We start from the raw sequence: 72,089 nt of genomic DNA on the forward strand, positions 1-72,089 counted from the left end.
CATCCTCTCCACATGCACCCTATCTAGGCTTTTCAACATTCAAAAGGTTTCAATGAGATTTCCCCCTCATTCTTCTAAATTCCAATGAGTACAGGCCCAGAGCCATCAAACGCACCTCATACGATAAGCCTTTCATTCCTAGAATCATTCTCATGAACCTCCTCTGAACCCTCTCCAATATCAGCACATTGTCTCTACTTCCTGTGAAGGCTGAGAAAAGTCCATCTCCCACCCCACCTCATCACATTCTACAGAGGATGTATTGAGAGCATCCTGAGCAGCTGCATCACTGCCTGGATCAGGAATTGCACCGTCTCGGATCGCAAGACCCTGCAGCGGATAGTGAGGTCAGCTGAGAAGATCATCGGGGTCTTTCTTCCCGCCATCACAGACATTTACACTACACGCTGCATCCGCAAAGCTAACAGCAATGTGAAGGACCCCACGCACCCCTCATACAAACTCTTCTCCCATCTGCCATTTGGCAAAAGGTACCAAAGCATTCGGGCTCTCACGACCAGACCGTGCAACAGTTTCTTCCCCCAAGTCATCAGACTTCTCAATACACAGAGTCTAGACTGACATCTACATCATTTACTATTATATTGAAATTGGTCCTCTAATGTGCCTATTGTCTTGTTTATTATTTATTTATTTATTAATTAGTGTACTGCCCTGCACTGTTTTGTGCACTTTATGTAGTCCTGTGTAGGTCTGTAGTAGAGTGTAATTTTTGTGTTTTATGTAGTCTACTGTAGCCTTGAATTGTCTCACATGGTCTAGTGTAGTTTTGTGTTGTTTCATGTAGCACCATGGTCCCGGAGGAATGTTGTTTCATTTTTACTGTGTACAGTACCAGCAGTTTATGGTCGAAATGACAATAAAAAGCGACTTGACTTGAATCCTTTCTTTGATAAGGGGCCCAAAACTGCTCATAATTCTCCAAGTGCAGTCCAACCAATGTCTTATAAAGCCTCAGCATTACATCCTTGCTGTTATATTCCAGTCTTCTCAAAATGAATGCTAACATTACGTTTTTCCTTCTTCACCACAGACTCAACCTGCAAGTTAACCTTTAGAAAATCCTGCAAGAGCACTCCCAAGTCCCTTTGCACCTTGGATTTTTGAATTTTCTCCCCATTTAAGAAATAGTCTACACTTTTATTTCTTCTACCAAAATGCATGACCATACATTTCCTGACACTGCATTCCATCTGCCACTTCTTTGCCCATTCTCCTAGTCTATCTAAGTCCTTCTGTAGCCTCTCTGCTTCCTCAGCACCACAGTACCTTGCAAAAGTATTCAGTCCCCAACCCTTTGTTTTCATAGATGAGTATTACAACCAGGGATTTTGATCAGTTTAACTGAGAGTTTTTATTTGTGAATCATAAGATCCTTTTTTCACGGTAGAAGCCAAAATAAAAACGGGGAGAATTGCAAAGCATGAAAAACCAAAACTTCAAAAACGGAAATGTCAGCAGTTCAAAAGCATTCACCCCCCCTTGTTCAGTACTTAGTTGAACCACTTCTCGCAGCTATAGCAGCCAGTAGTCTTTCTGGATAAGTCTCTATTAGCTTTGCACAACATGATGCAACAAGATTTACCCAGTCCTCCTTGTAAAATTGCTCAAACTGTGCCAGGTTATTTGGGGAACAGCGGTGGACAGCTATCTTGAGATCTTGCCGGAGATGTTACTTGGAAGGCAACCCACAGATGCTAATATTCATATGCTCATGGGTTTGGGAGGCAACACAGAAGTACTGTAAGTAATAAATGCAATATTCCATAATGATGGTATATATTGCGGCATAGTATACCAGTGGAGGAGGTGAATGTTTAGGGTTATAAATAGAGTGCCAATTAGACAATCTGCTTTCTACTGGCTGGTAGCGAACTTCTTGACTGTGTCTGGAAATACACCAGAGAGGGGTATTTTATCATGCATATATAGCAGGTAACATTCACTCCACTCAAGTGGCAGGCAGAGATCATTACCAATGACAGAAAATCTAGCAATATCCTCTTGATATTCAAAAGGAGTTACTATTGTTCAGTCCTTTCATAAAGATCCCTGAGGACATTTTAATCAGAAATGTAACTGGTCCAGCCACATAAATATTGTGATTAGAGGGGGAAATCAAAGGCTGCAAAAGGTCCTTCAGGAAGTGACTCAACTCCGGGTCCCTAAGGGCTTTCCATCATCAGAAGTGCATTGGAATATTTTTCACATCCCTAAACAAGTACAGCTTCTACAACCATCAAGATGTTAGACACAAGGAAAAGGCAGTCCACTTAACTGGAATCTCATTCATCACCCTAACATTCTCACTCTACATCAACAGTATAATACATTATTGATACAAACTTTTAGTACCACATTAATTAATTAGTTGTATGTACACCAGCTCCTATGGTGGAACCTGAAGACTTATTTCTAGAATATTAGTCCAGGACTTTGTATGTTCACCCAGTGACTTAAGAACAAGGCTCTCTTTTATCTTTGTTGTTCCTTTTTGTGCCTTATGGCACATTGGGTGGCAACCTTGCTGTTTCCTTAGCATTTGTCTTTTTTTTTTACGAGGCCGAGTTGCTAGCTTAACACTCAACCCAGCATGGATGGAAAGTGTGCAGCCAGACGGATTTAAACTTGGGACACTCACCTCGAAGTCCGGTACTGATGCTAATACACCAACGTTATTTTTGGATAGGAGTCAACAATCGACGTTTCAGGCCAAGACCCTTCATCAGGACCTGAAGAAGGGTCTTAGCCTGAAACGTCAATTGTTTACTCTTTTCCATAGATGCTGCCTGACCTCCTGAATTCCTCCAGCACTTGGTGTGTGTTGCTTGAATTTCCAGCATCTGCAGATTTTCTTGTGTCTCTTTTATCTTTATCGACTCTGCTAGTCCCTTCTTTAAAAACCTCTTTTCAATTTGTCAAAAGCATCTTTTCTTTCATGAAGTCACATTGAGACTGCTGCAAAGATGGACTGAATGGAAGGAAGTGACAAGCCTGTGATAGACTGAGCAGTGGACTGACCGTGCCCTGCAGGTTGAGTTGGTCAAGAGCAAAGCTGTTGTCATACTATGCTGATATGCAACCCATCAGAATACTTACAGAATCAGAATCTGGTACTATTATCATATGTCATGAAATTTGTTATTTTTATGCAGCAGTACAGTGCAATACATTAAAAAATTACTATTAGCTGTAGTCTGTAGAAGTTTGAGAGAATCCTTATGATCATGTTAAATCTTCTCATGTACCTAAGAAAGTGAAAACACAAATCTACTTTCTTGATCACTGCAACAGCGTGAGGTTGGTGTTGGAGGTAATTTGGATGCCAAGGAATTTAAAGCTGTTGACCATCTCTCCAGCGGTTCTGTTGATGAAAACAGACAAACAGACAGACATACTTTATTGATCCCAAAGGAAATTGGGTTTCATTACAGTCGCTTATGTCAGCCACCAACCACCCTCCCCACCCAACTTCCTTCGATCAACAACCACCTCTTTCATCTTGCTGACGTTAAGTACAATGATTATTTCTGACACCATTACACAAGGTTCTCCTTCTGGTGTTCCATCTCACTATTGTTGTCAATCTGTTAATAATAGTTATCATTAGCGAACCTAAAGATCAAGTTGTCACTGCACCTAGCCACAGTGTTATGGGTATATAGGGAGCAGAGCACTGTGCAAACAACCCTGATGAGCACCAAAGTCAAAGTTGAGTTTTTATTTTCATGTGCACAAATGCATTAATGCACAGTTGCAACAAAGAATGTCAATGATCTGGATGACAGAATTGATGATTTGTGTCCAAGTTTACAGGTGATACAGGTGGAAGGGCAGGCAGTGTTGGGGAAGCAAGAAATCTGCGAAGGACTTGGACAGATTAGAAGAATGCACAAGGCAGCGGTCAGTGGAATACTGTGCAGGGAAGCGCATAGTCATGCACTTTGGTAGAAGGAATAAAGACACAGACTATTTTCTAAACAGGGAGTAAATTCAGAAAGCAGAGGCTTTAGTGCAGGATTTCCTAACAGTTAACTTACAGGTTGAGTCAGTGGTAAGGAAGGCAAATGCAATGTTGGTATTCATTTCGAGAGAACTAGAATGTAAGAGCAAAGGTGTAATGCTAAGGCTTTATAAGGCATTGGCTATACCACATTTGGAGTATTGTGAGCAGTTATGAAAGGATGCACTGGTAATGGAGAGGGACTAAGAGAAGGTTTACAAGAAAGATCCCAGTAATGAACAAGTTAATGTGTGGGCAGTGTTTGATGGCTCTAGGCCTGTACTGACTGGAAGTTAGAAGAATGACAGGGAATCTCATTGAAACCTATGAATACTGAAAAGCCTACATAGAGTGGACATGGAGAAGTTGCTTCCATTAGTGGGAGAATCTAGGACCAGAGGACATCCCTTTCCAACAGAGATGAGGAGAATTTTTTAGCCAGAGTGGTGAATCTGTGGAATTCACTGCACAGATGGTTGGGGATGCCAAGTCATTGGTACATTGATAGGTTCTGATTAGTAAGGGCGTCAAAGGTTATGGGGAGAAGAAACAAGAATGGTATTGGGAGGGATAATAAATCAGCCATGATTGAACAGTGGTGCAAGCTCAGTGCAGCGAGAATTTAACCCTAATTGCTGTCACTGTGAAGCAATGTGATAACCGCTATACTACCATGCTGTACCAGTAGTCAATGAATAGCATTCTGACATACAGTAGATATTCTTATTCTCAAGGTGATCCAGCAGTGAATGTAGTGCAAGAGAGATGGGGGTCCTCTGTAGACATATTTTAATCTGTATGCAAATTTCTACTGTTTCACCCTTTTGGCCCCACATTTGGCTTTGCTACAATTCTTTTTATATATTTGTAGAAACAATTACAATCCTCTAGTATATTCCACCTAATCATAATTCTGTTAAACTGTGAAAAAATGCATAAAGGTAGCGTCAGACTTATTCACAGACTGCTCATGCTCATCATCCATCGTTCCTCTCCACGCCTTGGGCGCATCGGGCAGCAACCTTGCCATTTCTTTAACTCAGCACTCGACCTGGCATGGATGGAAAGTGTGCAGGGAGCTCAGGACCACTCACCACAAAGTCTGGTGTAAATACCACTGGCCAGCTGCAAGCTCATCAGCCATACATCAATTACAAGCACTTTAGAAATACAGGAAGAAATATCTAAAACTATGTGCCCATGTTTTCAACAAAATTTAGAGGAAAAAGTGTTAACTTGACTCCTATGAGCTCTCTATCAGGCAATTGGACTGTATACAAATTCATTTAGATGGAGTACTCCTCCCCACAATCATTTGAGTGAAAACAATTTGATTGATTTTCCTTCTCAGCATCCCATTGTACAAATTGTTCGCAGCAGTAAATAAATTACATACCTGCATCACCTTTTTCAATTCTAATATTAAAATTCTAATTAGGCCACTTCTTTTCCAATAGGATCAAGCTCAATTATCTTGACCTTTATTCATAAGTTTGGTTCAAAAGTTTTGCTGAGACTACCTGGTGAGTATGCAAATTCATAATGGAATCATCTTGATTTTCTTCAAAGCTAATTTAACTGGGATCGTTGCATAAGTCTGCATTAACGGTTCATTAATTGTGAACAGTGTTGCTCAGATTTTCTATTGTGCCTTGTCTACAGTGAAAATTTCCTGCAGGCAGCATGTTTTAATAAAATGTCATCAATGCACAATCACATTGTGGCATTTCTGGCGGATCGCTGGATATACACAAGTGCATTTCCTACATTTGACTGTGGGTGGATTGACTTCCGAGGGAAATTCAGGTATTCCAAAGTACACAATTAAAAAGAAGTCACCAAGTCCTGATTGAATATAACTAACAGGATGTGCATGCTTAGACCTTATGTGTGCCAACACGGATATGACTGTTAATTTGCTATTTGGGACACTGCTACATTGTTTCAGTCATTGCTCAGATACAGTAACAATGCATGTTACTCAGTATTGGCTCATTAAAACAAAATAACTTGGCTCCTAAAGCTGTTAAACCTAAAGTGTTAGTATTTTACAACGGACAGTCTTTCCAACAAATGGCCTTCAACTTGAGACCTTGGTAACACACACAAAAGGCTGGAGGATCTCAGCAGGCCGGGCAACATACACGAAGAAGAAAACACAGTTGATGTTTCGGGCTGAGACTCTTCATTGGGACCCAAAACCTTAGCTTGTTTCTCTTCCATCAGATGTGGCCGGACCTGCTGAATATTTCTACCATTTTATTCTAGATTTCCAGCATTTGCAGTTTTGTTTGGATTTTCAGATTCTCTGACTTGTCTTTACATGAAAAGGGTGAAAATGTTTATACTTAATCCTGTAGATGTCTGATGGTAATTTACAAATTTAAGCAGCAACTGGTTTTGAACTGTCAAAAATTAAAATGGAAAGATTTCTGGACTGTTAACAGAACACAAACACTTCACTTATGGTTGAAGGAAAAACATCATAACTTTTATGATGATAAATACTCCTAGTTCTATGGATCATATCAAGAATCAAGTATAGAGGAAGGTAGAGGGGGCCCACGTTCAAATTGTCCAACATTAGTCAGGCCACACTTACGATCTCTTAAGGTAAAAAGTGACAGTTATGATTCAGAAGATCCACAGACATGACCTACCAATTAAGTTGCTGGGTTCAGAAGAAACTTGGGCACAATCTCCAAAATATCAGTGTGGAACAGTGTGACACAGAAAGTGCAGGTGCCCCACGGTTTGATCCTGACTTGTTGTTTCTGTTGTTTCTGGAGTTTGTATGTGCTCACTGTGACCTCTGGGATTCCTGCAATTTCCTCCCACATTTCAAAGATATGCTGGTTAGAGGATAATCAGTTACTCGAAATTACCCCTGGGGTAACTGTGTGGGGGGAATCAAGATGGACTTAATGGGCACGAGAGAGAAGGAGTTTTGCATGCCACTGTATGTGTCATAGTACCTATTTTTACCTCACATTGTCATAGAATTATGCAACACAGAAACAGGATCTTTGATCCATTGACCCCTTCGGCATTTACCCACATTAAGTCCATAGCCTTTTATGGCTTGGCAAATCAAGTACAATGTGAGACTATCTCAGAATCAGAATCAGGTTTAATATTACTGGCATCTGCCTCCACCACTTCCACAGGGTCGTCATGGGAAAAGAATTCCCCTCTAATCCTCCTGCCTTGGTGTTCTAGCAGTAGAAGCCCTCAAGATGGGAAAATGACTTTAACTACCTACCCTTTCTATCCACCTCATCATCTTACATAGCTCCATCAGCCTCTTCTGCTCTAAGGAGAACAAACACTGCCTATTCAATCCCTCGCCGTAACTAAAGTCCTTTTATCTGAGCAACACCTTGCTGAGTCTCTTCTACACTCTCTCCAGTGTAATCTCATCCTTTCCATAGTCTGCTGACCAGAAATGCACACCTACTTCAAGTGTGGTCTAATTCATAAAATTGCACTATAGCGTCTCGATCCTTATACTTTAAGCCACAGCCAATGAAGGCTAGCATGAGTCAAGGACCAGAGGGCACAGCCTCAGAACAGAAGGATGTCCATTTAGACCAGAGAAGAGGAGGAATTTCTTTAGCCAGAGGGTAGTGAAACTGTGGAATTCTTTGCCATAGACGGCTGTGGAGGCCAAGACCTTGGGTATATTTATTGGAAGTTGATAGGTTCGTCAAAGGTTATGGAGAAAAGGCAGGAGAATGGGGTTGAGAGGGATAATAAATCAGCCATTGTAGAGCAAACTTGATGGGCTGAATGGCCTAATTCTGTTCCTACGCCTTATGGTCTTATGGACACATGATTTCTTCAACACTTTATGTCGTGTCACTTCCATGGTTAAACCACTACACCTGCCTTTCATGTTGCAAGCAACACCACACCCAGACAACTCCCAAAAAGTGGCAAGCCAGCAGTTGTGGTACTATTGCTGGCTGGTGTTGACTTAATTGGTGGCCTAGTTTCAGCAAGAACAATTAGATCTGCAGCTGTGACTCCTTTGGAAGAAAGTCAGCTAGTGTAAATCATGGCAAAATCAGCAGCAGAAGATTTGTTATCACATTGACCCAAGTTCCACTTCAGTCCTCTTCATATACAGAAGCGTATTGTGCTGCTCTCATGATTGGAAAGAACAAAAATAACAGATGAGGAAACAAATGATTATTTCAAAAGAATGAGGTAAAAAAAAACATGCTCATCATAAGATTTTTTTACCCTTTGAAGACCCACAAGGGCACAGCAAAATCATTCAGTCACTGAACAAGAAATGCAACAGATTTAAAGAGCAGCAATATCAGCAAGTGATTCAATAAAGATTTTGAATAAATGGAAATTCAAAGATTGATGAACTAAAAGTAATTTATAAAATTACAAGGAGTAAAAGTATTAATCAAAGAAATCCTTCAACTTGGCACTGAACTTGGCAGGAAGAATGATGCTAGAATTTAACTCAACCAACACATCCCCAAATTTAGCAGATTAAATGGTAGGGGAAGACTTGAGTCAGTGTACATGATTGATCCTTTTCTTTCCAGTTTTTTAAATAAATACTATTATAACTGGTAATATAAAATTTACAGGCAAGCTTGCAAATTAATGGCAATGTGTCAGAAGGGAGAAGGAAGTCTGTTTATCACACCTTCCTACACTGGCAACCTTAAACATTGCCCCCCGCCACCATTTCTTTTAAAGTGGCAGATGAACCACTTTGTTATTTGGAAAACATTGCCTCCTTGTTTCTTTCATTCCTTTACTCCTGTTCCATTCTGGAACCCAATTAACGACCACAATTTTGGTAATTCTCTGAGCTACACTCTGTAATATTCAAACCCTGGAGGTGCAGAAGCTCTATATTACTTCTAAGTTTAAGCAGATTGGGCCAAACTCTCTGGAGTTTAGAAGGATGAGGGGTGATCTTCTTGAAACCTGCAAATTTTTTGAGAGGCTTGGGAGGGCAGATATATTTCCTCTGGCTGAGGTATCTGGAACTAGGAGTCACTGTCTTCAGATAAGGAGCAGTGATTCAGGACTGAAGTGAGATTTTTCGCTCAGAGTGTATTGAATCTCTGGAATCCTCTATCCGGGGGTGGGGGTGGGGGACCGTGGAGTTCCAACTGTTTGATATATTGTTTGTTAAAAAAAAATTAAGCAACATGGAGTTAGTATATGAAAGTGGTCGTGCAGTAAAAGATCACCCATGGACTTGCGCAATGACCTTTTCCTGCTTTGATTTCTGATCTTCTCAAAGCAATAAACTTAGAAACACGATGAAAGCAGTGGCTCTGTATTTACGGGGAAATGAGAGCGTATGGGCAAAGTTATGAATAGACTGAAGACCACACCAAAGCAGAGCTGCAGGAGTCCAATCAAATATGAACTTAGTAGGAAGCTGCGAAACAGCAGTCTGATTCCTTTTGAAACATGGGATATCAATTTAAGTAAGCTGTATAGTTCAGCTGCTCCATGTCATGAAGTGGTAAAAGGTAGAATAATCATATGCTCTGTACTTAACTCTGGAATGACTGCAAATGTCCCCCGCACATAACCACACTCACAACTCCATCCCACTCCCACATCCAATTGGCTCTAGCCTATCACGTGGAATGTAATGAAATTTAATATTCATCATGTCAATCAGATGTAATGCCCTGGTTCACGTGGTTCATATTTTTCTCTGTTATGCTTTTCTGCTCTCTGTGTAAGCTGCTTGAAGATAAGAGATAGGAGAAATGTGTGCCATGCAATGGGGATGAACGGATTTAGGGGTTATTTCTCTGGTGAGGGACACTAAGGCTGAGCTTGGGGTTTTTGAGAGGGAAGAAGAGAGAAGACGCCGGAGAGGAGAGGTCAGAGGAGTTGACCTGGAGCGGGGCCATGATTCAATGAAACCTGGGGAGGTCGAAGGAGGATCGGCGAAGGGGACCGTGAGCTCCAACTTGTGCACATTAAACTGTTTCATTTAAAATGGGCCCTTTTCTTTATTTGCTTTTTCTTTACTAACCCTTTAGTCAAATTAAGAGTTATAAAGCTAGATCATTTAATCGTATGCGGTGTACTGTCCGTTATTTCGTGGTACTTATTTATAACAGGGTAACACAGCCACACAAACAGGCGGATTTGGGGTCTTGCACTTCAATCTCCCATGTTTGGCGGGGCCGGAGGGTGTCTCCACTAGACTTACACAGCCGATGGAACTAGAGTGTTACACATATATAACTTTTGACAAGGAATGTTACTTGTCTTAAAAAAGATTTTAAAGATGAGCTTTATTTGTCACATGTACATCGGAACATTGAAATGTACAGTGAAATGCATCATGTGTGTCAGATCAAATTAGCAATGATTGTGCTGGGGGCAGCCATGTGTTGACATGCTTCCGGTGCCAATATAGTATGCCCACAACTCACTGATACTAACCCATACGTCTTTGGGATGTGGGAGGAAACCAGAGCATCTGGAGGAAACCCACGCGGTTACAGGGAGAACGTACAAACTCCTTACAGAATGAATCAAACCCCAATCTTACAGCTGACATGCTGTAAAGCCTTACGCCAACTGCAATGCTACCATGCCATTTTTAAGTGTAGAGGAAATTTGACCTTTGTCAAAGCTAATGTCTTGAGGCAATTTTCTTCTAATTCCTGGCAAGCTATTGGCTGAGAGAAAATAGCAACATAAAATTATTTAATCCCTTTTAGTGATGTAACATCCTTAATAGGAACCTTATTCCATTTCACATGAGGCAAGTAAGAGCAGATTAGTCAGTGTTATCTGGTAAAGTTTAAAGTAGGAAAGGGAATTAGTGAGAGAATTTAAGGAGACTATTTGAGAGGTGGGGGAAATTGAGGGAAGGAAACATGACTGTCAATGATTAAAGTCAGGAATGTCGATGAGGCCAGAGTTAGAGAAGTTTTGATATGTATTGTAGGGCTATCAGACAAGATGAAAGTGCAGAGAGAAGGAAAGGCGAGTGGAGATTTGAAGATAAGGATGATAATTTAACTAACAGCCACTTTAGGTCAATAGTAACCACTTCATCTGGCTTCACCTATCACCTTCCAGCTTGTGCTCCTCCCCTCCCCCCACCTTCTTATTCTAGGTTCTTCCCCCTTCCTTTCCAGTCCTGATGAAGGGTCTCCGCCTGATATGTTGACTCTTTATTCCTTTCCATAGATGCTACCTGACTTGCTGAGTACCGCCAACATTTTCAATGTGTTACTTAAGTCAACGGTAACAGATGGATGAACAGAACTTTGTACATTAACCTATGGGCCGCTGAGATTCAGGTGACCTCAAGTTTACAGTGGGTAGAAGAGCAAGGCTGACTAGAAGTGCATCAGCTCCAGAGATAATAAAGTCTTTGCAAGAGTTTTATCAGGAAATAGTTAAACTCAAGTCAGTTAGGCCCCTGGGTTGAATGAATTCTAAAATAATCGATCCGATGCACTGTTACATATATTAATAATTGATCAGAAACAGATACAGAATTGGAATGGGAGCAGATACCTGGCATTCTATTAAAAAAAAGGAGACAGGGAAATAAGTAGAACGATAGATTTGTAAAGACTTCTTAATTACTGCCAAACAAAGTAAATTGCCAACCAAACAAAAATGTGCAATGTGAATACTGTACTCAAGAAGGAAAATCTTGCTAGACCAACTTCATTGAACTCTTTGATGAGGTATGAATGATTGGAGAAAGATAATGTAGTGGATGTAAAGCATTATAACCGGAAGAATGGCCACAGGGGAACCCAGCAGTGACTGCTTACTCCCCTCACTTCTCCTGGTGGTCACCCATTCACCATCTGAAGCCTGCACTCTGGGTGCGACCACCTCAGCAAGGATCTCATCTATGAGATTTTCAGCCTCCCAGATGTTCCTGAGTACATCAGCTCCAGCTCCAGTTGCAGATTTTTTAGAAATCCTTATTCAAAATAGCAGACCTTCTAGAGAAAATCTCTTTCTGCTTGCTTCACACAGCATTTTACATTTATTTTTAAATGCCAAGACAATATTAAATGGTTAACTACAATGTTTATAACTTTAACATATTGAATGTAGGCAGGTAACCTTGCAGAATAACATACAGTATTTATAATGGTAGTACTCCTTTTACCATTCAGTACTGGTAGCTAGTTCAAAAACTTCTTAGGTACAAACCCCAGACACCCAAAATATTCCTCTGTTATTAGTGTTGAGGGATATTCCCATTACATACAATTAGCCAGAGTTTTCTTTGACAAAACAGACCTGTTCTGAATTGCATATGACCTGACAAAGATATGCCTTTAACAATGTGTTCATACAGGAGATGGCCACTTAATACTTTCCTGCTCTCATCCTGAAGTTTTCAATGACTTCCAATTAACAGAAGCAGTCATCAAATACCTTCCCCTGCATGGTTTCAATGGTACAAAATCAGATCATCCCACACCCAATGATTGGTTTCAATCGTCTTAAAGTATCAGTTGAAGTTAAATTGTGAACAGGATATATTTCTTGAACCTGGCTCTCATTTTAATAACTCCAGAATAATCCCTAGGATAATGTATCCAGACTTTCAACAGACTTTCAACAGACTTTCATCCATTCTGCAGTGTTCAAAGTAAATATATCATCAAAGGATGCTTATGTTACCAAATACTACATTGAGATTCATTTTCTTGCATCAATTTATAGAAAAAAACTGTAGAATTTTGTTTAAAACTATACAGAGATAAAGACCAATGTGCAAAAGACACACTGTGTGAATAAAAAATATTACTAAAAGCACAAGTTGTAAAGAACCCTTGAAAATGAGTTTGTAGATGATAGAATCAGTTCAAAATAGTGGTTAATGAAATGGCCAAAGCTGGTTCAGGAGCCTGATGGTTGTAGGGTAATAACAGTGGGGGAATCTAAGACTTTGGTATCACATGCTCAAAGGTAGTGAGAAAAGGGCATGACCTGGAAGGTGGGGGTCTTATCAAAGATGTTGCTTTCTTGTGACAGTGCTCCATGTAAATGTGGGGAGGGCTTTGTCTGTGGTGGACTGGGCTGTATCCACCATTTTCTGTAGCCATTAACTAGTAGGGCAGAACATGCTAATTAATGGAAACATGGCAGAATGGATGTCTGACTGCTGAAAAGGGTCATAAAACGAATAACTGTTCAGTGTAGCAAGCTGCACATCCAAGACAGGGAAGGAGGAAAGCAAGAGAATGGAAGAGAGAGGGGTGAAAAGACAGGGGAGGGATAGAGGAAGGTGAGAAAGATGTGCGGTGGGAACCAGGTAAAGGCGGAGAAGCAGTACAGTGGACAAGGGGTTAAAATGGAGAGGAAAAGCTGAAACTCCCTCCAAAGTTCCCAAAGTGTACTGTAACTTGCCACCAACAGCCCTGCAATGGATATCTCTTTATTAGAGTCATGAAGAGATGTGGCAGGGAGAATAAAAGACCTCAGGCATGAGTCAAAGACATGTCCAAGTAGTATGTAGAGCTGAGGTGTGCCAAGTTGGGTTTATTGCTATATGCCACAAGTACAGTGAGGTACAGTACAACAAAAAGCTTATTTGTAATAGAATCACAGGAATGTAGATACAGACAGATTACATTTAAAATTACACATGGTTATCATGGGGTGTGGTGGGGGCAGAAGGGGTAAGTAGAGAAAAGAGGCAGTTATTGGGTCACTCAAGAGGTTACAGATGGAATCAGATGCACATCAACTCTGGCAGAGTTTGCAGGCCATTACTTCCTACAAAGCGAAGCCTAATATTATGAATGGCAGTGATGCTTCACTTCCAGATGAGCTCAATGCCTCTTATGCTCACTTTGAAAGGGATTATAAACCTACAGCTATGAGGATCCGTGCAGCATTTGGTGACCCTGTGACCTCTGTCTCAGAGGCCAGCATCAAAAACATCTTTCAAGAGTGTGAACCCATGCAAGGTGATAGGCCCTGATTGTGTACCTGGTAGGACTCTGAAAACCTGTGCCAACCAGCTGGTGGGTGTGTTCAAAGACATGTTCGGTTTCTCATTGCAACAATTGGAAACTCCCACCTGCTTCAAGAGGGCAAATTCATGCCAGTGCCCAAGAAGAGCAGGGTGAGCTGCCTTCATGACTATCATCTAGTAGCACTTACATCTATGGTGATGAAGTGCATTGAGAGGTTGGTTATGACTAGAGATATATCAGCTAGTGGAGTGGTGCCACAGCAACAACCTGGCACTCAACGTCAGTAAGACCAAAGAGCTGATTGTGGACTTCAGGAAGGGTAAGATGAGTGAACTCACACCAGTCCTCATAGAGGGATCAGAAGTGTAAAGGGTGAGCAGTTTCAAATTCCTGGGTGTCAGCATCTCTGAGGACCTAACCTGGCCCCAACATATTGATGCAGTGACAAAGAAGGCTCTGCAGCAGCTATATTTCATTAGGAGTTTGAGGAAATTTGGTATGTCACCTAAAACAGTCATAAATTTCTACAGATGTACCATGGAAAGCATTCTGAGAGGCTGCATCACCGTCTGGTCTGGGGGGCTGGGGTGGGGGCTACTGCACAGGACCGAAAGAAGCTGCAGAGGGTTGTAAATCTAGTCAGCTCCATCTTGGGCACCAGCCTACAAAGTACGCAGGAATCTTCAAGGAGCGATGCCTCAAAAAGGCAGCATCAATCATTAAAGACCCCCATCACCCAGGTCACGTCTTGTTCTCATTGTTCCCATCACGAAGGCGGCACAGGAGCCTGACAGCACACACTCAACAATTCAGTAACAGCTTCTTCCCCTCTGCCATCTGATTTCTGAATGGACAGTGAATCCATGAACAGTACCTCACTACTTTTGCACTACTTATTTAACTATTTAGTAATATATTTACTATAATTCACAGTTTTGTTTCTAATATTATCTATTGCATTGTACTGCTGCCGCAAAGACAACAAATTTCACGACACAGGCGGGTGATATTAAACCAGATTCTGATTCTCTAGCTTATTGTCAAATGCACACGTTCGGTGAGGTAGGGGTGGAATTAAAAACTTGCTCTATCCTACTCCAGCTGCTATACTTCACACAACGGGCCTTATGGTATGTACCTGTGATGGTACTGCAAGTAAGTTTTGCATTGCCCCCGTGGATAGTTGCACTTCTGCGCACATGACAATAAATTCGACTTCGACTTTGCAACACACAAACTACCGGAGAAACTCCGCAGGTCAGGCAGCAACTCTCGAGGTAAATAAACAATACTTGTCCCGCGGGGTTAAGTAATATTGATGATGAAGATAGTGAAATCAATACCATGCACTGCTGCCAGTTTCACTGAATATTTAGCTTGCTGCATTGCGAAAGGCTTTAAATGGGCTGCTGTCTGAACTGCTCTCGGCGCTCGTCTGTACTCGCTAGCTGCTCTGCTCTTCGATCGGCTGCTTTGGGCTGCGTGTTTATGTTTGAATCGTGTTTGACGGTTGTGGCGGGGGCGGGTCGTTGTGGTCCCGCCGTTGGCGGCTACAGCGGTGGCTTTCTGGTTCACACCATGGCCAGTTTTATCATCGGCCTCATCGGTGGCTTGGTCCGAGCCCTCGACTTGTTCTACTTCCTGCTGGACCTCAACTTCTGGCTAGTGTCCACGGTGGTGGCGGTGGTCTCGGCCCTGGTGCACCTGATCCTCTGCATCCCCGCGGCTGCTGCCTATGTGCTCAGCCTCTGTTCCAACCTGCTGGGCCTGCTGGCACTGGAGGTAGCCGAGCTGTGCCGCGGTGGCCTGCAGCTCGCCTTCAGCCTGGCGTGCAGTCTGCTGAGGGTGGTATGTGGCCTGGCCGAGAGCCTGAAGATGGTGGGGCACCTGATGTCCTACCTGAGCGTGCGGGGACGTGAGGAGCTGCAGCGGGGCCTCACCACCGCCTTCTGCTCGGGACACCTCTTCCTCAAGCAACTATGGGATGCCGTGGGGATCCTGGCCAGCCTGGCAGCCTACTTGGTCAACACCATCATCAACATGTTCCTCATTGGGACACAGAACCTTTTGTCGGTAGTTGCAGTGCTGGGCGACCCTCTGGTGAAGGCTACAGAGGCTCTTGCTTCCATTCTGACCTACCTATCCAGCAGTGTGGTTGGCAACGTGATCCTGCTCTGGACCCCTTGCCAGTTTGTGATTGAAGTGCTCATCTCTGTCTCCAGCATCCTGGCGGACGTGTTTCTCTTAAATCTCTATGGCCTGGCAATCACTTTTATTGTCATTTCCAGCACGATGATCTACGCAAACCCAGAGATCATGTTGAGGTTTGTTAATCAAGTGAGTCTTCATTTAAATACTGCTCCAAATCTTAACCGGGTAAGGAGGGATATCCTGCACTTCTGCACACTAGTAGTGACTAACGCACAGTTAATGGTAAATTCGGAGACTTGGCGGCGAGTGTACAGTCAACAGCTGCAGAGACTTAACCCAGGCTATGTGAATTTCTGGCCACTTGATCAAATAAGACGGATTCAGGTTTTTCATGATAGGAACTCAGAGGACCAAACAGCTGTAGTACAGCAACCAGTCAATATGCTGGAACAAACAGAATTAAACCCTGTCCAAGGAGAGAATAGTACTGAAGAGCAACAAGTGGTTGTGCCTGAGACTTCTGCTTGTGGTCCAGAAACTGGAGATCACCCTTTGCGACCAAAAGGCACCTGGGACAATAATGGCAATGTCCCTGCGGAGCATGAACTCTGGATGCTCTTGAGGGAGCAAGAAGAACGAAAGAAATGTGTCATCTGTCAGGACCAAGCAAAATCTGTGTTGCTACTTCCATGCAGACACCTGTGTCTCTGTCAAGGCTGCACGGGTATCCTCTTGCAGCAGCCTGCCTACCAACACAATTGTCCTCTTTGCCGACAAATGATTTTACAAACCGTAGATGTATATTTCTGATCAACTGTTTGAAATAGCTTGGACAGGAAAAAGCCAGTGTAGCAGATTATTTTTTAAAAATACAATAGATAAAAATATTTTGTTTGGGGGGGGGGGTCCAATGATAGTTTGGCAATCTGAGATTCAAGATTCTATGCAGATCCTTAGCCATTAGTGTCAAAATGTAGATTTTTTTTTCATCCATGGCTAATCCCAAGTACTGCTGTTCAAGAATGTTACATTAGTAATTTACTTCTATGAGGCATTGGGAAGCCAAACTCACTGCTTCCTTTATTTTTTAAAAAAGAAATAGCCAACTTTTCAATAGGTTGGTTTTTATGTCAGATTGTTAAGTTATAGTGAACTGCACAGGGCAGAGCCCAATAATCCTACATTTCTGAGTTTCCTGTAGGGTCCATCTATGTATAATTTTCTTATGTTTTTTCAAAAACTGTGAATTGAGAAAATGGACACTTATTTGTTTGCTGTTGTAATTAAAACTCCTCATCAAAGACGGAATGGGGTTGCTGCAGATATATATTTGAGGCACTGGGTATGGATCTGCTCCATTTCAGATCCTTTTTTTTTCTTCAAACAAGTTTTGTCTTGGAATGAGAACTTGAGATGGAATTGGAGATCTTGATGGTGAAATGTATCATGCATTAAATGATAAAAACATTGGTTAAACGAATAACAATCTTCAAGTACCAAATGTTTATCACTGCAGAAAATGGCTGAATAATGCATGCTTTCTGTTGCACAGTATGACCTTTCAAAGTAACATTCTTCATCTGCAGTAATATAAGTGGCAACAGTCATGGTTTCTAACAGCACAAGTGTCTATTCCAGGAAGAATAGCTAAAGTAATTGTTTTCTCGTCTGGCGAATGGGAAGCCAGACAAGACATGATTAATGCTCCAGCAACTACGTTTTGAGATCTTTGATGGCAAATGATGTTTGGGATGTTCTTGGTTGTGCTAGGGACCCAAATTTTGCACTAGTTGAGATTGGAAACACTTGGTATGGATTTACTCGATCAAATACCACGCGTTGGGTTTGCTTTCTGCAGATTATGGAATTTAAAGAGATGAATGAAACTTTTTGGGGATAACAGGTATTAGTAGGAAGGGAAGATTAGTCTTTTTAATGTGAATTGTTTGGTGATAACAAGTACTTGGATTGTCTTAAACACATTGCAGAAGTATTGGGCATTTCATCTTTGATATGCTGTTTCATTCTCCAACTATATATATATATATAATGTAGATGGAGCTTTTGAACTTTGAGTTCAAACCCCACCCCAAATTTGGGCACAAAAAGACCCAGCTTTGGGGTTATCGGGCAAAATCTGAGGAAAAAAAATAATGCTTGAGTTAATCATCTTTCATTGGAGCTGGGGGGGGGGAATGAATAAGGTGAATTAAAGGGAAGAAAGAACACATTTAAAATCTGATAGTGGAAGGTGAGACAAATTAAATTATATAAAGATGGTGGTGTGTTGCTTTGTGTCAATCTTTAAAACTAGCAGAAAGGGTTGATGGCCACCAAAAAGCCCAGTAAGTTTTAACTCCCCTATTTCCTTACAATGAAAGACATTTTCGTCCATTGAGTCTTTGCCAGCCTTCTGAGCAATTGTACTTCCCTTCCATAATTTTCTCTGTAACCTATTTTCTGCACCTTCCCATCAGGTCCTATGTTTCTACCACTCACCTGTGTACTTGGGGTAACATATTCTGCAATTAACCTACCAGCTGTACATCATAGCCATGCACTGACAGGGAGAACATGCAGACCCACATGAATGGCATCAGAGGTCTGGGTTGTAGGAACTATGAAGCAGCAGCAGTACCAGCTTTATTATTGTGCTGCCCTTTATTTCCCTTGGCCACAAGAGTAGACTTCAGCCCAGATGTCCTATTGATATTTTTTTTTGTACAAATGTGAAGAAATATATTTCCCACTACCCCTGCCCCCCACTTTCACTAAAGTGTAAGGATTTCACTTACAGCCATAGAGCTTTGAGAATTTTCTTCTAGTCCTTTCTTGTTGAATTATTTCTGCCCCCATTCACAAGCCAAGATGTGAATCTTGTCAGGAGTCCAACAATGTTAATTAATTGAGTATAACCTGGAGATGCTCAAAGCAGCACACCCAGCTACTCTCTTACTGAGCTGTTCCTACCCCCGCACCCCCCTATTAAAACAGGCACCATGGAATTAAGCCCCTACTCTGTAATCTGTTCATGTTTACAATGAATTTAGACCATTTTGACAAGCAGAATCTTAATTATTGCAGGTTTTTGGTTTCTATGTTATTTTCCTGGGACCTTGGAATGTAGTTGCTAATAGCAGTAAAGATTAGCTAAAATTCTTTAAGGTTCGTGTAACCAACTCATATTTTTTGACTTGTGTCTAGGACTTAGGCTTTTTTATTTTTCCCGTGGTTTTCCCAATAAAGATGTTGAGGCAGGAAATAAGTCATGCTAATTGGGGGCTTTTGATAATGAGGTACAGCATTGCAATTAGCTTCAATGGTGATTATGGGAACATATGGTAACCCTCCCCCTCCCATATTTGATAGCATCCAGTAGTTCTTTCTGATATTTCTTCCAAATATTTGTTGGATATTTGTGAACATTGGGTGAAGAAGTATTGAATGGGTCTGGACTTGAAGGTTTCCTTTCCCCCTTTGTGGGTTGAGTGACTTTATAAATTTATATTTGTCAAGCGAGCCATTGGGTATAGAGTACACTATATACTGCAGTTAGTGATAGCTTGCTGTTTACTTCAAAAATACAAAATGAGTTAACAGTAATGTTCATTTGGTCAAAGATCTTCAAAGCAGCAACAGGGGTGCAAGAACCATTCTGATATTCCTTTAATTTAGTTGCTGAATAGGTTGGTTAAAACTTGACATGATGGTTACCAAGACACATAATGCAATCAGTAGAAAATCAATTGGTGCATGGAAGCTGAATTTTTTTTATATATAAATAGTGTTGCTCATTTTTAAAAAAATTTGTGTTGTCTTTAATGAGTATTGTTTGTATGATCTGTAAAACGGACAGCTGCTGTTAAGATCAGCTTCACTGGCTGCACTATGTTTAATTCAGTGAGCTGAATATGTAATTGTTTAAAATAAATCTATTTTTTATTATTAGAGTCTTAAAACACGACAGCACAGAAACAGTGCTTTCAGCCCATCTAATCTGTGCCAAACCATTAATCTGCCTACTCCCATTGACATGTACCTGGGCCATAGCTCTCCATACATCTCTCATCCATGGACTTGACCAAATTTCTCTTGAACGTTGAACTCGACCCTGCATCCGCCACTTGCGCTGGCAGCTCATTCCACACTCTCACCACCCTCTAAGTGAAGAAGTCCCCTCAGTTTCCCTTAAGCATTTCACCTTTCACACTTAACCCACGTCCTCTAGTTCTAATTTCACCCAACCTCAGTCAGAAAAGTCAGCTTGCATTTGCCCTATCTATACTGCTCAGAATTTTGTATACTTCGATCAACTTTCCCTTCATTCTCCTACACTCCAGGGAGTAAAGTTATTATCTATTCATCCTTTCCCTATTCGTCAAGTCCTGGCAACATACTCATAAATTTTTTTTCTGCACTCTCAAACTTATTTACATCTTTCCTGTAGGTAGGTGATCAAAACTTTACACAATACTCCAAATTGGGCCTCACCAACATCTTGTACAATTTCAACATAACGCCACAACACTTGTGCTCAATACATTGATTTGTGAAGGCAAGGGGTTTCTATTTGTCCCTATCTACTTGTGACACCACTTTCAACGAATTATGGACCTGTATTCCCAGATTTCTCTGTTCTACTGCCCTACCACTCACTGTGTAAGACCTGGTTGGTCCACACCAAAGTACAACACCTCACACTTGTCCGCATTAAATTTCATCTGCATTTTTCAGCCCATTTCACCAGCTGGCCCAGGTCTCACTGCAAGCTTTAAGAGCCTTCCTTGCTATCCACTACAACCCCAAGCTTGGAGTCATTTGCAAATTTGCTGATCAGGTTTACCACATTATCAACCAGATTGTTGATATGAATGACAAACAACAATGGGCCCAGCATGAATCTCTACCGCACACCACTAGTCACAGGCTCCCAGTCAGAGAGGCAACCATCTACTACCACACTGGCTTCTTCTGCGAAGCCAATATCTAATCCAGTTTATGCCCCATCTTGAATGCCAAGCGACTGAACCTTCTTGACTAACCTCCCATGCGGGACCTTGTCAAAGGCCTTGCTGATGTCCATGTAGACAACATCCACTGCCTTGCCTTTCCTGGTAACTTACTCAAAAAATTCTGATTAGCTAGATATGACTTGACATGCGCAAAGTCATACTGACTATCCTAATCAGTCCTTGTCAATCCGAAACTTGTATATCTGATCCCTTGGGATACCTTCCAATAACTTGCCCACTACTAATGTCAGGCTCACGATCTTGTAATGTCCTGGATTATTTTTAAAGCCTTTCTTAAACAATGGAACAACTTTGGCTATCCTCCAATCCTCCGCACCTCACCCATGGCTAAGGATGTTTTAAGTATCTCTGCCAGGGCCCCTGCAATTTCAGCAATCGCCTTCCAAAGCAACCTTGCTAGGCCCTGAGGATCTAGATACACAATTTGCCTCTACGCAGCAAGCACTTCATACTCTGAAATCTGTATGGGGTCCATCCCCTCAATCCTCGCATCAATAGACTATGTGTCTTTTATTTTTATTGAACACAAACAAAAACAGAAACACTAAACAAATGCTAACAAAGCCAGGGAATCACACATAAGCAGCAACAAATGTATAACTATTAACTTTAAATATACAAATAAATAAGAAAATCTGTTGGACAGAACTATATCTAAAAGGAGTCACAAAACAGAAGCGTTTATAGAGATAACCGAAAACGTTGACAGATTTTTACTATGTGTCTGTTTCCCAAGTAAATACAGATGCAAAAAAAAACATTAAAACTACTTTCCCACCCCCCCCCCCCATCTCTTTTAGCTCCATGCAGATGTTACCACTCTGATCTTCCAGAGGACCAATTTTTCCCTTGCTATTCTATTGCTCTTATAATATCTGTAGAAGGCTTTAGGATTCTTCACCTTGTCTGCTAAAGCAACCTCATGCCTTCTTTTAGCCCACCTGATTTTCTTAAGTATTCTCTTGCATTTCTTATACTCCATAACTACCGTACTTCATTTGTTCCTGCCTGTGCAACTCCTGTTTCTTAACCAGGGCCTCAATATCTCCTGAAAACTAAGGTTCCCTAAACATGTTATTCTTGCCTTTTATTCTGACAGAAGCGTGTAAACTCTGTACTCTCAAAATTTTGCTGTTGAAGGCCTTCCACGTACCAAGTACACTTTGCTAGAAAACAACCTGTCCCAATCCATACTTGACAGGCCCTTTCTGATACCATCAAAACTGGCTTTTCTCCAATTTAGAATCTCAATCCGAGAACCAGACCTATTCTTTTCCATAATTACCTTGAAACTAATTGCATTGTGATCACTAGATGCAAAGAGTTACTCTATGCAAACTTCTGTCACCTGCCCGAAGTCATTCTGTAATAGGAGGTGTAGTATCGCACTCTCTCTAGTTGGGACCTCAGTACTGATGGAGGAAACTTTCCTGAACACACTTGACACTCTTTCCCATCCAGCCCTTTTATGGTATAAGAGTCCCAGTCAATATGTGGAAAGTTAAAAATCACCTACTATAATAAGCTTATGTTTCTTGCAACAGTGCAATCTCTCTACAAATTTGTTCCTCTAAATCCTGTGGACTGTTGGGTGGTCTGTAATGTAGCCCCATTAACATGGTCGTACCTTTTCATGTTCCTTAGTTTTAACCCTAAAGCCTCACTGGATGAGTACTCCAGTCTGTCCTGGCTGAGCACTGCTGTGACATTTTCCCTGACAAGTAATGCCACCCCTCTTCCTTTAATCCCTCCCGCTTTATCACATCTAAAGCAATGGAACCCTGGAACATTCAGCTGCCAATCATAGTCATAGAAAAGGACAGCTCAGAAATGAGCCCTTTGGCCTATGCAGTCTGTGCTGAATCATTTAAGCTGCCTACTCCTATCATCATGTACCTGAACCATAGCCATCTGTACTCCTACTATCCATGTGCCTATCCAAGTTCTCTTAAATGTTGAAATCGAGCTTGCATCCACCACTTGTGCTGACAGATCATTCCAAATTCTCACCACCCTCTGAGTGAAGACATTTTCCCTTGTGTTCCTCTAAAATATTTTATCTTTCACCCTTAACCTATGACCTGTGTTTGTAGTCCCACCCTACCTCGGTGGAAAAAGCCTGCTTGCATTTACCCACCTATACTCATAATTTTGTATACCTCTATCAAATCTCCTCTTAGTCTACTTTCCAAGGAATAAAATCCAAACCTATTCAATCTTATAACTCAGATCCTCCAGTCCTGGCAACATCCATGTAAATTTTCTCTGAGTCTTTCAACCTTATTTACAGCTTTCCTGTAGGTAGGTGACCAAAACTCCACACAATACAGGTACTCTAAATTAGGCCTCACCAACGTCTTATGCAACTTCAACGTAACATCCCATTTTCTGTGCTCAATATTTTGATTTATGGCCAATGTGCCACAAGCTTTCTTTATGACCCTATCTACCTGTGCTGCCACTTTCAATGAATGATGTACCTGTATTCCCAGATCCATTTGTTCTAGTGCACTCCTCGTTGTCCTACCATTTACTGTGTAAGATCCACCCTGACTGGTCCTACAACACCTTGCACTTGTCTGCATTAACTTCCATCTGCTGTTCTTCAGCACATTTTTCCAGCTGGTCCAGATCCCATTGCAAGCTCTTCCTTGCTACGCACATAAAATGCAGGAGGAACTCAGCAGGCCAGGCAGGATCTATGGGGAAAAAATGTACAGTTGACATTTTGGGCCAAAACCTTTCGGCAGGCTGCCTGAGTTGCTCCAGCATTTTGTGTGTGTTGCTCAGATTTCCAGCATCTACAGATTTTCTCGTTTGTAGTTTTCCTCGCTGTCCACTACACCCCCAATCTTGGTGTCATCCACAAATTTGCTGATCCAGTTAACCAAATTATCATTTAGTCATTGATATAGATGACAAACAGCAATGGACCCAGCACTGATCCCTGCAGCATTCCACTAGTAAGAGGCCTCCAGTCAGAAAGGCAATTATCTATTACCACTCTCTGGCTTCTCCCACGAAGCCAATGTCTAATCCAATTTACTACCTCATCTTGAATGCCAGTTGAATGAACATTCCTCCCCAACCTTCCATGTGGGACCTAATCCAAAGCCTTGCAAAAGTCCATGTGTCCATGTAGGTAGCACTAACTGCTTTGCCTTCATCAACTTTCCTGGTAACTTCCCCGAAAAACTATAAGATTGGTTAGACATAACCTACAGAACATAAAACCATGCTGACTATCCCTAATCAGTCCCTGTCTATTCAAACACGTGTCTAAACAGTCCCTTAGAATACTTTCCGATAACTTCCCCACTACTGATGTCAGGCTCACAGGCCTATAATTCCCTAGTTTATTTTTTAGAACCTTTCTTAAACAGCGAAATAACATTATTTCCAATTCTCCAGCACCTCACCTGCTGATATCTCTGCTAGGCCCCCTGTAATTTTTGCACTAGCCTCCCACAGGGTCCAAGGGAACATCTTGTCAGGCCCTGGAGATTTATCCACCCTAATTTGCATCAGGACAGCAAACACCTCCTCCTCTGTGATCTGCATAGGGTCTATGATTTCACTGCTACATCACACCACGTCTATAGACTCTATGTCCATCTCCCGAGTAAATACAGAAGCAAAAAATCTAAGTTCTCTCCCATCTCTTTTAGCTCCACACATAGATTACCATTCTGATCTTCCAGGGAACCAGTTTTGTCCCTGGCAATCCCTTTGCTCTTAACATATCTGCAGAATCCCTTAGGATTCTTCTTCACGTCTGCTAAGGCAACCTCAAGCCTTTTAGCTCTCCTGAAGTGATCTCTTGCATTTATTATACTCCAGAAGTACCTCATTTGTTCCTACCTGCCTATATCTGCTATGCACCTTTTTCTTTCTTAACTGGGACATCTATATATTGAAAACCAAGATTCCCTAAAGCTGTTATCTTCACCTTTTATTCTAACAGGCACATACAAAATCTGTATTCTCAAAATTTCACTTTTGAAGGCCTCCCACTTACCAAGTACACTTTCCTAATCCACACTTGCTAGATCATTTCTGATACCATCAAAATTGGTGTTTCTTCATTTAGAATCTCAACCAGCAGATCAGACCAATCCTTTTCAATATTTACTTTGAAACTAATGGTACTATATCACTAGATGCAAAGTGTTCCCCAACACAAACTTTGATCACTTGCCCTGTCTCATTCCTTACTAGATCAAGTATCACACACTCTCTCGTTGGGACCTCTATGTACTGATTAAGGAAGCTTTCCTGAACACATTTGACAAACTCTATCCTATCTAAACAGGATCCAGTGCTTTCCCAGTGTATATGATGAATAAACTCTTCTCGGGCTTCCAGCTGGGTACGGGTGTTGATTATAACTGACATGTCGAAAATAAACTCTGCCATCTTCATCAGGGATCCTATCATATCTAGGATAGGACTATCACTTTTGGGTGTTCTGTAATATAGCTCCATTAAAGTGGTCATACCATTCTTATTCCTCAGTTCCAACCTTAAAGCCTCACTCACTGAGTTCTCTCATCTGTCCTGACAGAGCATTGCCATGACATCTTTCTTGACTAGTAAAAGGACTCCTCCCTCTTTAATCCCTTTTTCTCTGTCACATCTAAACAATGGAACCATAATGCTGAGAAAGTCGTGAATAGCACATTCAGTGAGTTGGCCACACCGCAGGTAAAGGCTTCACAGGCAGAAAAGGAAGCCACTAGACAGCGTAGCGGTAGGCAGGTAGTGCAGGAGTCCCCTGAGGTCATCTCCCTCCTAAACAGATATACTGTTTTGGATACTGTTGGGGGAGATGTCTCATCAGGGGAAGGCAGCAGCAGCCGAGTTTATTGCACCATGGGTGGCTCTGTGGCACAGGAGGGAAGGAAAAGGAGTGGGAGAGCTATAGTGATAGGGGATTTGATTATAAGGGGAATAGATTGGCGTTTCTGCGGCCGCAAACGAGACTGCAGGATGGTAAGTTACCTCCCTGGTGCAAGGGTCAAGGATGTCTCTGAGCGGCTGCAGGACATTCTGGAATGGGAGGGTGAACAGCCAGTGCTCGTGTTGCACATAAGTACCAATGATATAGGTAAAAAATGGAATGAGGTTCTACAAGGTGAATTTAGAGAGTTAGGAGATAAACTAAAAAGTAGGACCACAAAGGTAATAATCTCTGGATTACTACCAGTGCCACGTGCTAGTCAGAGTAGAAATAGGAGGATATTTCAGATGAATACGTAGCTTGAAAAATGGTGCAAGAGGGAGGGATTCAAATTTCTGGGGCATTGAAACCAGTTCTGGGGGAGGTGGGACCAGTGTAAACAGGATGGTCTGCACTTGGGCTGGACTGGAACCAATGTCCTAGGGGGAGCGTTTGCTACTGCTGTTCAGGAGGCTTTAAACTAATGTGGCAGGGGGATGGAAACAAGTGCAGACAGACAGAGGGGTGTAAAATGAGGGTAGAAGCAAAAAGTAGTAAGGTGAAAAGTAAAAGTGGCAGGCAGGCAAATCCAGGGCAAAAAGCAAAAAGAGCCACTTTTCAACATAATTGTATAAGGGCTAAGAGTGTTGTAAAAACAAGCCTGAAGGCTTTGTGTGTCAATGCGAGGAGCATTCGTAACAAGGTGGATGAATTGAATGTGCAGATAGTTATTAATGAATATGATATAGTTGGGATCACAGAGACATGGCTCCAGGGTGACCAAGGATGGGAGCTCAACATCCAGGGATATTCAATATTCAGGAGGGATAGACAGGAAAGAAGAGGAGGTGGGGTAGCATTGCTGGTTAGAGAGGAGATTAACGCAATAGAAAGAAAGGACATTAGTCTGGAGGATGTAGAATCGATATGGGTAGAGCTGCATAACACTAAGGGACAGAAAACGCTGGTGGGAGTTGTGTACAGACCACCTAACAGTAGTAGTGAGGTTGGGGATGGCATTAAACAGGAAATTAGAAATGTGTGCAATAAAGGAACAGTAGTTATAATGGGTGACTTCAATCTACATATAGATTGGGTGAACCAAATTGGTAAGGGTGCTGAGGAAGAGGATTTCTTGGAATGTATGCGGGATGGTTTTCTGAACCAACATGCCGAGGAACCAATTAGGGAGCAGGCCATTCTAGGTTGGGTATTGAGCAATGAGGAAGGGTTAGTTAGCAATCTTGCCGTGTGAGGCCCCTTGGGTAAGAGTGACCTTAATATGGTGGAATTCTTTATTAAGATGGAGAGTGACATAGTTAATTCTGAAACAAAGGTTCTGAACTTAAAGAAGGGTAACTTTGAAGGTATGAGATGTGAATTAGCTAAGATAGACTGGCAAATGATACTTAAAGGGTTGACGGTGGATATGCAATGGCAAGCATTTAAAGATCGCATGGATGAACTACAACACTTGTTCATCCCAGTTTGGCAAAAGAATAAACCAGGGAAGGTAGTTCACCCGTGGCTGACAAGGGAAATCAGGGATAGTATCAAGTCCAAAGAAGAAACATATAAATTAGCAAAAAAAAAACCGGCACACCTGAGGACTGGGAGAAATTCAGAGACCAGCAGAGGAGGACAAAGGGCTTAATTAGGAAAGGGAAAAAAGATTATCAGAGAAAGCTGGCAGGGAACATAAAAACTGACTGTAAAAGCTTTTATAGATACGTGAAAAGAAAAAGATTGGTCAAGACAAATGTAGGTCCTTTACAGACAGAAACAGGTGAATTGATCATAGGGAACAAAGACATGGCAGACCAATTGAATAACTACTTTGGTTCTGTCTCCACTAAGGAGAACATAAATAATCTTCCGGAAATAGTAAGGGGCTGAGGGTCCAGTGAGATGGAGGAACTGAGGGAAATGCATGTTAGTAGGGAAGTGGTGTTAGGTAAATTGAAGGGATTAAAGGCAGATAAATCCCCAAGGCCAGATGGTCTGCATCCCAGAGTGCTTAAGGAAGTAGCCCAAGAAATAGTGGATGCATTAGTGATAATTTTTCAAATCTCCTTAGATTCTGGATTAGTTCCTGAGGATTGGAGGGTGGCTAATGTAGCCCCACTTTTTAAAAAAGGAGGGAGAGAGAAACCAGGGAATTGTAGACCGGTTAGTCTGACATTGGTGGTGGGGAAAATGCTAGAGTCGGTTATCAAAGATGTGATAACAGCACATTTGGAAAAAGGTGAAATCATCGGACAAAGTCAGCATGGATTTGTGAAAAGAAAACCATGTCTGACGAATCTTATAGAATTTTTTGAAGATGTAACTAGTAGAGTGGATGGGGAGAGCCAGTGGATGTGGTATATTTAGATTTTCAAAAGGCTTTTGACAAGGTCCCACACAGGAGATTAGTGTGCAAACTTAAAGCACATGGTATTGGGGGTATGGTATTAATGTGGATAGAGAATTGGTTGGCAGACAGGAAGCAAAGAGTGGGAGTAAACGGGACCTTTTCAGAATGGCAGGCAGTGACAAGTGGGGTACCGCAAGGCTGGGGTACCCAGTTGTTTACAATATATATTAATGATTTAGACGAGGGAATTAAATGCAGCATCTCCAAGTTTGCGGATGACATGAAGCTGGGCGGCAGTGTTAGCTGTAAGGAGGATGCTAAAAGGATGCAGGGTGACTTGGATAGGTTAGGTGAGTGGGCAAATTCATGGCAGATGCAATTTAATGTGGATAAATTTGAGGTTATCCACTTTGGTTGCAAGAGCAGGAAAACAGATTATTATCTGAACGGTGGCCGATTAGGAAAAGTGGAGATGCAACGAGACCTGGGTGTCATTGTACACCAGTCATTGAAGGTGGGCATGCAGGTACAGCAGGCAGTGAAAAAGGCAAATGGTATGTTGGCATTCATAGCAAAAGGATTTGAGTACAGGAGCAGGGAGGTTCTACTGCAGTTGTACAAGGCCTTGGTGAGACCGCACCTAGAATATTGTGTGCAGCTTTGGTCCCCTAATCTGAGGAAAGACATTCTTGCCATAGAGGGAGTACAGAGAAGGTTCACCAGATTGATTCCTGGGATGGCAGGACTTTCATATGAAGAAAGACTGGATCGACTAGGCTTATACTCACTGGAATTTAGAAGATTGAGGGGGGGATCTTATTGAAACGTATAAAATTCTAAAGGGATTGGACAAGTTAGATGCAGGAAGATTGTTTCCGATGTTGGGGAAGTCCAGAACGAGAGGTCACAGTTTAAGGATAAAGGGGAAGCCTTTTAGGACCGAGATGAGGAAAAACTTCTTCACACAGAGAGTGGTGAATCTGTGGAATTCTCTGCCACAGGAAACAGTTGAGGCTGGTTCACTGGCTATATTTAAGAGGAAGTTAGATATGGCCCTTGTGGCTAAAGGGATCAGGGGGTATGGAGAGAAAGCAGGTACAGGGTTCTGAGTTGGATGATCAGCCATGATCATACTGAATGGCAGTGCAGGTTCAAAGGGCCAAATGGCCTACTCCTGCACCTATTTTCCATGTTTCTATGTTTAACCCCAGAATTTTGAGCAGTCAATCTGCCACTCCTGAAACCAAGTCTCACTAATGTCTACAATATGATAATTACATGCCCTGAGCTCATCTGCTTTTCCTTCAATAATCCTTGCATTGAAATATACACATCTCAGGACATCAGTCACACCATGCTCCACCTTTTGATTCCTGACTTTGTCTGAGGTCTTGGTAACATGTCTTCACAACCTCTCCACTATCTGTTCTGATTCCAAATGTGCAATAAGAAATAAAGAAAGGACAAAAAATAATCTACCTATGGCTTAGACTCTCCTCACAAACATCTCGATAAGCCAAAGCCTCAACTCCCCACTATGTGTTGCAGAGCCTTCCTGTCTCTTGCAGTACAATTTGCATACCATGCAGTGATGTAGGATGTTGGGATCCTCTCTACCGTGCACCTATAGAGTGTCATGAGTATTGATGGGCATAGTCCAGCTCTCTTCAGCCTCCTCAAAGTAAGTGAGCTTTTTTGATTGTGAAGGGGTGATCTGGGACCTTGAGAGGTTGTGTGAGATGTGCATTCCCAGTATTCAAAGTAAAAAGTAAATTTATTATCAAATTACATGTGTGTTGCCATATGTGTCCGTGAGCTTAATTTTCTTGTGGGCATACTCGATAAATCCATAATAGAATAATAATTATAACAGAATCAATTGAAGATCACACCAATGGGGTGTTTAACCAGTGTGCAAAAGACAACAAGCTGTGTAAATTCAAAAAATAAAGAAATAAAATATAAATAAGCAATAAGTCTTGAGAGCATGCAGTGAAGAGTCTTTGAAAGTGAGTCCATAGGTTGTGGGAACATTTCAGTGATGGGGCGAGTGAAGTTGAGTGAAATTATTGCCTTTGGTTTAAGAGCCTGATGGTTGAGGGGTAATAATTGTTCCTGAACCTGGTGATGTGGGTCCCGAGGCTCCTGTACCACCTTCCTGATGGTGGCAGTGAGAAGAGAGCATGACCTGGGTGGTGGGGGTCCCTGATGATGGATGCTTTCCTGCAACAATGCTCCATGTAGATGTGCTCAGTGGTTGGGAAGACTTTACCCATGATGGATTGGACTGTAACCACTACTTTTTGCAGGATTTTCCTTTGAAGGGCATTGGTGTTTCCATACCTGGCTGTGATGCAGCCAGTCAAAAAACTCTCCACCACACATCTATAGAATTTTAGCAGAGTCATGCCCGGATCTTCACAAACTCCTCAGGAAGCAGAGGCACTGCTGTGCTTTCTTCGTATTGGCTCTTGTGTGCTGGGCCCAGGACAGTTTCCACTGCTGTGCCACTGCGTAATGAGGGGAATGAGTGGTTCAAGCAGTTGATCTTAATGAAGCTTCCAATTCTGACGTAAGGTAGCATAAAAGAAAAGCACAGTGCCATGTAATCTACTAAATGATTAAAGAGAAATCAAATCAAATCATTAAATTAGATTTGGATCTTATCTGCTCTAAGTAACAGAAATGGTAAATTAACAAGGGTTGACTTTCTCATATCATAACTTTAATCAATAGATGAGGCAGGAAACCCTATCATGGTCTATTCTATTAAGACCATAAGACATGGGAACAGAAATAGCCTATTTGGCCCATCAAGTCCACTCTGCTTTTTGATCACAGCTGATTTATTATTCCCTCTCAACCCCATTCTCCTGCTTTCTCCCCATAACCTTTGACTCCCTTACTGATCAAGAAACTATCAACCTCTGCTTTAAATATACCCACTGACTTGGCTTCTACAGCTGTCTGTGGCAATGAATTCCACAGATTCACCAAACTCTGGCTAAAGAAGTTCCTTATCATCTCCATTTTAAAGGATGTCCTTTAATTCCAAGGTTGTGTTCTCTGATTCTAGCCTCTCCCAGTACTGGAAACATCCTCTCCACACCCATTCTATCCAAGCTGCTCAGAAACGGATTACTTAATCCAGAAAGTTTACTGATTTTCTTTCAGCTGTAGGAGGTAAATAACATTAAAATCTGTTTTATTTTCCCCCCTAATACTTCTATGATTTACCTCAGTGCCTCGTCACACGCAACATGTTATGTATAGATGCTCTTGTCAAATGTGGCATAACCTTTACTCTGCAGTCTGTGCCTACTGGAAGACCCTTTCCTGGGCTGGATAGTGACACTTTATAGGCCAAAATGGTAAGTCATGGACACTAATCAACAGGGAAGCAAGGTGTGGTATAGGATGTAGGCCCTAGTAGGCTTATCCAGAGATGAGTGGCCAGTTAGGCCATTTCAAAGATCAGTTAAAAGTCAAGAGTTAAACATTCTGTTAGATTAAGGGTTCTCGATCTTTTCTTATGCCATAGACCCCTATCATTAACCAAGGGGTCTGTAGACCCCTGCAGCAACAACCTGCCACTCAACGTCGGTAAGGCAAAAAAGCTGATTGTGGACTTCAGGAAGGGTAAGACAAAGGAACACATACCAATCCTCATGGAGGGATCAGAAGTGGAGAAAGTGAGCAGTTTCAAGTTCCTAGGTTTCAAGATCTCTGAGGATTTAATCTGGTCCCAACATATTGATGTAGTTGTAAAGAAGGCAAGATGGTGGCTATACTTCATTAGGAGTACACTCAAAACTTCTATAGATGTACCGTGGAGAGCATTCTGACAGACTGCACCACTGTCTGGTATGGGGTTGGGCGGAGGCGGGGGGGCTACTGCACAGGACCGAAAGAAGCTACAGAGGGTTGTAAATTTAGTCACCTCCATCTTGGGTACTAGCTTACAAAGTACCCAGGACATCTTCAAGGAGCGGTGTCCATTATTAAGGACCTCCAGCACCCAGGACATGCCCTTTTCTCACTGTTACCATCAGGCAGGAGGTACAGAAGCCTGAAGGCACACACTCAACGATTCAGGAACAGCTTTTTCTCCTCTGCCATCCAAATCCTAAATGGACATTGAACCCTTGGACTTTACCTCACTTTTAAAATATATAGTATTTCAGTTTTTTTGCATGATATTTAATCGATTTTATATATATAATATATTAATTGATTTACTTATTTGTTATTTTTTTCCTCTGCTAGATTATGTATTGCATTGAACTGCTGCTGCTAAGTTAACAAATTTCATGTCACATGCCAGTGATAATAAACCTGATTCTGATTCCAAGAGTCAACCACATTGGTGGGCATATAGTTGCATATAATCATAGATATGGATGTAGATTTCCTACATTTGCAAGACAGTAGTTTCAGGATGTACCTAACTTCTATTCAATATTCATTACTCTAATAATCTATATGAATGAGATTGTTACTCAAACAATAAGGTCTGATTTATTGCTCTATTTACAGTAATAAGATCCCTGGCCCAGTACATAGGGAATAATTCAGTAAGGATGTGAATCGCTAACTCCTTTCCACCAACTTGTATGGACTATTAATTTATTGTATCTACAAAGTTATAACCATGCCAAATAATTGTGCTGGAGAATTATCCTTGCTTTTTTGACCTTGGGTTTGAATAATGAAACTATTATTCAGTGAAAATCATATTACTATATAAGTGAAAATTGTCAGGAGTTGATGATATTTTAAAACATCTTTTTCAATAATTTGCTCCTTTCTTGTGAGTGTTCGCTTTGGAGAATGCATGAGTGCTGTCTGTTCTCCAGTATCTTGGTCATGTGGCTGCCTTTTCTGCATTGGGATCTTGAGGTAGTTCAAGCAACAGAGCATCTCTTATCTTTTGATTGGTTGGGTATTTGTTCAAAAGAGAGTCATAACTGGATAACACTGAAAAGAAGATTGTTTCCCTAACTTGTCATACAGACCATGATGCCTATTTATGCTAATCCCCTTGCCTACATCAGGCCCCTATCCGCCAGTGCCTTTCTTATCCAAGTACCTGGGCAGAAGCATTTTTGTCTCCTACTTCTGTGTCAGCTTGTTCCATGATACCATCACTCTCTGTGTGGAAAGACTCCCCCCCCGATCTCCTTAACATTTTTCATTAGAATCCCTGGACTTAGGGAAAAGACTATCTACCCTATCTGTCTGCCTCATAATTTGATAAATCACCCATTAGCCTTCTATATTCCAGTGAGAATAAACCAACAGATCATATTAAACTTCTGCAGCCCTACCACATCTAATCTTGAATATCCCTGTCCTTAATAATTAGAGAGGTTAGCACATGTATGCTAAGTACAAACTGAAAGCCTCGTCAGCCTTGTACAGTTACAAGTGCAGAACAAATTATATGTCTCAGCCTCATCCTGGGACCTCACACATGAGCCAATTCTATTTGCTTCATGAAAAACGGAGAAATGGATGAGAGCATTGGATACAGCAAAGGCTATGGAACTAGACAATATCCCAGCTGTAGTTCCAAAGACCTGAGCTCCACAACTAGCTGTGCCTCTAGCAAGCTGTTCTGATATGTTGGCATCTGATTCTTAATGTTCTCCAAGAGGACCACAACCTTGTCATGGTTTGGAGGCTTGTGTGCCTCAATGATCCAGAGAGCTATGTTGGCTGGAGTCAGAGCTTAATGCTTTGCCTCTTGGTAGGGTCACCCATGCCAAACAGGTCAAAGGGTAGAGGCCAGATGGAGAGTGGGCCACTGGTCCTCCAGGTATGGGGGTTCAGTTCAGGGCTAACAACCCTAACTGGTCAAACAAAATTGTTATGGAAACAGCAATGAAACATCCTTCTACACTGAGTATGATAGTATTCCTGAGTCTCCATCTAGGACTTGCATGACTGATAGTAGTGAAAACCGAGAAGAAGCTATTGACACGATGAAGGAAGCCCTGAACACTGTCAGAGATGGAGCACCTTCATTGCTGCTCTAAACGGCAGCAGTGTAATGGGCAGTAAATGGGTAACTCAGTAAGACAGTAAGCAGCTGCACCCTGTTTACTAAGAGCAGGACAAATTCATTGTGGCTAACCTCTACATAGCATGAGTTACTCAGAGTAGTTGCTGTCAAAGTGCCAGAAATGATAAACAATGCAACATTTACTCACAAATAACTCTCTCAGTGACGTCCATTTTGACTTTAACTTGAACTACTTGGTTTCAGGCTTCACACAGGAAGAATCAAGACCCTAACACGGACTAAAGAGCAGATTTTGAGAGATGAGGTGGGAATTCCTTCCCTTGACAGCAAGGTGAGATGGAAATGCCTTCCCTGACAGCAAGGTAGCATTTGGTTTTGTGTGGTATCGTGAGGCAGTAGAATAATCCTATATGGAAGTAAAAGGATTGGTAAAACCAAAGTTGTTAGGCATCAAGGGGGAAGCACTCCAATGGTTGACTGTGCCTCTCATAAAGGTAGATGCTTATACTTATGGGAGGTTAATCATCCAAGTTATTACTTCATAGCACGTGTTCCTCGGGGTGCTGTTGTAGTCCTGATCAAAGGCTTCCTTTCATTTATTATTCACAAGTCAACTGATTGCTGGAATTCTCTCTATTTGTCTGGATAAGTGCAGCTCCAACAACTTCATCCAAGAAAAAGCTGCTAAATGACCAGCACCCCATCCACCATTTTCAATGTTCAGAGTCACAAGAGCAGCGGTCTGTACCAACAGCAAAATGCGCCACAGTTACTTGCCCAGGCTACTGCAACAAAATCTTGGGCAATTTACTTTCACTTTGAACTTTGCAAGCCCCAGATTTCTACCAGCAAGAAGGGCAAAGTTGACAACTGCATGAGATAGCTGCTACCTATAGGAAATACTCAGCAGGCCAGGCAGCAGCTGCGATAAGGAAAATACTCTATGGCAGCATCTATGGAAAAGAGTATACAGTCAATGTTTCGGGCCTGCTGAGTTATTCAGCATTTTGTAAGTCTTACTTTGATTTCCAGCATCTGCAGATTTTCTTTTGCTTGATACTCAAAGACCCTTCTTTTCAAATTGGGAATGAGAAAACAATTTAGGTTTGAGTTGCAGGGAAAGTGGGGCAGAGAAAATGGATCGGGCAGAGTGAGCTGGGGTTGCCATGGGAATAGCTGGTAGCTGACACTGTCTGATTCAGATTACCTCTGGAAAAGGACACCATGATAATACAGCAGTTAGCATAATGCTCTTACAGCTCTCAGCCCCGTGGTTCAGAGTTCAATTCTGATGACATCTGTCAGGATTTTGTACGTTCCTTCCTGAGAATGCATGAGGTTCCTTCGGGTGCTCTAGTTTCTCTTCATGTTCCAAAGACATACTGGTTAGTAGATTAATTGGTCATTGTGAACTGTCCTGTGATTAGGCTTGGGTTAAAATAGGTGTGTTGCTGGGTGACACAGCTCATTGGTCCGGAAGAGCCTCTTCAACTCTGTTTCTCTAAATTAAAAAAATGATGCATAGTTTGAACAGATCCCTGTTTCTGGATGGATCCAAATTGCAAAAAGTGAAATAGAATTGGAGTTGAAATTCACACAGGATGAAATCCAGTCATTGGACAATGGGTTACTGCAGGCAACTAGGGAGAGAAAACTCAAACAAAAATAAATAATCTGCAGTTTCCATCACCTTGCAGTTCTTTAGATCCTTATTTCCCCATGCTTGTACCATCCCAGTGTATTGTCCACCACAAAAAAAGATGGAGTATTCCAGAATTCCACTGCAGCGTGTGGTGTATCTATGCAAATAATGCCCTAAAAGGTTTTCAATTTCTGGAATACTTGCTTAAGAATCTGGGTTTAAAAAAAAATACAGGACAAGCTTGTAAATAAGAAGGCATTATAGATTATTCTGCCACAAGAAATGAAATATTTCACTGATAATTTTATTTTCTCATCCTTCTTCTCTTGTGATTGAGCCATTTGCACGGAAACTGCATTATCCTTAAAATAATGCCATATTGAGGCTTCATGAGGCACTGGCGAGGCCTCACTTGGAGCATTGTGAGCATTTTGGGCCCCTTATCTTAGAAAGGATGTTTTGACATTGGAGAGGGTTCAAAGGAGGTTCACAGGAATGATTCCAGGAATGAAAAGCTTATCATATGAGGAATGTTTGATGGCTCTGTGCCTGTACTCACTGGAATTCAGAAGGATGAGGGGGGACCTCATTGAAAACTTTCGAATGTTTCGAAGTTCTAAGGCCTTAGAATAGAGGAATATCCATTTAGAGCAAAGATGAGAAGGAATTTGTTTACCAAGAGTGGTGAATCCGGAATTTGTTACCACAGCTGGCTGTGGAGGCCAAGTATTTGGGTATATTTAAGGCAGAGGTTGATAGATTCTTGATTAGTTGGGGCATGAAAGGATACAGGGAGAAGACAGGGGATTGGTTCTGGAAGGGAAATGGATCAGCCATGATGAACTGGCAGAGTAGACTCAATGGGCCAAATAGCCTAATTCTGCTCCTTATCTTATGGTCCTGTACCAAGCATTCTCTTAAGCTCGAGTCCCTGAACCCCCATCACCAGCTCTTGACCCAGTGAAAGTAACCTGGATTTCCCAGGTTACAGCTCTAGTTACTGCTCTTCCTGTTTGAGCATAATTTTGCAAAACAAGTTATCCACTCAGTGAGAGATGGCTATTGTAAATTATTTTTGTTGTAATAAACCTAGAAGCAGAACTGTGTTAAGGTTACATTTTAATGCATTGGGTTCTAGTGGGGATTGTCCTTTTATCTGTTGGGACACTGCACCCTGTACAATTGAATGCAAGCTTAGTCTAGTTCAGAGATTGTTTGACAAGGAAGTATTGGTATTGGTTTAATATTGTTACACGTACCAATATAGAGTGAAAAGCTTGTATTGCATACTGTTGATAGAAATCAAATCATTATACAGTGTATTGATCTAGAATAAGGTAAAAACATAATGCAGAATAGAGTGTAAAAGCTATTGAAAGAGTGCAGTGCAGATAAACAATGAAGTGCAAGATCACAACAAGGTAGATTATGAGACAAAAGTCCATCTTATCATACAAAAGTAGGGTAGAAGCTGTCCTTGAGCCTAATGCACATCCTTTCAGGCTTTAGTATCTTCTGCCTGATGGGAGGGGGGAGAAGAGAGAATGCCTGGGGTAAGTCGGGACTTTGGTTATGCTGGGTGTTTTCCTAAGGCAACAAGAAGCATAGACAGAGTCCATAGAAGGGAGCCTGGTTCCTGTGATGTGCTAAGCTGTGTCCACAACTCTTTGCAGTTTCGTACAGTTTCATGCAGAGCTTATGCCCTACTGAGCCATTATGCATTCAGACAGTATACTTTCTATGGTGCATCGATTAACAATTGGTAAGAGTCAATAGAGAACAATGTACAAGATATAAACACGAGATTCTGCAGATGCTGGACATTCAGAGAAACACACAGAAAATGTCTTCATCCTCAACAATTTCTTCTTCAGCTCCTCCCACTTTCTCCAAACTCAAAAGGTAGCCATTGTCCCCAGCTATGTCTTACTTTTTGTTGGCTATGTGGAACAGTCCATGTTCCGAGCATTCCCTGATAATGCTCCCCAGCTCTTCCTCTGTTACATTGACAACTGCATTGGTGTTGCTTCATGCATCCAGTAACTTTGCCGCCAACTTCCACTCTGTCCTTAAATTCACTTGGTCTATTTCTGACACCTCTTTCCCCTATCTCAACCTCTGTCTCCATCTCTGGAGACAAACTGTCTATCGACATCTGTTATTCCCACAGCTACCTTGACTATACTTCTCCCCACCCTGGCTCCTGTAAATCTCCCTTAAATCTGCATTGAACTGCTTACTGTGGGCCCCAGCCACAATGGTAATGCAATTTATCCAGGCTGGTTTCTGTTTTAATGCAATTTTGTTCATGCTCACTTTCATTCCTGATTGCAACTCAATTGTGCCTCTGTCTGCTGTTTCCATTGATACAGTGATTTTAACTGCTCTTTTAAATGTGAGTTGTGCTTCAGTTAGGAGTTTAGGTTAGGAGCTGTTTTTGAAAGCTTTCTTGTAAGATTCCACTAACTAAATGATCTCTCAGTGCATCATGAAGCCCATCACCGAACTGGCAATGTTCAGACAATCTCTTCAATTCAGCCATGTAAGCTGAAATGGACTCCCCTTCCTTTTGACTCAGCTTATGAAACCTAAAGCGTTCTGGAATCAACAATGGTTTTGGTTCCAAATACACCTGCATTGCTTTCACATTGGCTGGGGAGATATAAATACTGAAATGAAATATACCACTGCTTACTATCGTGTTTGATGTCATGTTATACCGAGTTTCCCGCAAGATTTGGCACAGTAACGCTGGATTTGAGCTGAATGGTGAAAGGGACCATCTACCAAGTGATGAGAGGAGTATGGGACGATTCTGCTTTGGGATCTTGCTCTATTCCATAAATAATTTGACAGAGGTTGCTGTTAGGTACATTGCAATGAGCAGACAGAATAGTTTGAATAAACAGTCACCGTTTAAACTGAGTCCCTCATAAAGAGTTTTGGCCTTTAACACTAACAGTTTATTCCTCTCCATAGACGCTGCCTCACCTGCTGAGTCCCTCCAGCATTTTATGAATGTTGCTCTGGATTTCCAGCGCCTGCAGAATCTCTTGTGGTTTTAAGAAGAGTTTGAATAACATGTACCGGAGGATACAACCTATAAAGAATGTTAATTCAGATTAACTGAATTGGTAATTTGGTTTATTATTGTCATATCTACCGAGGTAAAGTGAAAACTTGAAACAAGTAGTGCAAAAATAGAAATAAAAAAGTAATGAGGTAGTGTTCGTAGGTTCAATGACCATTCAGACATCGGAGTCAGAGGGAAAGACGCTGTTCCTGAATCCTTGAGTGTGTGCCTTCAGGCTTCTGTACCTGATGGTAGCAATGAGAATGAGGACTGACCTGGGTGATGGGAGTCCTTTATGACAGTTGTTGCCTTTTTTGTAGTATTGCTCTTTAAAGATGTCCTGGATGCTGGGGAGGCTCGTGCCCATGATGGAGCTGGCTGAGTTCACAACTCTCTGCAACTTACTTTGATCCTGTGGAGTAGCCACCTTCTCCCCCCCCCCCCCATACCACAGGGTGATGCAGCCAGTTAGAATGTTCTCCGTGGTACAGCTGTACCAATTTTGCGAGCGACATACCAAATCTCCTCAAACTCCCAATGAAATATAACCCCTGTCATACCTTCTTTGTAGCTGCATTGATATGCTTGGTCCAGGAAAGATCCTCAGAGATATTGACACCCAGGAACTTGAAAATGCTCACTCTTTCCACTTCTGATCCCTCTCTGAGGACTGGTGTGTGTCCCTTCATCTTACCCTTTCTAAAGTCCACAATCAGTTCTTTCGTCTTCCTGACATTGAGTGCAAGGTGGTTGCTGCGACACCACTCCACTAGATAGATCTTGCTCCTGCATTAAACTGATGAATTTCTTTTGCATCTTCCACTATTTTCTGGAATGGGGTTGTGGAGTTTTATTTCCTGATGAATCTCTGAAGCTCCTGTTCAAGAAGGCAGATAGCATCCACTGTGACAACTGTGAAGTACGCTGTAAATACAGTATGAGAGAAAAATAAATAACTTCCATTCCCATCTAAACTACTCGTAGTACATAAGTGAAGAACTAAGTCATCAGTGATTTGGAGTAGCAGAGGACAACAAACAGATTTGTCAATATTTGGTATACTTTAACCATTTTCTCATTGGTTGACAGGTTTAGTAATGTAATCCTTGATTCTTTATTTCACTCCATAGATGCTGCTTGACTTGCTGTGTTCATCCAGCATGTGTATGTATTAATTCCTGTGATTCATGAATAAGACCCACCCCTTTGATCGCCTTACTGCAACTTGTCCCCTTCATATTATCATTATTATTATGATTCATACTCCTCTGCTTGTGTCCTTTGTTCTTCTTAAACCCCTTCAAATATCATCCTTTGTATATTCATCTCCCATATATCAACGCCCATTGTTCTTTGTTATCTGCCAATGTCATTACTTCCTAAACTAAATCCTTTGACAGATTTCAAAGCTGCTGCTTCTCACTTTCCCTCCTGCTGCAGCCTAGGTTTTCAAGCAAGCTCACATTCAGCATCACCTGAAACAATTTCTAGGTGAGTTTGTCTTCAGCTGTACAAAATATTGTATGTTCCAGTTTTCAATCAGAAAGAAAGAAATGCAGATTCTATACATAAGAATAGGGAATGCTAGAAATACTGAGCAGATTAGACAGAATTTGTGCTCTTGGACACAAACCTTTAGGTCTCTTATTTCAATTTTTAAATTGCAATTTGATACTGAAAATACTTGGCAGATTATTTTCAAAAGATGTGTGAATTAAACAATTCTGAAACTCTGACCCTTTGCTTCAGTGAAACCTTTTAGAAATTGCAATAATTTGTGCAAATGTTTAGACTTTTATGATTATTTTTGTAAATAGTTTGTGGAAAAAGGCTTAAGATCTGACATAATCTGTGTTACCATGGGAGATCCAAGGGATCAATATCTTATTTTTAAAAACTTGCTGATGTCTGTTTCCTGTCCGTGAAAACATTTTCCTGTGTCACCATCTTTGCTTATGCTAATGGATGCCAATATAAAGATATAACATGAATTTCTGATGTGAGCAATTGCCCATAATATTTTGATGAACGAATCAATTAAATGCTTTATTAAATGTAATTCTTTTGTTAAAGTTTTAAATGCAATGTTTACATATTTATCAATAATATGAATCTATCTACCCTTTTCATTGTTTCTGTCGTATAATCATTTAATTAAACTTCTAGCACCAGTTCATTCACTTTCCCTCAAAACCTGAAATGCTATTGAATATTTTTCCTCCTAGCAATTGAGAAGCAATTTCCATTCCCTCTTTTGGATCATTATATTGTGTGATATGTGAAATTGCCAAAAACAATCAAAGTGTTGCTAATGAAGCATCTTTGAGGATGGTAAGAGATTGAGTTGCAATGGTTTTTTTATAGTAATATAGCATTTATTAAAATTTATTAATAAGTATTTGAAATGCATAATTAATTCAATTATAGATTATTATATTGGTTTATTTTTTGATGTAAATGGTTCATAAAAATCAGTTAAACTGTCTGTGTAACAAATTTAAAGGTTTAAAGATTGGATTGGATGATCCATTGTTTGGTACGTTTGTTCTAGGTGCACAATGCCCTGATATGCACAGTTCCTTCACACCTAGCTGTCCTTGCAGAAGATCCAATGAAGTTCAGCAATTGGATCGTTAGCAAATTCTCCATAGTGACATCTTTGTCAAGTACTGGAGACATGATTGGACTTCACATGCATCTGTGACATGATTGGACTTCCTTCTTCTGTCCCTGTTGCTGCTCCAAACTCTTGTTTGGAAGGTGCAGGCAAACATGCTGGCTGCTTGCCTTGCTGAATGCACAATGCACTCAAAATACTAACAGCAAATTCAGTTCAAACAGTGATTAAAAATGCATGTCGAGTCAGATTTTAAAGTGATTACTTTCTTTCCTTCCAAACAAACAAAAGAAAAAGTGGCTCATTGAGGCATTAAATCTCCCCTGCGGGAAATTCTGGCTTTGCTTCCCCACCAATCCAAGGATGACTCAGAAATCAGTTTTTTTTCCCTGAGGTCATGGAATCATGTGACATGGAAATGAGTCCAAGTTGACCATTCAGCACCCATTTACAGAAGAGCGTTTCATTCTCCCCATATTTCCATCATTCCCCCCTCCCCCTCCAGATTCTGCAACTCACTTCAAGCTGGAGGCAGTTTACATTCACCAATTCACCAGTCAGTCCTGACAAAGGGTCTCGGCCCGAAACGTCGACAGCGCTTCTCCCTATAGATGTTGCCTGGCCTGCTGTGTTCCACCAGCATTTTGTGTGTGTTGCTTGAATTTCCAGCATCTGCAGATTTCCTCCTGTTTGCTCCTGAGATTCAAACTTCACTTGTGCTCAGTAGTAAAGTGAGAGAGCAGCATCTGGGGTGGGTGGGAACTGCGGTCATTAGAATGGCAATTTGCACATGCCTAGACTGAGCATTCCAACTTCCAACGCAAAACGTCATTAGGTGCATGCTGCATGAATGTTTAAGTGTACTGGGACAGCTTCTTTCACCAGGCCATCAGATTTATCAATACACATTGATCTGATTGCATATAAAACAATTGTGCATAAAATATAGTGTTTGGGCACATTTCCCCTCTTTATTGCTTGTACATTGCAACGAAGACACAACATAAAGATTTTTGCTCCCTCATGTTGTGAGATGGATGTAAGAAATATAATTCTAATTCTAATCTTTTTGTCTGACTGGACCTGTACAAAGCCCACCAAATCCTTCTTCAGGCAGAGAACTTGCATTCTTCTGTGAGGGTTGAGATAAAGTACGTTTATATTTAGTGTAATTGGAACTGAGGATGAAAAAATTTCCCTCACAATCTGATAGGTGATGTTTTGAGCAGAGTATGTTTACTTCTATATTCGTATGAATTGTCTTAGAGTAACTGTTTCAATTCTTGCTTTCATCTTTTGTCATTCCAGTAAGGACTATAAGAAGTTAGAGCTCCAGGGGAAAAAATTGTAATTTTTGTCTTGTTTGGGATAAATCACATTGCTTATCAAACTCAGCCCTTTAAATACAAAGTGGGAGACAGATGACTCCTTGTATACTTCACTTTCAAAGTATGCGGGGAATGTTTTGCAGTCAGTATTCCAGGCACCTCTTAGCTCATGTTAACGGTTGCATCAAAGGGAAAGTGGTGCAAAATGATTTGTAAATGTAATCAATGAAAGTTTATCTCCTGTGCTGCAGCCAACAATTTATCAACACCGGACAAATGTGTTTTTCTGGTTTATGCTGCTCTCCTCATTATTTTGTATGTTTACATATTTTATAGGTTTTTTTTCCTTTGCAATTTTCATGAAGAATCTAATCCCTTTCCCCAACACATGGCAAATTACTTCATATTTAAAGGTAAGTGAAGAGTGCATAATCCAGGATGACACTCCATTGGAGCTCTGGGTAGGTCTGGATACTACATACCAGATGAGGTGTTAATCTCTGTTATCTCAGTCATAAACAGCCCCACCTCAGTGAAGAGAATATATATGTCCTCGTCAATATTTACCCCTCAACATAAATAGAAAACAGTTCACTTGGTTATTATTACAAGGCACTTTGCAGAAGATCAGTATGCACAAACTGGATAAAGGTGGCACTCCTAAAGTATTTCATTGATTTGAGACGTCCTAAGATTAGGAAATGTTCTGTTACATGGAGGTTCTCTCCAATTATAGAGCAAAAGAAATCCCTCTTTTAATTTCCTGCAAACGCCAAGGTGAAGCTGTACCAAAACTGTGTTCTGTCCACACTCTAGTACGGGTCAAAATGCTGGCTCATGACAAAGAATAACCTTGCCGAGCTGTTGTCATTCCACACAATGAGCCTCTGGAAGATCCTCTGTATTTTCTGGTCAAGAAAGATCTCCAACTGCACCCTACTTCTTCAGTGTCATTAAGAGGACATGGCCACAATCATCATGAGGAAATGTTGGAGATGAATTGGGCACGTAATGAGAAGGGAGGCCAACTCCATCATCAAGACAGCACTTCATTGGACCCCTGAAGGGCAGAGGAAATACGAGAGACCATAAGCAACGTGGCATCATAATACAGAGGCAGAAATGAGGACCCTGAACCACACTGGAGCACGATAGAGAAGATGGCCAAGGATAGACAGAGCTGGAGGACCTTCATTGCTGCTCTGAACACCAGTAGCATAACAGGCATTTGCTGATGCTGATGATTTATTTAATGCACATATTTACTCCGGGGCATGCCACAGGCACTTCTCCATACCTTGCTCTTTATGTACAAGCTTAAATAACGAGAGTTAAGTCTTCAATTCAAATGAGAAATAGTTGGGTGAACTTCACTGCTGATTTAGTTGAAGGTAGTCATGTTTAAAGTTTAGTTAAAGTCTTGCTGATGATTAATTTGAGCTTATTAGTTTGAAAAGACAATGCATATTTGTGCAGCCTGATGTTCTTCAAATCAACAGTGCCAAAATGTGACTTATTTATTTGCAATACCTCTGTACCAGCCTTCAATACATCTTTGAATCTGCTGCCAGGCAGTGATATGGGTATAAGCTATACACTAGTATCTGACACAAGCAAAAGAAAGTCTGCAGATGCTGGAAATCCAAGCAACACACACAAAATACTGAAGGAGCTCAGCACGTCAGGTAGTATCTATGAAAAGGAGTCAACAGTCGACGTTTCAGGCCAAGACCCTTCATCGGGACAGGAGAGAAAAAAAGATGAGGAGTCGGAGTTGGAAGGTGGGAGGAAGGGAGGAAGAAACACAAGGTGATAGGTGAAACTGGGGTGGGGGAGGGGGGAAGTCAAAGTAGGAAGTTGGTGAAGGAGGTAAAGGCTGGAGAAGGGGGAGTCTGATAGGAGAGGACAGAAGGTCATGGAAGAAAGAAAAGGGGGGGAAGAGCACCAAAGGGAGGCAATGGGCAGGCAAGGAGATAAGGTGAGAGAGGGAAAGGGGTTGGGGAATGGTGAAGGGGGTATCTCTGGAAGTTTGAGAAATCCATGTTCATGCCATCAGGTTCTAGGCTACCCAGACAGAATATAAAGTCTTGTTCCTCCAACCTGAGTGTGGCCTCATCACGACAGTAGAGGTGGCCATGGACTGACATGTCAGAATGGAAATGGGAAGTGGAATTAAAATGGGTGGCCACTGGGAGATCCTGCTTTCTCGGCGAAGCGGTCCCACAATCTATGTCGACTCTCACCGATATACAGGAGGCCACACTAGGAGCACTAGGCACAGTAGATGACCCCAACAGACTCACAGGTGAAAAGTCGCCTCACCTGGAAGGACAGTTTGGGGCCCTGAATAGTAGTGATGGAGAAGGTGTAGGGGCAGATGTAGCATATGCTCTACTTTCAAGGGTAAGTGTCAGGAGCAAGATCAGTGGGGAGGGATGAATGGACAAGGGAGTCGTGTAGGGAGTGCTTCCTGTGGAAATCAGAAAATGGGGGGGCATGGGGAAATGTGCTTGGTGATGGGACTCTGTTGGAAATGGCGAAAGTTACGGAGAATTATGTGCTGGACGTGGAGGCTGGTAGGGTGGTAGGTGAGGACAAGAGGAACCCTAACCGTGGTAGGGTAGTGGGATAATGGGGTGAGAGCAGATATGTGTGAAATGGAAGAGATGCATTTGAGGACAGCGATGATGGTGGAGGAAGGGAAGGCCCTTTCTTTGAAGAAGGAGGGTATCTCCTTCATTCTGGAATGAAAAGCTTCATCCTGAGAGCAGATGTGGCAGAGATGAAGGAATTGAGAGAAAGGGATGCTGATTTTACAAGTAACAGGGTGGGAAGAGGTATAGTTCAGGTAGCAGTGAGAGTCCGTGGGTTTATCTGACATTTATCTTTCCCTAGAGCAGGGGTTCCCACCCTCGGGTCCATGAACCTCCTGCTTAGTGGTATTGGTCCATGGCATAAAAAAGGTTGGGAACTCCTACCCGAAAGGGAAATATCATGTTACTCATAATAGAATAAATTTCCCTGTGTGGTAAGTGTCACAGGAGCAACAACATGAAAAGAGAAATTAACAGTGTATGCATTCTGTATTTTGAAGCAAAATGTTTCTATTTTTGAAGCTATTTCATCTAATGTTTTCTCAGTTCCAATTTTTTTCTGAGTAGTATCCACAGCTTTGTGTGATCTGCTATTAGGAATTTGCCCAGGGTGTTTTGAGCTGTTATTGAGACTCATGACAAGATGAAACAGGGGTTTTGATTGTTTGGTTACTCTGAAAGGATGCTGCCACATCAAAGCATCATCTGACATCAAGGACTCCTACCACCCAGGCCATGCTCTCTTCTCGCTGCTGCCACCATGAAGGAGGTACAGGAGGTTTAGGTCCCACTGCACCAGGTTCAGGAACAGTTATTATCCTAAACCCATCAGGCTCCTGAACCAGTGTGGATGACTTCACTCACCTTAACACTGAACTGATTCCACAATTTATGGACTCATTGTTAATGACTGTACATCTCTTGTTCTCCCTATTACTTATTTATTTGTTTGGTTTTTTTTTGCACACTGTCAGTCTTTGTGTGTAGTTTTTTCATTGATTATATTGTTTCTTTGCTCTACTGTAAATGCCTATAAGAAGATTAATCTCAGTATATGGAGACATTTGTGTACTTTGATAATAAATTTACTTTGCACTTTGGACTTTGGCCACTTTGGATCACCCAACCACACTACAGTAGATTTCATGTTTGAGAAGTAGTGGGTGCTAGCCCAGTCCACCTCTTTTGCATTGGGTATGTCCTGCCCAATGATTTGATGGGTAAGTACATCTCCTGACTTATAATCAACTCGATTTCAGAGTTCGGGTCCGAGTTCTATACTGCATTCAGTGTAATGACCACTGATAAAAGCACACCTAACTATGGTTTTGCATGAACATATAATCTACCTACAGTATACAAGAAGGATTGTCAATTGGCCAATACAGTCAAGAGTGACCAGTGCAGAAGAGATGGGGAGAAAACTGAAAAGTGAAATCAGAATGATTTCCATTTTTTTGTTCATGGTCCTAAAGGAATACTCAAATTGGAAAGTTGGGTTATCTCAGTCTTTTCTAATGTATCCTTTCTAAGAATAATTGTGTACTTTAAATAGAGAATCAAAAGAGAAAATGTTGTATTTCCCAATAATTTCACTAAAAAGTTTGCAGAGGACGTATAAGGTTGACACTGAGAAGATGCAAGGGAGTTAATGAGTCCTGAGGCCTAGTGGGAAAATTGGTACCTGTAGAACTGCAGCTTCAATCAGAATATATCACAATATCCAAGTCAATGTCTACTGCTGATGTTGCAATTCTTCTTTTCCATTTATCTATTAAGTTAATTACGTGTAACAATTGTTGAAAGAAAATTCACAGCAGTGTTTACTAAGAAATATCCCCACTAATTAGAATGTGAAAAGATCCTGGAGGAAAGATATGGGTAAGAAATAAAACCTGTCATCGGATTGTGTGGCTGAGCAGCAAGTAAAGCCAGCTATTGCTTAATTTTAACTTTGAATAAATATTTATGAGGGTATAGAGAAGGTAGGAAGTCTGAAACCAGAGGGTACAGGTTTAAAGTGAGAGGGGAAGGATTTAAAGGGGAGCTAATGGGCAAGTGTTTCCACACAGAGGGTGGTGGGTATGTGGAATAAGTGCAAGAGAGTTGGTTGAGGCAGGTGCAATTACAATGTTTAAAACATTTGGACAGGTACATGGAAAGGAAAAGTCCATAGAAACGTGAGTCAAATGCAGGCTTGTGGGATTATCTTAGACATCTTTGTTGGTGTGGATGAGGTGAGAGGAACAGCCCATTTCAGAGCTGTATAGCTGTGAATCTGTGATATTCAGAGAGATTCTTATTTTCTTGCACCTTCAGATTCCACAGCTCCAGTCAATAGCACAAATATTGCCCTAATTTAATATAAAATTCCAAATTTCCAAATGTCTACACAATGGCTACCATGGGAAAGATATAATACCAGGTTAACAAAGACCAGCACTTCTGTCCAATACTGGGAAAAGGCAACTGTTTGGTTGATGTGAATGCCTTTGGAACTTTAAAACTGTGTTCATGGTGGTACACACTTATGGAATATATTGTGCTGGGCTCCACTCTTTATGAGGATGTTAGCATGTGCAGAGTAAGTATTTACTCAATGTATTTTAATGTTCATCACCATGCTGGTTTGATACAGCCTGTAATTCTAAAGCTCAACATTGGACTCTGTTATTTCTTATCTCTCCATAACTGAATGTGTGCTTAGTGGTAGGAAGGTCCTCCACTCATGCTAAGTAAAGGGGATATCAGTTTCTTACAGCTTCGTGGTTGCTTGTTTTCTTTTGGCCATTGCTATGGTTCTGCAAATATTTGCCATTTTCCATAATTGCTTCAAACTGCAAAAATGTACAGGATGTGAAGAAGTTTTGAAGGTAGGCAGATGCAGAAAGATAGATTACCTGACTTAAAACTTTTGCATAAGCAACTTACCATGTTCCAATTGAACGTACACAGGCATAGTGGAACAGTGGTGATAATGTTATCTATTTGTCTCCTCTCACTCCATTTTGTCCAGGACTGAGCATGTTCCCTTAATCCCTATCATCCACCACACTATCCTTTACATTCAGTGGAATAAAATTGGGATTCAAGATTGTTTAATGTCATTTCCAGTACATGAGTGTAAAGGAGAATGAAATAATTGTTACTCTGGATTTGATGCAGCACAAAAAAAAACACAAATATAAAGACCACAATATTAAGAAAAGCACAATAAATATAAATCCATAAGATAGTTTATATACATTGATTGTATGTCCATAAAGTGATGCTAGGCACAGGATTGTCCGTACATAAGGTGACTCTGACTGAAGATGATATAGTGGTGGTGTAATGGGGGTGGGTTAGTAGGTAGAGGTGTTGATCAGTCTTACTGCTTGGGAAAATTAATTGTTTTTGAATCTGGTGTTTTTGCCATGGCTGCTATGTAGCCTGCTCCCTGATGGGTGTGGGACAAACAGTCCATGAGCAGGGTGGGTGGGATCCTTCATGATTTTCCTGAGACCTTTCTGTATGCATGTCCTTGATGGTGGGTAGGCTGGTACCAGTGATGCATTGGGCAGTTTGTCTACCCATTGTAGAACCTTCTTACCCACTGCAGTGCAGTGTTGTAGCATGTTAGGATGCTCTCCATTACACATTGACAGAATGACGTGAGTATTGATGGGCATAGTCCAGCTCTTTTCAGCCTCAGAAAGTAGAGGTGTTGGTGAGCTTTTTTGATTGTGTTGGAGATGTTCTGGGACAATGAGAGGTTGTACAAGATGCGCATTCCCAGGAGTTTGAAAATGCCTGCTTGTGTTGGTGATGTAAAGAGGAGTGTGAATGGTGTGAATAACCATCTCTTTTGTCTTGTTAAAATTGAGGAAGAAGTTATTTACCTGACACAAAGACTTAAGCTCTTCCACCTCCTCTCTGTAGGCCATCTCATCATTGTTGGCAATGAGCCACAACACCAAAATCCAAAATGGTTTCACCTCCAAACACTTAATCTCCTCTCCATTGAGCATCTTGACAGGATTGCTCCCTTCCTGACTGGCCTCCTCTTCTGTGCCTGAATACTGTTCCCATCATGTAGCTTTTTCCCATGTATCACCTTTCACCTCTTCCTTTCCTCATCCAGAGACAGACAGTCTTCCCAAGCGAAGCAGTGATTCATTTGCATTTCTTCCAGTCTAGCATACTGCATTCGGGGCTCCAGTTGGAGAATCCATATGTAGATTGGGTGAACACGAGCACTCATTGCTGACTAAACTTTTGGTCACCTGCCATTTAATTCACCATCCCACTCTCACTCTGATCTTTCAGTCTGTGGCCTTTTGCACTGTTATAATGAGACCCAATGTGAGATTGTAGGGTAACACCCCATTTTCCATCTGGGCCTGTTGTAGTCTGCAGGACTCTTCTCTTTCAGAAGTAAGGAAAGGTCCATGGATGAGAGAGCTATGAAGAGCTATTATCCAGAGACAGGTAGGTGGGACTTGGCCGAAGAACAGTCCAGCATGGACTGTTGGTGTTGCAACTACTTCTTTTTTTGCTGTATATAAATGATTTAAATGATGAAACAGATGGCTTTGTTGCCAAGTTTGCTGATGATACGAAGATTGGTGGAGGGGCAGGTAGTGTTGAGGAAACAGGTAGGATGCAAAAGGACTTAGATTAGGAGAATGGGCAAGAAAGTGGCAAATGAAATACAATGTTGGAAAACGCATGGTCATGCACTTTGGTAGTAGAAATAAATGTGTGGACTATTTTCTAATCGGGAAGAAAGTCCAAAAATCTGAGATGCAAAGGGACTTGGGAGTCCTTGTGCAGAACACCCTAAAGGTTAACTTGCAGGTTGAGTAGGTGGTGAGGAAGGCAAATGTCATGTTAGCATTCATTTCAAGGTCTAGAAGAGCAGGAATGTGATGCTGAGGCTTTATAAGGCACTGGGGAGGCCTCACCTTGAGTATTGTGAACAGTTTTGGGCCCCTCATCTTAGAAAAGATGTGCTGGCATTGGGGAGAGTCCAGAGGAGATTCACAAGGATGATTCCAGGAATGAAAGGGTTATCATATGAGGAACATTTGATGGCTCTGGGTCTGTACTTGCTGGAATTCAGAAGGATGAGGGGGATCTCATTGAATCCTTTCAAATGTTGAAAGGCCTAGTTAGAGTAGAGGTGGAAAGGATGTTTCCCATGGTGGGAGAGTCTAGGACAAGAGGGCACAGCCATGATTGAAAAAAAGATCAGCCATGATGAAATGGTGGAGCAGACTTGATGGGCCAAATGGCCTAATTCTGCTCCTGTGTCTTATGGTCTTAATTTATAAGCTATAGTTCTTTATGACTCAAGATTGTATTCTCCAAATTTAGTTAACTCACTCTATTTTTCTCTTTGTATAAGAACGAATGATTCCCTTTTTGAGTCTTTTTTTGTCTGGCCTGACAGGTATTTTCAACGGTCTTACTACTGCTAACGCATCATACACAGGAAGAAGCTTAGTCTCAATCTTATCTGTCCCTTAATTGTCACTTTCAATCATTCTGCCTCAACTCATCAGAGAAACTACTTTTGTTACCCCCATCCCCTGCCCCACCTACGCTAACGTGTTTCTCTCTTTCCCATTTCTGATGCAGATACCAGACCTGAAACATTAGCTGTTTCTCTTTCCACTGGTGCTGCCTGAGTTGATGAGTGTTTCCAGCTCTTTTTTTATTATACATCTGAGCAAAGACCTTCTATTTGTGAATGTTGGGTCATTTTCTAATCGATTCTTGAAACTTTAGCAGAAGGTCATTCCACCCTTCAGATCTGTTTTTTTCCCCGATATTCGTGCCATCAGGTTGGAAGCTACCCAAATAGAATGTAAGGTGTTGCTCCTCCAACCTGAGGGTGGCCCCTTCGCAGCACAAGCGGAGGCCATGGACCATCATGTCAGAATAGGAATGGTAATTGGAATTAAAATATTTGGTCACCAGGCAGTTCCACTTTGGCGGATGGAGCAGAAGTGCTCAATGAAACACTCCCTAATTTACGACAAGTCTCACCAATGTAGAGGAGGACACATCAGGAACACCAGATAAAGCAGATGACCCCAACAGATTCACAGGTGACGTGTTGAGGCCCTGAATCGATGTGAGGGAGGAGGTGATTGGGCAGGTATAGTACTTTGGCCACTTGCAGGGATAATTGCCGGGAGAGGGATTAGTGGGGAGGGATGAATGGACAAGACAGTCATGGAGGGGGAGATCCTTGTGGAAAGTGGGGGGGGGGAGTAGGTAAAAATGCATTTGGTGGTAGGATTCCTTTGTAAATGGTGGAAGTTGCGGAGGATGATGTGTTGGATACGGAAGCTCATAAGGTGCCAGGTAAGGACAAGAAGAACTCTATCAGTGTTAAAGCGGTAGGAACTGGTGTTTGGGATTGGAGGAGATGCAGGTGGAGGCAGCATCGATGGTGGAGAAAGAGAAACCTGTTTTTGAAGAAGGAGGACACCTCTGATGCCCTGGAAAAGAAAGTCACATCCTGGGTACAGACACTCCTGTTACGTACCTAGAGTCACAACAGGCAATGATTTACCAAGATCAGTGGATCTACCGAGGGTAATCTTGTTATTGATCTATCAATGGAACTGCAGTATGATCCACTTCTTCTTTAAGAGAGTGTGATGGTCCAGTGGATGTTCACGAGAATGATTCTGGGAATGAAAGGGTAAACATATAAGGAGCTTTGTTGGCTCTAGGCCAATACTTGCTAGAGTTTAGAGATTGGGGGGGGGGCCTATTGAGTGGAATGGGAAAGGCTGTTTTCTCTAGTGGATGAGTCTAGGACCAGAGTGCAGAGCCTCAGAATAGAAGAAGGGTGACTCTTTACAGCAGAGATGATGTCGAATTTCTTTAGTCAAAGCGCAGTGAATCCATGGAATTCATTGCCATAGACGGCTGTGAAGGCCAGGTCATAGGTTGTTGATTAGTCAGTGTGTCAAAGGTTACAGGGAGAATGGGGTTGAGAGTGATCATAAGTCAGTCATGATTGAATAGTGGAGCAGAACTGATGGGCTGAGTGGCCTGATTCTGCTCCTATTGTCTTATGATCTTATGGTCTAAGTAATTGGGCTGCCCTTCAATATGATTTATTTGCTATTAACCAGAATGGACAGCCTTTACAAAATGCAAAAATTTACACATCTGTGTGTCAATGCCTACCGATTGTTACAGTGACACCGCAGGCAGGCTGTCAGGTTGATTTGCGACACTCTCCCAGCTGTCCTCTGAGGATGAGCCAAGTCTCCTCATTCATTTCCCTCTCTTCTGTTGATGTAATATTATCATGGAAACTGTCCAGACTGAGGTGAGTGCAGTCTAATTACTCACTATCCAAGACCTGAAACACTAATCAATTCTCTGAAATTATTGAGCAACAATTTCTTGCTGTTTTCAATTCTTGATTACAACAATCTTTTTCAAACTAATTTCCTTGTTATGATTTTCTGATTTACCTTGATGTTGCATTCTTTTACGAATAATAATTCACATGTCTTATTGTACAGTGCTTTTGTGTTATGTCCTGCCTTTTATGGACTGTTGCTCACACTTTACAATTGTCTCCCAAACCTGCACACTTCCATTCATTGTGCATTGTTCTTCTTTTAATTTTTCACACTCTCCACACACACATTGCTTTTTTCCCCTATGGGTCTCTCCCTGCATTCTTCTGAACATCAAACATTCAGCTATCAAGATAAATTAGTTGCTTTTTTGTCTGTGGAATTGTTTTTCTCAGTGGATGAGCAGGAACTCAGCTTGAAACCACTAAGATGTATTATTGAATCATCTTCAGTCTGGATTCAGTAGTGAAGAAACCTGAGTCATGAACAAGAGATAATGCACAAACAAGAAGGGTAATTATGTAAAGATGAAGTTGCTTCGACATCATTAGATATTTTATATGCAGATTTTAGCTAGTTTAATTTTAAGATCTGTGCACTCTGGGACCAAGGGTGCACTGTGCTGTCTGTGCTTTTAAACACAAATAAACAGAAACGGACAAATTCAAATTAAAGCACAAAATACAGATCCCAGAGTACAGAGGGGGAGTTTTTAAAAAAAAATAATTTGATTGTGGACCTTTTCTGATTAAACAGCCTTTAAAGAGCCAGTTTCTCTTTAAATGGGACTATGCCAAGTTCTGGAAAAAGGTTTTGTCTGATGCTGCTTTGCTCGGTAGGCAGGGAGTGAAAAACACTATATCTTTCCAGACAGGCTCCAGGCATTTCCAGAGTTTTATTTTGTATTTGCCTTGAAAGGATGTGAGTCCCATTTTGTAGAAGGCATTTATTTTTACATCTAATCCATGCTGTATCATTATCAGAAAGTAAACACTGGATTTGAAAAGTAGACCATAGCACTATTAACCCGCTCCACTCTATAATGCAATGGAAACAATGTTTTATTAAACGGTGTTTTGTGGTCTTTTTTTCTGGTTAAATACAGTTATTCAGTTGTGTGTTTTTTTTTAAAAAAACCAAAGGGAATACTTCATGAAAATATATCATTGTCAATGACAATCTTGAACAATTCATAATTTCAAGATGAATGGATAGGAGTTCAGATTAACTTACATTATTAAGGTTGATTTTACAGATTATTTTTCCTTTTCTGTGTGAGAATGTTGTATTCACCATGATGAGGAAGTCATTGCCAGCCAGTATATACACAGATTCAGAATAACTGACTTATTTGTAAGGGATGAAGGTGCCCACTGACTAAATGGGCATTCTCTTTCCATCCCTGATTGGCCTTGAGCAACAGACACAAACTGCTGGAGGAACTCAGTGGTACAGGCTGTGTAAATGTCCTGCTGAGTTCCTACAGTATTTTGTAAACACAATAGATACTGCAGATGCTGAAAATCTTCAGCAAGACACACAAAATGCTGGAGGAACTCAGCAAGGCATCATCTATGGAGAGGAGTAAACAGTCCAAGTTTCAGGCTGAGATCCTTCATCAGGTCTGGAGAGGCAAGGGGCAGAAGCTAGAATAAGAAAGTGGGTGGAGGGGAAGGGCTTTTTTTCCATTCCCCATTCTAGTTCACCTCTCATTTCTTCTCACCTGCCCATCACCTCCCTCTGGTGCCCCTCCTCCTTCCCTTTCATCCATGGACCACTGTCCTGTCCTATCAGATTCCGTCTTCTTCAGCCCCTTACCTCTTACATCTATCACCTCCCAGCTTCTCACTTCATTTCCCCCCCCTTCCCCACACACCCACCTTCCCCCTCACCTGGTCTCATCCATCACCTGCCAGCTTGTATGCCTTCACCCTACCTTCTATGTATATGCCCAGTTGGTCAAAATCCTGGAATGCCCTGTTAGCAATGAAACCTTTACTACATGATGACAGTGATTTCAGAGGAACGTGCATCACTACTATCTCAACTATGGGCCTACTCCATCTGTTCTGGGCTTTGGAGTTATGGACTCAATTTGGTTCTGAATGCTGTTGCTTGCTTTATTGTTTGCATTTTCCCCCCCTCTCTCTCTCTCTGCATTGGTTTAAAAAAAAATTGGGTCCTTTCAGTTTTTTTTGTTTTGTGGCTGTCTGTAGGCAGATGAATCTCAAGGTTGTATAGTTTATACATACTTTGATAAGAAATGTATTTTGAACTTTGAAATGTAGCCAGGGATATAAATTAATGCTGACTTTGTAAGTAACTTGGATACTTCAAGCATATATAACACTTGTAACCTTCTCATCTCCAGAAATAAAATTCCTTACTTCCAACTTCAACTGTGCACTTTATGACATGGGATATTTGATAATTTTACCACTTTTCTCTCTATCTTCCAGTATTAGTACCACTTAGACATTTTATTTGAAATAGAATAAAACTGCAGTTGATGAAATTCTGAAATAAAATCAGAAAAGGCTAGATGCACTCAGCAGGTCAGGCAGCATCTGTCGAAAGGAAACGTTTTGGGCCAAAGACTGATCAAATCACCTTTCTTGTATGTGTCTTCTCCACATCAACCAGCCTGATTTAATCACTACCTTTCCTTCCCTCTCCTAGCAGTCTGGCAGGGGTTAATATTTTGTTGTGTTATTTAAAGTTTTATAATCTGAATACTCACTTTCTCATTTAAACAGGGCCCTCCACTGTCTGCCCAACCAAGGAGATTTAGATTTGTGACTCTGGTGTAAAGAATCAATTATCCATTAGCAACAGCAACAGTTTAGCATGACTCACAGTACTGGAAGGAATCTTACTTAGGAAATACATTCTCTGGCACAGCTCTCTGACGTTAGGTGGATATCCATTTCAGGATTAACTTGCATTTCCTAAAACAATAACAACCTACAGACAGTTTATTACATTTTAGGCTTTCCGGAACTTAAATACAATTCAACTAACATGGAAAAAAAATAAGATCCCTGGAGTCATATGGCAGAATTTTGGTCTCTTTGACTATAATGTATATATCATGAACTAGCAGCTGTCTATTTCTGTCATATTACAGTGTGTTGGAGTGCCAATGTACATTGTTAAGGAGAGTAGCATAAGTAGCATCTGTAATTGGCTGATCTCTGTGGACTGTCTTCCCCCACCATGTTCCTTGTTGGTCTTGATAAATTTGCCAATGAATGAGTGGTGATGAGTCAGCAAGCACTTGAATGAGATGGGACACCTGGCAGTAACAGCATCTCACTCAACACCAGTGAAACTAAAGAGCTGGTTGCTGACTTCAGAAGGGGAAGGTATGCCGGTCTACACTGGGGGATCAGTGGAGGAGAGAGTCAGCAACTTTAAATTCTCAGCATTCCCCCTTCCTTTTCTTCCATGGCCCACTGTCCTCTCCTATCAGATTTGTTCTTCTTCGGCCCCTTACCTCTTCCACCTATCACCACCCAGCTTTTTACTTCATTCCACTTCCCCCTCATCTGGTCTCACCTATCACCTGTCAGCTTGTACTCCTCCCTCTATCCCCACTTTCTTATTTTGGTTTCTGCTCCCTTTCTTTCCAGTCTTGATGAAGGGTCTCAGAGCAAAATATCGACTTCTTATTCCCCTCCACAGATGCCAGACCTGCTGATTTCCTCAACATTAACGCATAAGTTGACCTGTCGTGGGCCCAGCATGGTGATGCAATCACAAGGAGGGCTTAGAAGCCTCTTTACTTTCTTAGGAGGTTAATGGCATACTGTTGAAAGTAAGCCTAACTGGTTGCATTATAGTATGGTATGGCAATTTAAATGTGCTGGAATGTAAGAAGTCACAGAGAGTGGTGTAATACATCATGGCATATCTCTTCCCTCCATTGATAGTATCTAAAGAGGCAACATCCATCATCAAAGATCCCTACTGTCTGGGTCATACCACCATTGGGCAGGAGGTACAGAAGCCTCAATTCCACATCAAGTTCAAGGACAGTTACTTCCTTTCAAACATTTGGCTCTTGAACCAACCAGCACAACAATAATAACCAAAGTTTAGTGACACTATGACCACTTTGATCACTTTGCACTAAAATAGGGTTTGTTTTAATTGTGTTCTCTATTAATAAAAATTGTGTCCAATATGTTTCATTTATGTTTTTTCTTGTCACTGCTGCTTATATGCTGTTGCAAAAAAGTTTTACATTGCATCTGTGCATACATGCCCTTGTGCGTAGGACAATAAGCTTGACTATTATTTTGGCGTTGTCATTTTGGCCAGGAGGTGGATAATGTCAGATGGAGGAAGAAAGGAATACAGTAAGCTATTTACGCAATTAAGTGTTAGTGTCATCCTGTTTCTTAACAGTGTGGATTGCACTTGAAAAATAATTTACAGAGCAATGGGGAAAGAGCATTATAGGATTCACAGGAGCCCTCCACTAAATGATGAATTGCAGACTTCTTTCTGGGGCATAATAATTCTGTGATTCTGTAATACAATCTGTCAGCATTGTTTCAAACTTTCGATTGACCCAGGTTCAGATACATTTTGGAGCACTGAGCTCCAGTTTCCATTAACCTGGCATCACCTGCTTAATGCACCTAATGCAAACTTTATGCACCCTGATCTTGGTCTCACACAGAAAGGAATGGAGAAAACATCATAAGTCAGGTCTTGGAATGCTGTACCTCCCATATCCTGGTACATGGCTGTAAAAATTATGGTCTCCACTTTAATGGACTGTGAAAAATATATCAAAAACTACAGAATCCTTGGTTCCCTTGCATTAAAGGGTTTATGACTGGTGTGGCATTGAGATGATTACAGCTAAAGTAGTGCTTTTGGGAACATGTACCATTTTGCAGGGGAATTTGGATACGTAACCCCCCCCCCCTCCTGCACACTGTCCACCCTCATATGTGAACTTGAACAATGAGAACCAGTCTCCAGGAGCGTTGATACATGAGATTGTGGTGTGCCACAGGTGTTGGCTGGAACGTAGGAAGCTGTTTAGGTAATTATTGGGTAGATCTGCAGTGTCTAGTTTGCAGGATATTCTGGCACCTGAAGCAGGGACGGTTAAGTCATGTAGGGCCCTGGTGAATTAAAACAGGTTTGGGGGGCAGGATCTGATGCTGGTCATGGCTCCTTTCATACTCCATTACAGTAGGTGGCAGTAATGCTCCTTCCTGATAGGTGTGAGCCTTCATTAGTACAAAAAAGCACCAGCCCATTTACACAGCTGTCTCAGCAGAACTTCTGAGCAGGCTTTGCTTTCAACTTTTCTCTCATTGTCCTGACCATGTAAAGGCAATGAAAAGCAGAGTTATAATTCTCTAAGTGTTGAAGGTTTCTGGATTCTTCACTCGTGTGCATTTATTTTTCATGAGTCATCTCAACATTCCTGAAATTGTTATCACCAAAAAGCCTGACCACCACAAAACTTGGGTCAGGAGGTTTGCCGCTGGGCGCAGTGGATGCCTCAAGCATGCCTCATACTCTTCACCAGACTCCAACATCACTTGTCCATTCAGCAGGCTCCATGTTCAGTGTATATGCAGAATGAGATGCATTTCAGAGCAAGGATTTGTTGTTGGTCCCAGTACTGCTACACTCACTGATTACCCAAGAAGGGTTTGCTCTCTCCAAGATGAAAGTTTCTTGATTATTTGCTCTCTAGTCACTCACAACATAGTCCTTAACTCCTCAACCTCATACCTGGATACCTTGGGAGAACACAGAGAGTCTTTCAGAACAAGTTGCACTTTAGAGGTTGGACAAGTTCATAATTTGAATGTGTGGTGGTAAATTAAATGGTTATCTGAAAACAAAATGGGGACATGAAGGTAAAAGCAAAAAAACTCTCCAACTCCCCCGAAAAACTTTGATATATCTAATCTCTCACGGACACTCATCAGTTCAAAATCAGAAACAGATTTATCATCAATGGCATATTGTCGTGAAATGTGTTTTTGTGGCAGCAGTACAGTGCAAAAGGGCAACGAGGTTGAGTTCATGGACCGTTTAGAAATCTCATGGTGGTGGAGAAGTTGTTCCTAAAATGTTGGGTATGAGTGCATATCGCGGACAGTGAGGGTCCTTAAACAACGATCTGTGATTACGTCTGATTGGTTTGGAGCAGGATTTGCCAAACAGGAGAATAGTCACAATCTGTTCCTATCGAGTTCAGCTGTTCCTCTGCCAGTAATCAGAGTCCCGCTGTTTCCCCGAGGTGTCAGTACCCACACCTCTCCACAGGCCCAGCAGGCAGCCGGCCTGATTAGTGCCGTGATCGGCTCCTGTATTCACGGTGAACTCGTTAGGCGGGCACAGCTGCTCAATGTTCGAGCGGCCAGATCAAAGGTCTTTGGCAAGTGAAGATGTGGGAGTTGTCTGAAACTATCCGTCAGAGGAGTGTCACTGCATTCTGCGGAATATGAAAGCGGAGCGGACCTGCTTGTGTTACCACAGAGCAAATCAACGACAAAGTTCCCCTCCCCCCAGAAGAGATCTAAACGAAATTTAACCCCACCAGGCCGCTGCCCTTGACAATTAATGTTGTATAATTTATGCAAATTAACAGGGGGAGTTATCTATCATGTGCCTAGGAGCCGCCTGGTGCACTGCTAATTAATGGCACCTAAGGCGATGTTGACAGGGGAGATGGAGAGGTTTGGTGTGTGAGATGGATGTTACACGAGAAACGGCAAAGCTCTGATGGTCCTGGCCCAAGTGCGGGAGAGCTCCTCAACGATGGATCGGCACACGCGGCCTCGCTGTTCACTCGCTGAAACTTTGGCGAACACAGTTACAAAATAATTACACCGTCAGATTCCCCAGACTAAGCAGTACAAGCACAGGAGGCTCCGGCAACCTAGTGTGAGTAATCATTAATGCCAAACGGTATCATGCAAACAGCAGTGGCTCAGATTCTGTCAAACATTATTAAGTTGTTAGCGAAAAAAAAACAAGCTGCTGGATGAATTCACGGGCTAGGCAGCAACTGTGGAGGGAAATGGACCTCCCAGGTGAAGGATTCTGATCCGCAGAGCTCCTCCAGCAGTTTGATTTTTTTTGTTCCGTATTTGTAGTCTCTTGTGCCTAACTGTCCCCGGACTTTATTGTCATTTTTCAAAAAAAATCTCGACGCATAAAAACATGCTGCAAAGACGATCAAGTCCATTTTTCTTTACATTCATAGTGTCAGTAAGCCAATACTTTGGAAGCACTATTGCCACATAGCCAATGTGAGCTATACACCCATGCTTGGTTGTAATTCTACTGAAGATCCTCTTTGTCTTTTAGAAACAAAGATGAATGTTTATACATCAGTAATGGTTCTGCCTCGCAGACTTAGCATGATCGGTTAAAGTTTAATACCCGGGATCATGTTATTATCTGGCCCATACAGGCATGTAGTCCAAGTTGACGGACCAGTAATAGTTAGCATATTTAACATAAATGCTTAACAACCAACTTCCATCTGTATTTCTCACATTGTCCACCAGCTTCATTAGCTATTAACATCCTCAAATCTTTCAGCATGTTTAGCCAATGAGCCCAATATTCAAAGTTCCCATCCAAATCACATTGCAATATGAGCTCTGATGCATGACAAACAAGCAAATGTGTCACCTCAAACAGTTTTGTCATGGTGTTGTAACAAATATACACAACCAGCAGTGAAATAATTGGAGAACATGCCTTGTATATTTAAAAAAATCAGCCTCTGTCTTTTCATCCTGTATTCCCAAAATCTGGTCCTTTTAATTTATTTTGCAATATGATGATAAAATTGAACCTCAAATATTGGTGTCATGGAGTAAAACAGCATGTAAATGGACCTTTTCTTCCAACTTGTCCAGTTAAATCATCTTGTCTATCAAAATTAGTCCCATTTGGTCAGTATCCCTCTCTCAACATCCCTGTCTTTCACCACTTTCTCTGGCAGCATGTTTTACATACCCACCACACTCAGAGTGGGGGGAGGGAATGCTCCACCACAAGTTCTCTTTAAACTTTTCTCCTCTCCCCTGAAATCTATGCCTTCTATTTTTAGACTCCCCTACCTAGGGGTGGTGGGGTAGAGGAAACTATGACTGTTCACCCATTCATTTACCCATATACATAATGATTTGCATAGTTAAAAGCAGTGCTGTTAAGAAGTGGCAGGAAGTTACGGAGAAGATGAAGGTAGCAAACGGGAGTTGAAATTGGTATTGTATGGAAGAATGCAAATAAAAGGTTTCTGGGAAATGGAAAAATAAGTGGCTGATTGAGGATTGTAGTGGCTTATCGTCCAGAGATGAAAGCAGTAGACAGGATTTAAATAAAAGAAGGAAGGAAGAATTCAAAGTTTTGTTGAGTTTTGAATGTGGACCTGTTTCTGATATCAATATGCGTACACTAAGGATTTGAAAAAAGCATTAGGAGGTATTATGGGTACAGAACCTTTAAGCGATGGGACACTCAGTGTTTTGTAAATACAGTAAGCAACGTGAGAAAGCTTTGGGGTTAAAAGCTGTGAGAGGAAGGAAAGTGACACCAACGAGTAATATTGAACAACAGTGACTTTGGGGAGTAATCTTTGGAGTGCCTCTAGATGTGTCCACGGGCCAAGTTAAAAATAATTTAGTTGGAGGAAAAGCTGTGTATGCTAAACATTTAAAAGGGTTCTGTGGTAGAGTAAGAACAGATCGCTTATTGGTGTTGATTAAATTTGATGCAAAATTGCCAGATAGGGTATTGGAAACCCTGGTCAACGTAGCAACCTGGGCTAGGATGGCCTTCAAGGCCAGGAAGTCCAGATGGGTATCAAAGGCAGTGGAGTTGGGGTAACAGAGTGCATGAATGAGTGCAGGATCACTTGGGCAGAGCTTTGGAGACTGGAGTTCTTGCGTAATTTCACTCCTCCTGCAGTCTGTGTACGACACTCTCCCTACACCATCACAGTTGCACTTGGGGGCTGAGAGAGGACCCTAACTGCAAGCTTGTGGTCAGCAGGGTTCGCTGGCACACATACTGTCAGCTTTAACACAAGGGCAGTATAGGTGGCACCATGACAAGGTCCTGCTGTCCCTTGCTGACACACTGGAGTGGGAGAGGTGTAAAAAGAGACCAGCTGGCAGAGAGACAAACAGGGCAGCCATTTTTATCAAGGAGGGGGCCATGCCAGTCATACCAGAGAGGCTTAAATCCAATCTGCTACGAACTGCTAAACCATGCGAGATGAGGGTCAATGTGGGGAGGAAACTACAGTCCCTGGAGGTGGGGCAAACCACGCTTCAACCAGACATCGTACTGTGGTCCATCAAAGGCAAGAAAATCAACCTGGTGGGGCGAAGGATGTGAGGAGGCTCACAAGAGGAAGACTCTGAAGTACCAGTCCTTTTAGTCCAGGGGTGCAGGGACAAAAGATGGTTGACGTGGCTATTCCCTATGGAGTTCAGCTTTAGAGGGTTCCTGGCAAGGTCGGCATGGAGGTTGCTGTCTGCTCTGGGCCTTGATGAAAAGAGCAAGAACCAAACAGCTAGCAAGATGGGAGAGGAAGCAGAAAGAGCATCTTGCAGGCGAGAGGAGTTGAGCTGGAAGTCAGGAGCAGATGGGCAGTGACTTGGCCACCACTGCTGACCCACCAACTAGAGAGTTTAATGGTTAAGGGTTGAAACACTTTAGGAAGGTTGGGCACCACCTGATGACATCTGCTCCTGGCCAAAGGCTATGGTTACCTCATTGGATAACTGAAGGGAGCACCCTAGTGTATAATGCAAGTTATGAGTTATATGGTTCGAGTTTACGTGCCACCCCGCTCTGAGTAGTTTTCAGTACCAGAAGTTGGGTCATGTAGCAGCTGTGTGTAGCAGTGTTGTCAATGTGCTAGAGAACATACTTGTGGAGAAGGCATTAGGCTGAAATGTAGCTATCGTGAGGGGAGCATAGCTCTGCTTATGTAGGGTGTCCTGTACATAAGAAAGCTGTTGAAGTGCAGTGTGTTTTCGTGGAAATGGGCAACGGCTCTTCAGAAAGTACAGAGAGAGAGTCAATGGAACTTATTAATATCTGGAATACAGTTAGTTTAGAGACGATGTGTAAAGTGTATGATTGTATAACAAAGGATTCACTGTTGATAAACTGAAGTTTCTCACTTTTATGGCAGATGTGTTAAGTTGTACAGCACAAATTAAAGTAGGATGGGAACAAGTTAAAATTATATTAAAACCTATGGGAAAGACATCTGGAGATAAAAGACTTAACTCTAGAACTTATTAATGATGCTTTATAAGGAGGAGTAAATAATGTTCAGACTTCAAAGGAGGGTTGTTAATTGTTTTTCTAATTTCACAGTGGAATGCCAGAAGCCTCTTAGCTAATGATCAAGATTTTAGGAAATTTATTGAAGACTTACCAAATAAACCTGATGTTATGTGTGTACAGGAAACCTGGTTGAAATTGTGTCTATGTTTTACGATACAAGATTATATTGATTTAAGATGCCATCAGAAAATGGCTACTGTTATCAAAAATGGGATAGCACAGAGTTTTGTAGATTTGGGGTTGTTTAAGTCAATTGTGGTTGAATTTGGGGAAAGAATAGTAAAGTACAGATAATTTTTATAACCCTTGTGAAAAATTAATATCTGTTGGAAATTATGTGTGGAAATGGGGAAAAATAAGGTTATATGGCGTGGGGATTTTAATGCTCATGTGGGATTGTACTGACACAAATGTGAATGGGATTCTGGTAGAAAACATTCTGGAAGAAAAGTGTTTGAATGATGGCAGGAGTACAAGGATAAATCTATTTAACAACAGTGTTTCTGCTATAGACCTCACGCTGGTATCTGAGGTTATAGCAAATGTGTGTAACTGAGAAAAGTATAATGATACAACAATGGGGAGTGATCATTTCCCCATTATCTGTACAATGGGAATCGATGTGTATAGGAAAGGTTCTTGTATCCCCAGGTGGACTTTGAAAAAGGCAAACTGGGATGTATTTGATGATTTGTGTGCAAGTAAAATTCCTGGTTTTTGATGCTATCAAGTTGAATAATATTACCTTGTGTTCTCTCACTCAACTCAATAGGGCGATGATAAAAGGAGAGATGTTCCCTAGTGGACGGATGAATGTAAAAGAGCTGTGAAGGAGCGGAATAAAGCTTTAGTAAAGTTGGGCAGTGTTACTCCTGTTATCTTTCATACAATAATAGAGCTCAAGCATAGTTAGAGAAGTGGTGAGAAGGGCAAAGACAGTGACAGCATTGGGAAAGAGATCCAGTTAGGGGAAGCTTGGGGTATGATACAGAAAATGGTAGTCAAAAACTTGATTCATTGCTGATTTTGTATGGTGGGGAGAAGAGTTACTGACTCTGGAAAAAGTAAAATTATTAGCAAAAGTATATCAGTGTACATTCTGTAGTTCAGCCAATTTAAGTAAAGAAGAGATCTTATAGAGAAACGGTTTTCTGAAAAGCATTAGGCTTTTTGATATTATTTGAGCTTTTTGGGGGTGGGTTGGAGAATTTAGTGGATATACTTCCTGTTTCTTTGGTTCACCCTCCAACTCAGTAGGTGGCGATAATGCACCTTATGTTGGACTGCCAACCATCATTAAACTTTACAAGAAGATAGCTGTTGTTCAGACCAAACATCAGAATGGGGAAGAAATGTGATCTAAGTGACTTTGACCGTGGAATGATTGTTGGTGCCAGACAGGTTGGCTTGAATATCTCAAACTGCTGATCTGGGATTTTCAAACACAACTGTCTCTGGAATTTGCAGAGACTGGTTAGAAAAACAAAAGAAAATCCAGTGAGCGGCCAAAAACACCTTGTTAATGAGAGAGGTCAGACTGGTTCAAGTTGACAGGAAGGTGACAGTAATTCAAATAACCAGGTATCACAACAGTGGTGTGCAGAAGAGCATCTCTGGATGCACAACACGTCAAGTCTGAAGTGGATGGGCAACAGAAGCAGAAGACCACAGGAACATGCACTCAGTGGCCACTTTATTAGGTATAAGAGGTACATAATAAAGTGGCCACTGGGTGTAGATTATTGTATATAATGAACTGTAGTTCCCAGAGGCACATGTTTCACTGATCCAATTTGATTTTTTTTCAATAGAGATGAACAAATTACAGCATGTCATAAAGGCATCTGCTGATGTGTTCATTAAGATGTGTAATTGGGCTAAACATGGTAAAATCCTGAATAATTAATCACCACCCCATGGGGATTGTTAGGGGCATACTCCTTGATGTGGTATTAGGAAAGTAATGGCAGTCTGCTCAATTAAAATTGTGATCAACTGAATATTAGCGAGACTGTAGGAGACACAAACGACAATGAAATTCCATTATCTGCTCTTTATCTCATTGTTTACCTGAGGTTACTGTGGAAAAATTGATCGTGTTTTTTTTTAATTGGAAGAGTAAGTACAACGTAACCTGTATCTAATTGGCCATAGAATGCTGAGGTTGTGAAAAGTGCCTTGCTAAATGTCTGTCTTTCACTTCGGTCCATATATACTTCAGTAATAGCTTTGTTCCTCTTCATTACAAAGTTAATTGGTTATTCTAGAATGCAACATGGCAAGGATGATTTGATAAACTATTATGCTTTTCAGTGTGATAAATTGGTTGGCTGCATCTACAACTACATTTACAGAGTAGGTGAGGGCTGCCTTTGGGTAACTGGGCAAGTGTATATAATGAAGAGGAAATCTGTATACAAAGAGAAAATTTATATTAATCACTCCATTAAAACAGTCTGGATAATGAAGCTGGATTAACAGTGTAGAGTGTTCAGATTCCACAAGTGATTTCAGCAAGACTAATCAGCTTTGACAATGATGGGTCTTTGTGATTATATCAATGCACATGGAGCCATTAAAGATTGAAAGTTCATTTATTATCAAAGTATGTATGCAATATACAACTCTAAGGTTTGCCTTTCCGCAGGCAGCCTTGAAACAAAGAAACACCATGGAACCTGTTGAAAGAAAACATCAAACCCCCAACGCATGGAAAAAAAGAACAAATCACGCAAATGGTAAAAAAAGAGTGAATAACACACAGTTTTGAACATCAAACCACAGAGTCCCTGAAAAGGTTTTAGGAATGTTCAGTTCAATTCAATTTTAGCACTGTTTCATTTGTTCACTAGAAGCCACAGAGCCAGTCTGTGTCAAAGCGCCCGGATCAAAATTGTGCAGGATAACAATTTAAAAAAAGAGTAACCAGAAACACATGTAACGTGAAATGCAGAGTTCTCTTAAAAACTAATTCAATCCACAAGTGGGGCGCCGATCAAACCTGACTCAAGACTTCTGCACCTTCTGTCAACAACAGCAAAAGGGAGAGGGAGACTGGTCGAACACAGGCTGAGGGCATGGAACACCCGCTCACTTCTGCTCTCGTCCTTGTAGATTTCAATCTTGCTCCGCTCTTTGATCGGTAAATAATGGAGGTGATCATGCGTTTGCGCTCTTCCATTCTCAACCTCCCCAAATTCCCTCAGAGACTTCAAAATGGCAGATCGCTCAGCCTGCCCAAAAACACATGATTAAAATGAGAAGTAGTTTTGTGAACTGTTTGCAGCACATTGCCATTGGTTGCTGACACCATCTTGCCAGAAGTGAGAGCCATTAGCTCTCAATTACGCTACTTCATTTTACAAAATTGGGGGAAATGGAATGAGAACAGCTTAAACTGCATCCCCAGCAAGAAGGTATTTAGTGCTCAACTCTTTTATAAATATTTTTATGCATGTAATGCATAAAGATTTTTCCTGGAGTGGTGGCGCTGAGGTGGTGCTTGCTGGTGCTATAGCATCAGCAGAAATCACAATAGCACCACCAAGAAATTAACTGAATTTTGACATACAAATTGCAGCTGCTTTCTCTGTATAGTTTTGAATACAGCTTGTTTCTCCAGTTGATCTAGTGAAACAGTGCCCCCAATTACCATTAGCACCCACGCAGCAAAAGTTATAATCTCTGTGCTGGTCTAAGGTCAGATCCACTCTACACTTGTGTCCATTCGTTCCTTGTCAATGTCTCGCCGTTGCTGTCCTCTCTCAGATCAGTTAAGCTGATCGAAGATCACTTCAGGTCACTCACTCTCACCCACGCGAGGGCTTGATAGTATACATACATTGTGCAGGATCCAGGCACAGGTCCATGGTCTCGCAAGACTAAGGGATGCCGCACACACACATTGTGCTTTTACAAGCTAGCGTGGGCCTGGCACGTGCATTATTTAGGCCGGCGTGTAAAGTGGATCGATTTTTAGTGAGAAAACGACCTCATCCAGAGGAATCAGTGGTGTCTCAGCCTGAGCCTGTCTGAATTGAAAGTGACATGCAGAAAGAAGCAAGTGGGGATGAGGACGACGGCAGTTCATCGAAGGAGTGTGAGGGCAAAGTAGAGGAACAAGAAATGGAGGGGTGTTCGGAAGAGAACGTGGATGAAGCTGCTCTTAGTGCTAGTGGGAATACTGTTAGCGATGTTAGCCAGCAGCCTGAGGAAGGACCCCGTCGGCCAGCATTGAAAAAGTACCCTTTGCAACAGTTTGGCAATCAGCAAAGGAGTTTTATTCGTGGCTGGTTTGACCTGTACTCCTGGCTGGAATGTTCGATCACGAAAGATACTACGTTCTGCTTCGCATGCGGGTATTTCCTGTGTGGAGGACGTGGGTTCCATTCTGAGTCCACCTTCACTGTCACCGGTTACCACAACTGGCGGAAAGCTGCAACAGCTTTCAAAACCCACCATGTAAGTGCAGCTCATGAGTTTGCTGTGGGGGCATGGGCCGAGTTCAGATAGAGAAAACAAGACGGTTCAAGGTTGGGAAATGTGCTTGATAAAGGACATGCAAAGATTGTCCAAGAAAATGGTGAGTAGATGAGAGCAGTGGTTGAGTCTCTACACTATACTGCGTGCCAAGGCATTGCCCAGCGAGGACACCGGGAAGATGATGGATCTGGCAACAGGGGAAACTTTGTTGAGTTGCTCAGTGTAACTGGGCAGTTTGATAAGACTGTAGCTAAAAAAATAATAGAGGACAATCCTGAAAATGCAAAAAAAAAACACCCATCACGATATCCAAAATGAAATTTTGGGTATTATGGCAGATATGGTCAGACGTCAAATAAGTGCAGAAAACAAGGAGGCTGGACATTTTGCCATCATGGTGGATGAAAGGAAAGACTTGAGTAAAAAGGAGCAAATATCAGTGGTGGTGCGGTATTTGAATAACGAAACAGTGCTTGAATAATTCTTGCACTTGCCCAGTGTGTTATTGATAACACGTGTATAGGTCAGTGTTATGACGGGGTGGCAGTGATGTCCGGGTGTAATAACGGGGTACAGGAAAGAGGTCCCGCAGGCAGTATATATACACTGCCATGCTCACAGACGTAACCTTGTTTTAGTGGATGTTGTGAGCAATGTACAACAAGCGGGTGAGTTTTTTGAAACTCTGCAGCTGCTTTACAACTTCTTTTGCCCACTCTGTTGCCCATGATCTTTTCATGAAGAAACGGAGAGAACTGGAAACAACTGCACAGCCTGTGGAGTTGAAGAAATTGTCAGATATATGATGGACATGGCAGTATACAGCTTTGTGGGCTATAAGGAAATAACTCCCCGCCATTCTGGCTACACTGCAGGATATTCTGGGTCAACCAAGTGCACGGAGGAAAACGGAGGCCAGAGCTGTAAATGGACTGATTGACAAGCAGTTTGCTTTACTTCTCACTCTGTCTGAGGATTTATTCCGAGTCACCAAGTTCATGTCAGACCAGCTACCATCTCCCAGTTTGGAGCTTTAATCCGCTATGGACTTGGCTCAGTCTGTTATCGATGCACTCTCAGCAAAACGGGGAGAGGAATCATGGAGTGAAATTCAGGCAAGAGCTAGGGACCTGTGCGTCAAGGCCCGTATACAGAGCAGACCACATGAAAGGAGACAGGCCCAGCCACCCCACTGTCTACATGATTTTGTTGTTGAGGCCCAAACCGAACGCACACCTGTCACATCCTCTGATCACCTTCGCAAGCACTGTTTCTATCCAGTTATAGACAGATTTCTGACTGAAATGAAAAGACGGTTCTCAATTGAGACTGGGGGTGTTCTGACTGGAGTCTCAGCATTGAGTCCCAAACACAAGCTCTTCCTAGACGAGAACTGTCTTTGGCCAATGGCCCAATACTATGGAGTGACTGAAGTGAACCTGACTGCAGAGCTACTGCTGGGAACAAAACAAAAGGAAGGACAGACAGTGAATGACACAGTGGAACTTCTAGCTCTAATGAGACCCTACCACGATGCATTTATAGATTTCTACAAACTAATCTGCATATCACTGACTCTGCCTGTGACATCTGCCTCTTGCGAATGGAGTTTCTCTTGCCTCAAACGCCTCAAAAACTACCTAAGGAATAGCAACTTGACCCTGTTGGCCATAAACAGCCGGAGGACCAAGGCACTTGACATCCAGAAAATCATTGATGCTTTTGCCACCAATCACAATGACAGACGGATTGTGCTTCTCTGAAAACATCAATAGTGAATGCAGTTGATTTTTTAAAAATTTGGGCCTAGACTAATACTGATTATAATTATTCTTTTGTGGTGGATACCCCATAGTCCTTATGTTTCCTGCAACATTACATTTACTGCTATTAAGCCTACTGGTTTTGCTTAGACTTCCAAGCGGTGATTCTGTTGATTTTTGTTTTAAATTCAGTAGCCGAATTAATTGAGGTATTGCATGGTCTGTACGATTTGTCCAACTCCTGGTAAGGCCTTGCATCTGTTGTTTGCCTTATTTGACTTTAATAACGGTGTATCTTTTGGCATTGTCTGTTTATGTAATGCGAATAGCAGTGGACATTGTGGGTTAGTGTTGTGCTTTTCAGTTGAAAAGCACGCACTTGACACTGGTTGCGGGATTGGTGCGTGATTCATATTGTGCGCTGTGGGTCGGATGCTCTGTTGGTTTGTTTATGCTTTGTGTTGTCTCATCGGGTTGTCTCCGATGCTGTTGACACGGTCACAGTTCACTTCTATATTAGACCTATCAATTGCTGTTGCTTGTGAATCAACAGAGGCATTTATAGTAGGCACATAATGCTTGAGACTGACTTTTGAACGCCACATGTCTGGCCTTATGGATACGTATTACCATACAGTACATCCCTCAGCACCATCACTGAATAATTCAGCCCCACTGCAGCACCAGCAAAAAAAATCTCTGGCGCTGTCAGTGCCCATGTAATACATTGTCCACACTGTGGTCCCTCTCCATTACACTGAACAACATTATATAGAAATAGTTGGGTACTTAGCAGACCTGATCCCTACAATTATGAACTGCCTAAGCTATGAAGAACACAGTATACTTTGCAGAAATCCAAAGTAACACACAAAATGAAGGAGGAACTCAGTAGATCAGGCAGCATCTTTGGAGATGAATAAACAGTTGATGTTTTGGACCAAGACACTTGCCTCCCCAGTGTCCTCAACAGGGGTGCTCCCCTGGGCTGTGTGCTGAGCCCATTGCTGTCCACTGCACGGTCAAAACCCGATTAATCACGTTGTCAAGTTTGCTGATGACACGACAACGGTGGGGCTCATCACTAACAATGATGAGACGGCCTATAGAGCAGAGGTATAAGAGCTCGAGGCCTGGCACCAGGCAAATAACCTCTTCCTCAATGTCAGCTAGACAAAGGAGATTGTTATCGACTTGAGGAGAACTCGCACCATTCACCCCTCCCTCCCTCCCTTTTTGCATCAGTGACACAGCAGTGGAAACGATGAGCAGTTCCAAACTCCTGGGAGTGCACATTTCGCACAACCTCTCATGGTCCCAGAACACATCCTATATAATCAGGAAAGCTAATCAGTATGTCTACTTTCTGAGGAGGCTGAAGAGAGCTGGATTGTCTACATCTATGCTCGCGTCATTCTACAGATGAGTAGTGGAGAGCATCCTAGCCTGCTGCGTCACTGCAGGGTACGGAAGCTGCAGTCTGGTGGTCAGGAAGGCTCAAACTGCACCAGCCTACCCACTGTCAAAAACATAGACATAGAAAAGGTGCTGGAAGAGGGCCAGAAACATCATGAGGGATGCCACTCGCCCTGCTCGTGGAGTGCTTGTCCCACTCCCATCAGGGAGGCGGCTACGTAGCATCCAGGCCAGGCACACCAGATTCAAAAATGGTTACTTTTGTGCCTGGGGTCACTTTATGGACATTCAATCTATCTATGTATATAATCTTTCTTACATATTTATATTTATTGTGTTTTTATTATTTGTTCCTTATTCTGTTTTTATTATGTCTTTTTTAAAATTATTGTGTTCTTATTTTTTTTATGCTGCATCAGATTCAGAGTAACAATTGTTCTCCTTTAAAGCTGTGTTCAGGAAATGACATTAAACGATCTTGAATCGATAGTGAAGCTTTTTCTCTCCACGTAATGGACTGTCCATTCAGCTGTTGATCTAACTTCCCATGTAATGCATAACTGCTCACCCAGATGCCACACATAATAAGTTAATTTTGCTCCCTATTTACTTTTCTGCTTGGTCAGCAATGTAAATACTGTGTTATCCTGAGTGCATCCTGTTATGTTTGTAACTTAAAAACATTAAAATAATTCAAGGAAATTCTGAAAATACGGGTGTACTTTGACTTTACTTTAAGCGAGGCTCACACGTATCACATGGTAGCAAGGTGATATATGCAATTAACGTGCTTTGCATATAACCTGTAATTAATTATTTAAACAAGAATACTTAATCAAACAATATATATACAAGCTTACTGAAATATTATTGAAATATTAAATGCACAACACTCCTCCCTACTTGGCTATTAACTCTTACTCATTAGAGAATGCATCTCGAC

The 72,089-nt window shown here is 41.7% G+C and overlaps 1 protein-coding gene and 1 long non-coding RNA gene across 2 annotated transcripts; both read left to right on the forward strand.

Moving 5' to 3' along the window:
• The first annotated feature begins 14,888 nt into the window (after positions 1-14,888).
• On the forward strand, positions 14,889-41,557 carry LOC132385158 (uncharacterized). Its single transcript, XR_009509100.1, has 3 exons — positions 14,889-15,272; positions 34,743-34,830; positions 39,121-41,557. It is a non-coding gene; the product is annotated as an uncharacterized LOC132385158 (long non-coding RNA).
• On the forward strand, positions 15,345-20,099 carry rnf26 (ring finger protein 26). The gene has a single exon (XM_059956981.1). The coding sequence runs from the start codon at positions 15,397-15,399 to the stop codon at positions 16,954-16,956; it is 1,560 nt and encodes a 519-aa protein (XP_059812964.1). The 5' UTR covers positions 15,345-15,396; the 3' UTR covers positions 16,957-20,099.
• Positions 41,558-72,089: the final 30,532 nt, after the last annotated feature.

The sequence above is a fragment of the Hypanus sabinus genome, chromosome X2 (genome assembly GCF_030144855.1).
Source record: "Hypanus sabinus isolate sHypSab1 chromosome X2, sHypSab1.hap1, whole genome shotgun sequence".
NCBI lineage: Eukaryota > Metazoa > Chordata > Chondrichthyes > Myliobatiformes > Dasyatidae > Hypanus > Hypanus sabinus.

Coding starts and splice junctions, on each gene's coding strand:
- rnf26 (XM_059956981.1), top strand. CDS start 15,397: ATGGGCTGCTGTCTGAACTGCTCTCGGCGCTCGTCTGTACTCGCTAGC.